We start from the raw sequence: 72,089 nt of genomic DNA on the forward strand, positions 1-72,089 counted from the left end.
TTTTCACAGTCCGAACTCGGTCGTGTGCTATTAACTGGGGCTGGTCATATTTAATATACTCTCCAAGGGTATGTTCACAGAAGGTGGATACGCTGCGTAAAAGCACATAGCATATACGCTTTGGTAGCCCCAGGAAATTCTGGCCGAAAAACCGCAGCAAATTGTGGTGCAGTTTTTCGGCTGGAATGTATGCTGTGGAAAACTGGGCATAAAAAAAAAAGTCATACTCAGATAGCCATGGCGACATGTTCCTCTGTAGGCCGGCCTCCTGGGATGACGTTTCATCCCGTGTGACCGCTGTTGCCTGTGATTGGTTGCAGCGATCACATGGGATGAAACGTCATCGCTGGAGGCCGGCCTGGACGAAGAAGCACAGAATTCTGGTTAAGTATAAGACTTTGGGTTTTTTAGTAGCTTTTCCTCCGCAAAAAAATGCAAGGTTTGCTATTTGTTGTGGGTTTTACCTCCCTATTTAATTCAAAGGCAAAAACCCGCAACAAAAAAGCAATGAAATCCATAGTATTTACACTAAGTGAGAACTTTCCTTTAAAGTGTATTCACATTTTGCAACCATATTATGGTTTTTTCAATTTTTGGAAAAGTGCAATTTGACTGCAATGTGTGAAAAAAGTGTGATAAGAGTCCATTCAGACCTTGCGGTTGGGGTGCGGTTCTATCTATAGGTTTACACAATAAAACAGATTGCCCCAGGAATTACCAAGACCGGGGTCTCAGAGAAGGTCTTCTAATTTAGTTTTGGATGTAACTTCTGTGCTTCTGACATTTGACCCAGGTCAACTCTTTGCATCATCGTGTGACCCTGGCCCAGCTGTTCCTGCCGGCTGTCCCCTGCTACATTTTGATCAGCCAGCTACAAAACCACTAAGGGTATGTTCACACGCACTAATTACGGACGTAATTCGGGCGTTTTTGCCCCGAATTACATCCGAAAATAGCACCTCAATAGCATTGACAAACATCTGCCCATTGAATGCAATGGGCAGACGTTTGTCTGTTCACACGAGGCGTTTATTTACGTGCCGCTGTCAAATGACGTAAATAGACGCCCGCGTCAAAAAAGTGACTTCTTTGGCCGTAATTGGAGCCGTTATTCATTGACTCCAATGAATAGCAGCGCCAATTACGTCCGTAATGGACGCGGCGTTCAAGCGCCTGCACATGCCGTTACGGCTGAAATTACGGGGATGTTTTCAGGCGTTTTCAGGCCGCTTTTCATTGGGTCAATAGAAAAACAGCTCCCAAAACGGCCTAAAAAAACGCTTGATGTTTAAAAAAACGGCTGAAAATCAGAGGCTGTTTTCCCTTAAAAACAGCTCCGTATTTTACAGTCGTTTTTTGTGTAGCGTGTGAACATACCCTGGGGCTTCTTTTGAGGTGTTTTTTTGAGGTGTTTTTCATAGTGTTCAATGGAAAATCAGCTCCAAAAAAACGCCTCAAGAAGTGACATGCTACTTATTTCTACGGAGCGTCTTTTTATGCTCTGTTTTTTTAAAACAGCGGTGTTAAAAGACGCCCTTTATGAACTAAATGCTTTTTTTCCCATTGATTTGAATGGGTAGATGTTTGTTGGCGTTCAACTTCCGTTTTTCAGGCGTTTTTCGAGGTGTAAACGCTGCATGTGAACATACTCTTAGGGTATGTTCACACGAGGGCGTCCGTTACGGCTGAAATTACGGGGATGTTTCAGCCTGAAAACATCCCCGTAATTTCAGCCGTACCGGCATGTGCAGGCGCTTGAACGCCGCGTCAATTACGGGCGTAATTAGCGCTGCTATTCATTGGAGTCAATGAATAACGGCTCTAATTACGGCCAAAGAAGTGACAGGTCACTTCTTTGACGCGGGCGTCTATTTACGCGCCGTCTTTTGACAGCGGCGCGTAAATAAACGCCTCGTGTGAACAGACAAACGTCTGCCCATTGCTTTCAATGGGCAGATGTTTGTCAGCGCTATTGAGGCGCTATTTTCGGGCGTAATTCGGGGCAAAAACGCCCGATTTACGTCCGTAAATAGGCCGTGTGAACATACCCTTAGGGTCAATTCACACGTTGCTGTTGAGATGCAATTAGAACCGCATTGAAAAAAAAAACGGATCCAAAAATGGCATGAGTTTTTAGATGCTGTTGCCTTTTTTTTACCACAACCGCATCGAAAGACGCACCAAATCGCATTTGGAATTTTTTAATGCAGTTTTAACCACAGTCCAACCTCGAATGGACCTTTTAATTGAATGTAAGGATCTCAGCTGCTCGGGCTGTGTGCCATTCAAGCTCTTACTACTACCTTAGATTTGGATTTGCATCAATGAAGTGTGTACTGAAAGGGCACGTATCGAATTAGTTGCAGATTCTGCAGCGTATCCGCAGTGTTTCCGCAACATTTTCACAGTGTTTCTGCAGCAAAATCCACACGTTATGTGCAAACTTTGCTGCAAATTTCACCTCTTCTACATTGAAAAGGGTAAAATCCACAATGAACATCTAGAACAGAATGAACATGCTTTGCGTTTCTCTGATTTCCGTGCGGAAAATGTTCAGCATCATGTGGATGAGGTTTTTTAAAATATCATTCACATGCCTGCAACAGTTTTCCGCTGTGGATTTGCTACCCCCAAATCCGAATGGAAAATCCGCAACAAATCTGGTACATGTGCAGGGGGGCCTAAAGGTGGATACTATGGAATCAGTAGAAAGGGGTCCCCAAGCTTTACCTGGCATTATCAGCTTTGCTCATGAGCAGTGTAAACATGTAACATCTCACCACAGAATCAGGATGGAGGAACCAGTCAAGTTATTCCCATCCTCGGGCTAGGAGGGGGCAAGCAAGGATCGGATCCATCTAGGATAGTAGTGTGGATGTGGCCCTCATTCTGAAATGTCAGCTGATTAGGACAGAGAAACACAGTCGTTTTTGAGAACTTTTGTTACGGGCAGTAAGCTATGCTTAATTTTGTAGCTATTGTAATAGGAAACATCCGGGTACAACCCTGCTGGGACCTTCCTCTTAAATCATTTCATAATAGAACTAGTTATTTTTAAGAACGGCTTATAATATTTTTACAGACCCGAATAATAGAGAAGCCAATATATAGTCCCCTTTTGGATTGTGAAATTAAAACGTCTTGAAAGAAAAAAAGGATTGGTTCCAGATTGGCAAGAAAAATTCAGTCTTTTATAGATCCTAATGCAGGGATCCCAGAAAGTAGGGAGCCAAATGCAATTTTAATACATAGGCAAAAAAGGGATCTGTAATGACGGGGTAGGGAGACAGACAGGTAAGCCCTAATCTACCCGTCACTCAGTCCCTGCCTACTTGCACAACCCATCCTAGGCGACGGCGTACAACTGGGCGACGGTCCCTACGCTCAATAAGTGCACGACAGACAAACAAGACAAGGGTACACAGAAGCTAAGGGAAATGGGGCAGTTGCCCACGGCAACACCGTGAGCAACAAGAGTAGTGAACGAGCCGAGTCAAACCAGGAGTGTACGAGGTACCAAACGCAGAGCAGGAGCGTAGTCAGTAAAGCCAGAGTCAATATGAAGCAGAGGTCAATAGTAATAGCTGGAACAGCAGAGCCAGGAAACAAGAGAGAATCACAGGCAAAGACAAGAAGCAAATGAAGGTATACATAGACCGAGGGCGGGAGCTAGAACCGTCTGGCCAGGCTGTGATAGGTTCTCCCACTCCTGAGCCTACCAGCCTGAGTGGTAGCAGATCGAGTCACTCTATCAGACCTAGGAGCAGATGCAGATTGATTAACCACGGGTGTCGACACAGAAGCTGTGTCTGGCAGATCCTTTACAGGATCATTGATCAAGCAATATTGTTTCAACGTTAATACTTTTATTTAGGCTTCGTTCACATCTGCGTTGGGCTTCCGTTCATGGGTTCTGTCCGACCTTTCCGTCAGAGGAACTCTTGAACGGACAGGCAAACGGAAACCAAGGCTTCTGTTTGCATTACCATTGATTTCAATGGTAATGCTTCTGTTATAAATGGTTTACGTTTGTCTCCGTTCCATAAGATTTCCATTTTTTTGGCGCAATCAATAGCACAGTGAACTACGCTATTGATTCCGGCAAAAAAACGGAAAGGTCTGATGGAACACATGAACGGAAGCCCAACGAAGATGTGAACAAAGCCTTACACCTCCATATTGTTCACATATACAAAAATGGTTTGCTACAATGTATCCAGTGCAGGTAGTTCTCTGTGAGCGAAATACATACAAAGTAGAACGCTCAATATTAAAGGTGTTGGACAACCCCCACTCAAATGGAAGACGCACCAGCAGTGGCGGATTAAGTAGACCATAGGCCCTGGGCTGATCCCCAAACTTGGGCCCCCTTCTCCACCGCCGCTCTGCTGTGCCTATAGTGAACACCACCTTTCTGTGCGAGCATTGACAAATGGGTGTTACGATTCCCCTTGTCAAAGGGCCACTGTGTAGGGACACATTCTCCTGACAATGGAAATGGTAACACGCATTTATCTATTAGTCTTGGGTACTGCTCCGGCTCCGTGCATTGAGCAGCAGAAGGATTATGTAGTGCGACTGACGCCCACAAACCGCAACAGATCAGAGAAAGAAGATAGGCAAGTGACATGACAATAAAACACCATGAAATAATTGGTTTTGGCATGCATTTTAGGGATCAGTCACTATAGAATTCGTTTTTTTTACGTGGCTAGAATATGTTTTATAACTGGGTTGGTGGGATAACCCCTGGAAATGGGTTGTCCAGTAATATTAATAATAGTCTTTATTTATATAGCGCCAACATATTTCGCAGCACAGATAATATCAGACATTACATGGAGGAGTGAGGACCCTACTCACAAGAGTTTACAATCTATGATGAACCACCCTTTTAATCCCAGTTTCAGATGGCTCTAATGCGGCTCCATTTTATATTTCATATTACAGCTGCAATACCCGGATCTCCCGTGGTGCTACTGAACAGGACTTAAGGCTCTTTTACACGTGCCAATTATCGGGCAAACGCTCGTCCATAGAACGCTCGTTGACGATAATTTCCATGTGTAAACAGGGCAGCGATCAGCAGATGAACGAGCAAACGCTCGATCATCTGCTGGTCGTATCGTTTTAGCTGCCTAAAATATTATCGTTGTCGGCAGCACATCTCCCTGTCTATAATAATAATGTATGGGGATGAGCGATCCGAGTAACAAGCGTCTCCATACTAGCTTCTTGTGACAGGAACAAACGAGCGACGATCAACGAGCTGTCTCTTTGATCGGTTCTCGTTTACATGCCACCGGACCGGCTGTGTAAGAGGACCTTTAGATAACCGTAGAACCCGATTGTTGCTGAAGTTTTTTTCAGCAGAACCCCATGAAGTACTGCTATTCCATACGCATTGGACATCTGATACCATCCTTAAGATGACCATAAACATTATGTCTGCTGGACCCGACGATTTTGGCGCAACCAGCCGACCAACTGATGTGTATGGTGGTGTGTTGACGCTCCCCCGATGGCAGATGTTGAGCCGACCAACTGATGTGTATGGCGGTGTGTTGACGCTCCCCCGATGGCAGATGTTGAGCCGACCAACTGATGTGTATGGCGGTGTGTTGACGCTCCCCCGATGGCAGATGTTGAGCCGACCAACTGATGTGTATGGCGGTGTGTTCACTTTCCCCCTGATGGCAGATGTCAAGCCGACCAACTGATGTGTATGGCGGTGTGTTGACGCTCCCCCGATGGCAGATGTCGGGGAAGGGAAGGGTCAGGCATGTTGAATTTCATCATGCTCGATCCTTTTGTTCGTTTGGAGATAAGCCACAGTCATAGGAGTCTGCCTGTGGCTTTCTCACTTCTTCCTATTGGAAACACATGCTGAGCCGAGCGTGCATGTGTATGGCCGACAGCTATATAAAGTGTATGGCCAGCCTGAGGGTATGTTCACACGCAAAAGTAAAAACGACTGTAAAATACGGAGCTGTTTTCAAGGGAAAACTTCTGTTTTCAGCCTCTGATTTTCAGCCGTTTTTAAAGCATCAAACGTTTTGAGATGCATTTTTTGGAGCTGTTTTTGGAGCTGTTTTTGGAGCTGTTTTTGGAGCTGTTTTTCTATTGACACAATGAAAAAAAGCTCCAACAAAGGGCTGAAGAAGTAACATGCTACTTATGTTTACGCAAAGTTTTTTCAAACGGCCGTGTAAAAAAGCGCCCCGTCTGAACGAAACGCCATTTTTCCCATTGAAATCAATGGGCAGATGTTTGTAGTTGTTCAGCTTCCTTTTTTTCCAGGCGTTTCTCGAGGCATTTACGCTTGAAAAAACCGCCTGAAAACACTGCGTGTGAACATATCCTGAGTCTATACAGGTTTTCAGCCTCTGGATGACAGCACGCAGGAGTTTAACATGTCATGGAACGGAAACAAAAAGCTTAATCAAAACTAGGGAAGAAGGGAAAAATGGAGCAGTTACCCATAGCAACCAATCAAATTTCAGATCTCATTTGGAAAATGAAAGCAATGGCCTGATTGGTTGCTTTAGACAACTGCTCCACTTAGCTTTGATAAAGATTTCTAGAAGTGTAGAAAGTCTTTGAACTTTTGAATGATTCATCTTTATTTACATAAAACTTGAGAACCGCTTCCATACATTTTTTGTGTGATTGGCCGAGAAATTCCCTTTAGATGATAATGACTGTAAATATTTAGGTGCAGTAATATATGCACGCGTGCTGTCTTAGTCATCGCTCTAAAAGATATTAGATAACATTCGTCTGATCCGGATTTCCCTCTCTCATCTATGGCCGAGTTATCAGACACCGCCGCCTGACAATCTCCGGGCTCTACTATTACTACAGCTACCCAGGAGAACAAACGGGATCACAAACTACACTCACACATTGTGTCATACGTCACTCTGGTCTCTGTCATGCCATTGGCCACCAGAATCCTCATATCGTCTTTCCATTGGCTCTAGTAGAAATCTATCAAACTTAGTAGGCGGGGTTGTTACAGCGAATCCCCGCCTCGTGTTCGGATTGGCTGAGTCGAGAGGAATACGTCACTGGTGCTGTGTTGGCCCCTCCTACACTGTGTTGTGTGAGCGGCCAGTGCTGAGGACAGTGATGGAGAGTGGGATTACCGGGGGGAACACAGTGACCAGCTGCACCGTTATCCTTCTTTGACGCGGGAGAGCACAGCCGGGGACGGGGCAGCGGCTTGCACGGTGCGTTTTAATTTAACTTCATGTGAACACTGGTGAAGTGGTCTCTGAGGGTGCCCTCCATCCCCAGCAAGGTCGCCTCTACATTATTAATCCCCCGGGGGACTTGCTGAGGGGGGGGTTGGGGGAGGTTGTTATTGCTGCTCCGTTTAGGCCTTTGGCTAGTAACCTCTATGTACATGGTGTAATCTGCCATAATCTAGGCACTGCTGACCAGTCATTTTATTTTCCATTTGTTTCCCTTGTTAGTATTTTGTATCTATTTTCCTCATTGTTATTGTTGATATGAGTTAAATTGTATCCTGTAATAATAACTTGTGTCCACGGTGACACAATGATCCTTTCTGACCAATAAAAATTGGTCTTGTAACCATATATGGGATGTTCCTTAGACACTAGTTGTTATGACGACTAATGTAGCATTTAAAGGGGGTTTCCATATATATATATATATATATATATATAAAACAAAAGAAAGTAATATGTCATTGATGGGAGTCAATAATCTGTGACCCGACTAATGCCCAGAATGATGGGACATGAATGCCCGGTTTTATGCCTGAAAACACTTTGGATACTCAATCACTGACTTTTGCAATCCAGTTCTGTTTTGGAAATCTCTGATATTATTACCGAGCTCTCCCTTTATTCCAGGCATTTTGGTGGTCCCGGAACAAAATCTATAACCCCCCCCACCTCCCCCTGCTGGGAACAAGACCAGGAGAAATTCCCCTTTATGACAATTTGCTCATAATGTCACATATGGAGCAATGCAAATATTTAATTGTATTGATTTTGCTACTTTTGCTTTTTTTTTTCTCTGTGCATTGTATGGAACGCTTGTGCTGGTTTTGATTTTTTTTTGCATCTTATCCAGTTTTGTGCTGTGTGTAGGTCATTTGCTGGGAGCATGGAAAGCTGGAGCTGAGTGTGAATAGGGGCCAGACAGCACATTGTTCTGCTCATTCATAGTCTGGTGAGGAATGAGGCTCAGTGTGATCTCACGGCTCTTTGCACAATTGTCTCTGGGCGACTAGATCCGGCTGCTCTCCCCGTGCTGTGTCCTCAGGAATTCCTCTGGCTGCTCATCCTGCCAGATCCTGACCATGTGTAGAGCGTGCCGTTCTTGCTAGTCGCCCGGCTGTCCCATCACTATGGCTGATGACAGGCTGAGATTTGGCTAGATGAAGTCTGCCCGAGTCCAAGTGGTTATTTGTAATGTCAATATGGCTAGAACTGCTCAGGAGTTTAAGTGTTAATGTGGGAAAGGCTTGATCTGGCAGCATGCGTGCATGGGATTCTGGGAAGCCTTGGCGTGGAAATGGTTCCGTGTGCGGGCAATTTGCGGAGCCAGCTGAAATCCTTTTAGTGTGGATGAGGTGGAGCAGGTGCGCTCTGTGGCTGAAGCATGGATCCCCCCCCCCCACAGAGTATCATTAACACTCCAACCTCGGAAGTCAGGGGAATTGAAAATTGTACATAAATCTGCCAAAAAGCAACCTGTCACTGTGCAGAAATTGGTGGCACGCCGTAAATATTTTATTTCAAATCCGTTATATCCTTGCATCTAAGTGTTTTCAGCGCGGGGACTTAAGTCAGACTGTTTATGGCTTGGCTGGTAATGTGCAATAAGAAGAGACTTTTATAAGAGTAGTCACCAGGGGATCGGTCTGGCCCAGATTTTCTACTGTACGTTGTGGCTTGGTGCCACATTCATGTGGTTCCTGCCAACCCCATGACAAACTAGCATCCAGGATTCAGTGAGACCGTGCCAGAACCCAACACGTCTAATATTTTCTGCCCAACTTGTCTTCTCCACTGCTGATCTCTGACTGGTCTAGCAGGAATTACTCTGTGGGCACTGCTATGTGGCTGGCACATTATGGACAGTTCTGTGTGGTAGGCACAATGGCATTGGTAGAAGGGGCCACCGCTGTGCGGGCAGGAGGGGCCACCGCTGTGCGGGCAGGAGGGGCCACCGCTGTGCGGGCAGAAGGGGCCACCGCTGTGCGGGCAGAAGGGGCCACCGCTGTGCGGGCAGAAGGGGCCACCGCTGTGCGGGCAGAAGGGGCCACCGCTGTGCAGGTAGAACGGGCCACCACTGTATATGTACTGTATGACCTTATGTGAACAGTCTTCTGTGAGCACTACTACTTGGAAGCAGTGAGGGGTGGCAGCCTTAGGCTATATTCATACGGGCAAATTGCAGGTGCACTTCATGGGGGCGGGGAATCTCCTTGAAATACTCTTGCAATCACCTAAAAACAGCTAGGGAATGCACCGTGTAGACAAGCGCATTTCTGCGGCGCTGAATTAAAATACGCCTGGTAAAAAGAAGTGGCATGTCCCTTCTTGGAGCGTTTTACAAGCTGATTTTCCATTGACACAAAATTGGCCTCAAATATGCCTCAAAATATTCTTCAAACACGCCTGCAAAAATCAAAAACGCTTCGAAAATCCGTTCCAAAAATGCCTGTATTCAGATGCTGTTTTCTCTTGAAATCGGTCTCACATTTTCCTTCCTCAAACATAAGCAGTGTGGACATAGAAGTAAATGGGGGAGGAATCATCCAGCTCACCGACCCTATGTCCGAGCCCGGACAGCGCACATGTCCTCGTGACGGCACGCGATGAAGATCAAAGCAGAAAAAGAGAAACTTGATCCAGCGCTGGGTTTAAAAGGAAGTAATATTCCAACTTTATTCCAAATATATTAAAAAGTCCATATACAAAGGGGTGGATGCACCAGATAGGCCTGCTATTTGATGCATTCACCCCTTTGTATATGGACTTTTTAATATATTTGGAATAAAGTTGGAATATTACTTCCTTTTAAACCCAGCACTGGATCAAGTTTCTCTTTCTCTGCAGTGTGAACATAGCCTTAAAGGGAACCTGTCACCAGCATTTCACATATTAAACCAGCAATACCAGGTTGAAGTGGGGGAAAAATAATTTGTATGTAACCTAGAATTATCTTCTAAGTTGGCTCTGTACCTTTAGTATTCAATTTTTTAGTGTTCCCACAGCGCATGCGAATGAGCATTAGGGTATGTTCACACGGCAGCGTCCGTAACGGCTGAAATTACGGGGCTGTTTTCAGGAGAAAACTGCTCCGTAATTTCAGGCGTAATGGCATGTTGAGGCGCTATTTCGCTGCGTCCATTACGGACGTAAATGGAGCTGTTTTTCCATGGAGTCAATTGAAAACGGCTCCATTTACGTCTGAAGAATTGACAGGCACTTCTTTGACACGGGCGTCTTTTTTACGCCCCGCCTTTTGACAGCGGCGCGTAAAACAAATGACCGTGTGCACAGAACATCGTAAGACCCATTCTAATGAATGGGCAGATGTTTGCCAACGCTATCGAGGCGCATTTTCGGACGTAAATCGAGGCGTAAAACGCCTGAATTACGTCCGTAAATAAGCCGTGTGAACATACCCTAAGAGTCATATCTTCATTCCTTTAGTCCTTCCGAGTTAACCCGCCTCCTTACTTTTGATTGAAGGCTCCTCACCTCTCCCTCAGCACCCATGAAATCCCACGCTTGTGCATTGATGTCCTCTTCTGATGTGTTCGCACAAATGGACACCGGATTATTACCATAAACAGCACGAAATATTTTCAGACCGTTATTTACGGGCGGAGGAGGAGTTTAGGAGAGGGGATATCGGCAATGAACTTTTGACAGCAGCGGCCAGCGAGGGGTGAGTAGAGTTCATTAGGTGAAATGCTGATGACAGGTTCCCTTTAAAAGGGTTTTCCTACAAACACATGTATCCACAAGATAGACCCCCAGCGATCAGGAGAATGGGGGACCAAAAGTCCCTCGAAGTGTTCCATGAGAATGGAGCGCTGGTGCGCATGCTTGGCCAGCACTCTATTCATTTCTCTTGTGCTGCCGGATACAGGGGTCACAGTAATTATTTTTTTTTTTTACAGATCAGTTTTTTTGTGGCCGTAGACCGGGATGTCTGAATGAGGCTTTATGCCACTTTTACACGGCAGTTTTGTCTTTCTTTCAAGGGAGTGTCCGGCAGGGGACGTTTCTTCTGGGAAGAGCTGTTCTTTATTGATACATAGGAGCAGCATTTGGCTGGGTTCACACGACCATGTTACGTCCGTAATGTACGGAACGTATTTCGGCCGGAAGACCCGGACCGAACACAGTGCAGGGAGCCGGGCTCCTAGCATCATAGTTATGTACGACGCTAGGAGTCCCTGCCTCTCCGTGGAACTACTGTCCCGGACTGAAAACATGATTACAGTACGGGACAGTAATTCCACGCAGAGGCAGGGACTTCTAGCATCGTACATCACTATGATGCTAGGAGCCCGGCTCCCTGCACTGTGTTCGGTCCGGGTCTTCCGGCCGAAATACGTTCCGTACATTACGTACGTAACATGGTCGTGTGAACCCAGCCTAACTCAGTAGTTAGACAGCATTGGCCTCCTTTTTTTTTTTTTCTTTTAAAAATGCTAGTTAAATGCTCTTGAGTATAAATAGGTTTCATCCATTCAAGCTTTTTGTGGGAACTTTTTTTTTTTTCCTTTTTAGTGGAGTAGAGGGGCCTCCAATGAAAGCTGCGCTGCCTAGAGAATTCCTAATTGGAAAGCGATTATGTCTCTGATGTGAATTACGGAGCGCTCATCAATTATTTGTGCCACTCTGTACAACGTTTATCCTCGCCAGTCTATATAGGAATATTGCAAATCTTTCTAATCAAAGTAAATGTATTGGTTAACGATGCAAATACTGGTCTACCATTGACCTTTGTTGCTAGATTCTACTGTAGTTCACTTTCCAGCTGGTTATGTGCGGTATCTTCATTCCTGATTCAATACAAAGCCTATGGCTAGCTGTAGGGGTGTTCGCAATAGGTGCATATCTAGTGGTTGTTGCCTACTGTTCCTCTATGTCAAGAGTACATAATAACAATTTGTATATGAAAATTTGCTTGATTCATGATTTTGCAAAAAACACAAATTGGCTGCAACGTGTAAACAGCATTTAATGAAGCAGTCTTGAGTAAAACTTACATTTTATATCAACAATCTAATCTATACAGATCTTCCTCCATGGTAACAGACAACAAACACAATCTGTGTAGTCTGGTCCTACAGTTATAATCTTTTTCATCTGTAACCCTCTCTAAGCTACCAAATGTAAGTTAGCAAAATGAAAAGGGACACATGTAAGAGAGTATGACTGCAGGATCTCAATACACAGGTCTTGTTTGTTGTCTGTTACCATGGCGATGCATAAGTCTGCATGAGGGCTGTAGAAAAAAAAACATAGGAAATGTTTTAATCAAGGCTATTTGCAAAGTTTCCTTACATTAAAAAAAAAAATACTAATAATTGGTTGCAAAGGTGGACATGGCCTTTTAAAGGGGTATTCCCATTTGAGCAAATAATGGTTATTTATTGCATGATGAGTACATTCTGTATCCATTCCACATGGTTTTCAAGATCTCTGCTTGTTGTCATTTATATGGAACCTTCATTGTTTACTTCCAGTGGATAGAAAGCTATACTGGTCATGTGATGGACACGCAGGTACAGGAATTATTACAGTTACTGTATAGTTATCAGGGCTCGTGTAAGCAGGGGGTGTGCTGCCAACAATAATGTAGATTGTATGAGAGGAGGAACAAACGTTTGTATCAACAATCGTTCATATGAACCCACACCTGATGATTGTATGATATTGGACGGAAGATGATTGGATAGCTGTAGGTTGGATATTGGATGGAAGATGATTGGATTGCCATAGGTTGGATATTGGATGGAGATGACTGAATAGCAGTACGTTTGATATTGGACGGAAGATGATGGGATAGCAGTAGGTTGGATTTTGGATGGAAGATAATTAGCAGTAGGTTGGATATTGGATGGAAGATGATTGGATAGCAATAGGTCAGATATTGGACGGAAGATGATGGGATAGCAGTAGATTGGACATTGGATGGAAGTTGATTGGATAGCTGTAGGTTGGATATTGGATGGAAGATGATTGGATAGCAATAGGTCAGATATTGGACGGAAGATGATTGGATAGCAATAGGTTGGACATTGGACGGAAGATGATTGGATAGCTGTAGGTTGGATATTGGATGGAAGATGATTGTATAGCTGTAGTTTGGATGAAAGATGATTGTATCCTTGGTTGCTAAAGTTTTCTATTTCAGATTGCACAGCGTGCTTTGGAACCAGTACTGTGAAATTTCCTGCAGTTATACACGTGTTCCTGAAGATTCTTGAAGATTCTTACAGCAAGAAATTTCAGCTCCTGGTTTCCTTTAGCATTGACACACACAAGAATTGTAATTATAACTTGTTCATTTTGAAGCTTTCTTTCTGTTCGGCCGGCCAATGTGCTGAACAGTTAATGCTGCCAAAAAATCAGATCTGATCAGCATTATAAATCCGTGTTGGCAACGGTCCGCGTGGTGTTACACAAGACTGTTGTAGAATTTGCGGTACCTTTCAGCTGCCTCAGCATCATGTGGCAGAATTACACCACTAATGGCTAGCTTCCATGTACTTTAGATTTTCTGATGGTCGCTTCACAGAACACCAATCTGTAATTTCAGTGTCTGCTTACAAAGTCGTCTTCAATAATCATGGGATTGGGCACAGATTTTCTTTTGGACATTACCCAGCTTTGCTCATTTTGATGCTATAAATGAATGTAATTGATCATTCTGTTTCCAGAGCTCCTGCATGGTGGATGAGCTAATGTAGGATGACATGTCCTCCTGATTATCACTTCTTTCTAAATGTGGAGAGTGGACTGAATTATTTTGGCCAGTGAGGTCACATGTAGCGGCCAAGGTTCGGGTGACGTCCATCCGCAAATTGCAACGGCGTTGAGTCTTACCATGAATATACACCATTGAACAATAACACTAAACCGCCTGCCTAATATGGTGTAGGTCCCCCTAGTGCCACCAAAACAACTCTGACTCGTTGAGGCGTGGACTCCACAAGACCTGTGATGGTGTCCTGTGGTATCTGGCTCCAAGATTTTAGCAGCAGATCCTTTAAGTCCTGTAAGTTGTGGACCTCCATGGATCAGACTTTTCCATCACATCCCAGAGATGCTTGATCGGCTGATGTCTGATTCCTTTCTATCATTGCCACCATTAACTTTTTCTGCAATTTGTGCTACAGTAGTTCTTCTGCTCTGGATCAGACGGGCTAGCCTCCGGTCCTCACATGCAACAATGAGCCTTGGGCGCCCCGACCCTGCCGCCGGTTTACCAGTTGTCTTCTCTAGGACAACTTTTGGTAGCTAATAACCACTGCATACTGGAAACGCCCGTCAAGAAATATCGTTTTGGAGATGTTCTGATACAGTCATCTAATTATCACAATTTAACCATTGTCAAAGTTGTTCAGATCTTTTCTAATTTTTCCTGCTTCCCGACAGGTGCCATTCTAAAGAGATTATCCATATTATTCACATCACCAGTCAATGGTTTTAATGTTATGTCTAAAGGTGTGTATATATAGCTACACTCATTGCAAACAGGTGCATAAAACCAAGCACAGAACTATACAATTTCCATAGAGAAACATTTCTAGCAGCCTCAAACCAACTGAAGAGCTACGTCACTTTAAACGTGCCACTGTCATAGAATGCCACCACTGCCGCAAGTACGTTCATTACATTTCTGATCTGCCCTGGTCCCCTGTAAGTGCTAAGTTTTTGAGGTGGAAGCGTCTAGGACTAACAACAGCGGAGCCAGGAAGCAGTAGACCATGCATATTCACAGAGCGGGGCCGATGAGTGCTGAAGTGCGTGGTGGCTAACAATCAACTATCCCCTGTTTTATCAATCACTACAGAATTTTAAACTTCCTCTGGAGACAAACAAGAATTCATGAATTGGGTTTCTATGGTCGGACAGCTGCACACAAGCCTAAGATCACCATGTGCAGCACAATCAGGTTTGCCAACCGTCCGTAAATTTACGGACAGTCCACAAAAATTGGTGTTTTTTTCTGCCGTCCGGCAGAAAAAAAGGACACTCTCTGGATTTTTCTGCATTTTCCCGGAACTTCGTACTGCGCATGTGCCAAAATGTACATGCGCATTGCAGAGGAATGGTGGGCCGCGAACTTCGTACTGCGCATGTGCCAAAATGTACATGCGCATTGCAGAGGAATGGTGGGCCGCGGCCTGGCATATTTTCAGATTGCGCTTTACAGCGGAATCTGAAAATAAGCTACCAGGAGTGGACCAATCCTGTCACCTGACCTCATGTCAGCGACCTGAGGTCAGGTGACTCAGGTCAGGTGACTGGACTGGTCCACTCCCGGGCCGTCTCCGACCCTAGTCATAAGAGGACCTCCATCACATGACCACCTTGTCGAGTCAGGCAGAGTGGAAAGTGGTAGCGGTAGGCTACCGCTCTCCGCTCTCTTTGCAGTGTGGTGCTACTTACAAGGGGGGCTGTGTGGAGCTATTTACAAGGGGGAACTGTACAGCGCTATTTACAAGGGGGATCTCTGTGGAGCTATTTTGTAAAGGGGGGGTCTGTGTGGAGCTATTCACAAGGGGGTTTTGTGTGGAGCTATTCACAAGGGGGAGGTCTGTGTGGAGCTATTTACAAGGGGGGTGTCTGTGTGGAGCTATTTACAAGGGGGGTGTCTGTGTGGAGCTATTTACAAGGGGGGTGTCTGTGTGGAGCTATTCACAAGGGGGTTTTGTGTGGAGCTATTCACAAGGGGGAGGTCTGTGTGGAGCTATTTACAAGGGGGGTGTCTGTGTGGAGCTATTTACAAGGGGGGGTCTGTGTGGAGCTATTCACAAGGGGGTTTTGTGTGGAGCTATTCACAAGGGGGAGGTCTGTGTGGAGCTATTTACAAGGGGGGTGTCTGTGTGGAGCTATTTACAAGGGGGGTGTCTGTGTGGAGCTATTTACAAGGGGGTGCTGTGTGGAGCTATTTACAAGGGGGGCTGTGGTGCTCGGATGGAGTGGTGTAAAGCAGCCGCCACTGGACTCTGGAGCAGTGGAAATGTGTTCTGTGGAGTGATGTATCACGCTCCTCTATCTCGCAGTCTGATGGATGAGTCTGGGTTTGGCTGATGCCAGGAGAACGATATTAACCAGAATGCATAGTGTCAGCTGTTACATTTGATAAAGTAGGGATAATGGTCTGCGGCTCTTTTTTCATTTTTTTTTTATTTTTTTCAGGGTTTGGGCTAGGCCCCATATTTTTAGTGAAGGATAATGTTAATTCTTCAGCATACAAAGACATGTTATGCTTCCAACTTTGTGGGAACAGTTTGGGTTCGGCCCTTTCCTCTTCCAGCCTGACTGTGCCCCAGTTCACCAAGCAAGGTCCATAAAGACACAGTTTGAGTTTGACATTGAGGAAATAGAGTCCTGTCCTCAACCCCATCCAAGCCTTCCCAGTATATGCATGAGACTGACTCCATAGTAGTCCGATACCTTTCCTGGGCGTTATTGCGACCTCTGCTCCAAACCCTTTCATTGCGTGGAGACTTGACTGAATAAACCGATGCAAAGATTGGGTGGATGCAAGAAACCATAAATCGGAATGTCTATGCCTTATACATTTTATAAAGCAAGTCTATTGGACTGAACAAAGCACATAAATAATGCATATGAGTGTGAATAATATATAGATAAGCATTGATGGCTCCCTGGAGAAATACTCTGCGGCAAATAATGCTGGGTGATGTAGTTGAGTAATGAGATAATGGGGGGAGTAGGTTACTTCTTGCAAAACATTTAGACTCCTCCCCTTTTTTTTCAAATGGAAGAATAGTCATTTTATTGTAGAGCCCTTGACGTTTTGGCAAAATCTTTTCGTCCAACTCATTGGAAAGGCTCATTTATTTGCAGGTTGTTATGGGGTGGGGGGGGGGGGGGTTGATATTATTCCCTCAAAACCGGGGGAGAGGATGACTGTCTAGTATCCTTTGAGAATGATGTAAGCAGTTCTATTATATAAGGTTTGTAGCCTTGGAATCCGAAGACCTTTAGTCTGGACGCACGCATGCGCGCACACACACACACACACACACACACACACACACACACACACACACACACACACACACAGGATTTTTTTTTTTTTTTTTTTTGAGTGTGGCTTGATATTGCATTAAAATCTGCACTGACACATTAATGTCTATGGGGCCATGCACACTTTTGTTGTTCTAACAGTTCGGTGTGTCCGTTCCGTTGAAAGTAGAACATGTCCTACTTCTGTCTGTTGTTCAGTGTCGCCCATTGAAGCCTATGGGTCCATTAAAACAACGGACGGCACACGGAAGGCATCAGTGTGCCGTCCATTTTTCACGGATCCGTTGCCAAGCAACGACAGGGGGGCCAAAGTTCCCTGCATTCAACACACAAGATGGATTTTAACGGACCGTTTAAAACAGAAGACAAACAGAAGCACAACATCCGTTTAAAACGGAACGGAGGTGGAGTGACAACAGAATCCACACGGATGTCACAACAGACACATGGGATCCATTTTAAATGGACGTGAAAACGGTGAAGGATGTGTGCATGAGGCCTAAATGGAAAATGCCACCAAAAGCACCTTAAAAACGCATGTTAATAACTCTAGCGGTTTTTGATGCGGTTTAAATTTCATGATCTCCCCTTTCTCAGTGAGCTATGATTGATTCTTGAATTTTTATATTTCTGGATGGCTCATGAATTATTTTTCACTACGATTCTTACTTTTTTTTTTTTTTTTTAACTTTGGCAAAGTCAGGTTCTGCTTATAAGGTAAGCTTTCTTTAGGAAAAAAATTTATATTCTCCCAGGAGTCCAATCCAGTCCGTGGCACTAAATATACTGCTCATGTATAAAGTGGCAATATGGCTGTTTGAGACATTCGGAAGAAGCTTGAAGGAAAAAAAAGGATAAAAGACAGGTGGTAGATTTAGGTTGTTGTGTTTTTTTGTTTTTTTTAAGTCCCACAGCAGTGATTGGCCGCTGCAGTCATGTGTCATCACTATGGGCGACACGTTATCGCTCCATGCAGTGTGAGGACTGAAAGAACATTTTAAAGGTAAGTATATTATAAAGGTTATCACATTTTCTTATTTGGGGGAACTTTTGGAGGCTTTGACTATTAAAAAACATTTTTAAAGCTCTGATCAAACTTGTAGTTTAGAAAAAACAGAATAAACCCCAGCATTTTATAAGGCTTTAGCATGCTGATAATTTTAGAATAGGTCCGGTATCAGAAGTAGTTGCTGTACTAGCTCGCTTATGCTACGTATTACTTTAAAGGGGTTGTATGAGATTGAAAAAAAAAAAAAGAAGGGGTCTTCTGCGCCTCTTCTCACCCCCCCCCCCCCCCACTCCTTGAGGATCCGTGTCATTCTTGTCCATGGGCTCTTACTGAGATTGCACACTATCTGTATTCAAGGGAATGGGACTAAGTTGCAATGCCAATCACAACCCACGGATAATAGTGGCGCTGTTTCTGGGGGGGGGGGTAGACTTTTTTGGGATGGTGCAGGTTGTAAGAAAAAGATTAATAATTATCTTTCTATAGCGCGAGCATATTCCGCAGCACTTTACAATTCAGGTTATATTGTAATACAGTGTAACTTCTATGGCAATGATGTATGTGATCGGGCAGCCTGGCATGCAGCCGCATTGGTTCGCGTGTATTCTGGAAATGATTATTTTTGCAACTGTGTGAAACGTTATAAGCTTTTTCTTGCTCACATCTGTAGACGTATGGAATAAAGGACATAAACACAAATAGTTTTTTATCCTTTCTTTTCTCGACCTGGCACTTGGTAGCATTGCCGATTGAATGTCTTTGAAGCGGTTTATCTGCATTATGGATATAGCTCCGTCTTCCACGTTTTCTTGGCATGCATAGCCGTTATTTCCGAGTCTCTGAAGTGATGGTAAAGTGTTATCGCTCTGTCTTGTTATAGAACAGGTGTGCGCTATTGAATCGAGGCAATAATTTGGAGTCCTTGCCTCACATTGTCGCCATGGTAACGAGCGGTTATCAGAACATCGTATTTGCACCTGTCTGACCCAACGTTTGCTGTGTGCTCATCAGTGGAGTACTGAGCGGAGTTGTCACTTCTATGATATTGTTACAAGGCTTTCTGTTCTATATCTGCCTGCATTATATTGTAGACTTACATAGAAAATAACATTGTCATGTCGACTCCTAACTATAGGTTTTTCTCAAGACCTAATAGCACTGTTCTTGTGGGATCAATGACTAATACGGACTGCCCCCTAAATTGATTGCAGGTCCAAAAAGAGAACGAGCTCTTCATTTAAAAGGACTCATCCCACTTGTTGATTGGCTGAGAAAAATTACGTGACTGGGTCAAAATCAACTTTATTTGAAAGTCGTTGGCAAACCAGTGTGGAACATTCTGTTATTTACATACAAGTGCGCCATTAGGGGGAGTTGTTCTGTGGTCGGCTTATCACCTACTAGGGCATCTATTGGATGGATAAAAAGACAGATTCTCTTTTCAAACTAATTTGTCAAATTCCATGGTAACCAGTAAGGAGTAAGTTCCAGAAACAGCAGAGCAGTGCATTGAGCAGAGTGGAGATTATTGGCATATCCTGTGGATATGTCATATATATGTCTAAGTTGGTAATACCCCTTTAACTACTATTTACATTTTTTATTTCCCTAGGGGACCTGAACCCCTCTAACAGCTTAGCTGTTGCGGTCGCTATTGACCACATAGTAGAAGGGGTTAAATGGCCAGGATCTGAGTTATCTATTACAGTGGGGCGTCGTCTGTAGCATACAGCGGACACCTGCTGGATAAGTTCTCATATACGAGCGTGCCCGATTTGTAACAGCAAAAAAAGGGCTGTTTTTCATGCATATGAGTCTCCGTGTTGCGTCAGGGTGGTTTCCGTGTGTCATCTGTTTTTCTCATCCATGTTTCTGCTTTGCAAGCACTTCCTGGGTTTATTTTTTTTTTTTTTTTTATCTCTGCATTTCTTTGGCAACTAATTCGTAAAAAAACGCACAGCACACGGATGGCGTCTGTATGCTGTCCGTGTTCTTCATGCACCCATAGACTTCAATGGACAGGTCTGATGCAAAAACTGATGCGAATAAGACATGTGGTGAGTTTCGCGCAATGGGCACGCTTCATAAAAAAACACGGATCCAGTGAATAGCCCTATTGAATTGCACTGGTCAGTGTGCTGTCCGTTATCTAAAAGTGAAGTACGTTCATGTGAATAAGGGCCTGTCGCTCCTCCACCGACTATGACCGTTACATAAAATGTCGGTAAGGGGTTTATAGACTAAAAAGTCTTGGCGTTATTAAATCATAGTAGTTCTTTGTCTCTAACGATTTCCTGTCTTTTGATCCTACCTCTACCACAAAATGTTAAAATCCCCCAAATCTTTCGAAGGATTCTCAGTTGAGATCGAAACATAATAGTCCACAGAATAAAACGATAAGGCCAGGATCACACTTGGAGTTTTTGGCTCAGTTTTTTTTTGCCAAATCTAGAGGTGGAACCAGAAGGAAAAAAAAAAGATATAAAGAAATGACGGGCGCATAGCCTTTCATTTTTTTGTCCACTCCTGTGTTTGGCTGAACCAAAAAATTGCTTCATATCTGCTTTTGTGATCCTGGCCCCAAACCTCCCATGTGTCTATAGATCTTGAATAGTCAAAGTTAAGACCAAGGTCCATGAGGTCACTATTGGGGTGTATGTGTTTCTTCATTGCTTCATTTTTTATCTAAAATTACACGTGTCTGGACAAAGCCCAGGAGGCCGGTGCTGATGCTAAAAATCTTTCAAGTTTTGTATTGACGTCTCAAAAAGCTCTGGCTGGGGCACGAAAAAAATAAATAAACTGGCTCCTGGTGTGGTCTCCTTGGCCTCTAAAGTCAACATTCATTTGTCCATTCTGGAATTAGAATGGTCTATAAATGAAGTCAAGCCCAAATAGGCCTTAGACATGGTAAATCACTCAGCTCCTTCGAGGAAAAGACTTTATAGCTAATGTTCAAGATTCCGCAGATTCGGAGGGGCATTGTCTCGCAATCTTCACTAAGTACAGTAGTTTATTATTAGCAGCTTTCCAGCTCCAGATCTTATTTTGACGATGACTTGATTAGAATTAGAGAAGCTTTTTTTTAAATCCCAATAAAGCCATTTGTGTATTTGACAGGGGAGGACTACTTGATATCAATGACAGCTGGCATAGAAGTATACGCAGTGAATGTTTAGCTCCCGTCTTCTAGACCCCCTTGTGAACCATCTGCATCTGTGGAAGTTCAGTACGAGTGTCTATAAGAAGAGGATTAACACGTCAGCATCTTCTTTCCCTAATACTTTAATCTGGTTGGTGTTGGGCGAAAGAGAGTGAGGAAGTCACCAGACATACCTTGAATTTGTTGTTTGCAAACAATAGGGTGGACTAACCCTAGACTGAAGAACCCTGCTAAAATACAGGATGGTTGGCAGTCAGGGGTGATGGCATAAGCTGTTCATTACTGGGCAAGTGAACTGTACTATAGATGATTTGAATGTATTTTATAAGCTAATCTCCTTACTTTGTGTCCACTATTGAGTTTGGGTAAAAAAAAAAAACTGAGCTAAAAACTTCTACAAAACTGTGTGGGTGTGACCTTGGCCTTAAGAAAAATTCCAGGATTACATTAAAAGGGTATTCCCATCTTAGACATTTATTGCATATCTGCAGGATATTCCTTTAAATTACTGACACTTGCAGTTCCCAGCGGTGGGAACCACACTTTTTGCCAGAACAGGGGTTGTCCGCTACATCTATTTGGAGAATCAATGGAGAGGTGGCAGGTGTTATGGAAAGAGCAAAGTCTGTAACTACCATAGGTATCAATTGAGAGAGTCCTGCGTATGCGCACGGCCACCTTTCCATAGACTCTCCACCTATTCCTGCAGATGGGCATCGGGTGACCCTTTGTTCTGGGCTAGGTTGAGGTCCTAGAGCTGGGATCTGCATCTATCAGACATTCACGGCATATCCTTCAGATATGATGACCCTTTAATATTTAGGCCAAGAATAGACCAAAGTCTGTAGACTGTAGGAGTCAAACAGACCTCTCCTTGACCCAGTTTGACAATTTTAGTGGCCGAGCAATAAGTACTTCCATAGACCTTAATGGACCGCTCCAAACACTGCTATGAGCCAGAAAAACTGAAGAAGGGAAGTTGTGGTATTAGTTAAAGAGAGCCTTTCACCTGCCCATACATGTGCAGCATGTAATAGGCAGGGCTGCACAAATCCTGGAGCACTTTAAATTTTTTTACTATCCTCCTTAGTTATTTAGATATCGGTGCCGTGATATTTGGCACCCGATATGTAAATTACCCCCTGAACTGTCAAAGGGGCATGTAATTAGCAAGGGGGCATGTTACCATTTCTGTGGCACTGTCCAATCCGCTATGGACAGTGTCACAGCAAGAGCTGGAAAGAGGAGAGCCCGTGCGCACACCACCGCTGCCACCACTGAACAGGAGAAGAGAAGGTGAATTCTTCTTTTGTTCCGTGGCGGTGGGAGTATCGTCAACAGCAAAGTCGGAGCTGTGCACGCACGCTCTCGGATCAATTTGGTTCTATTTGCCGTGGACACCTTTCCGCAGCGCTACGGATGGCTGTCCAGCCCGTAGAACCAATCCGGGAATTATGGAGCATATCCTATTTTACGGGCTGTGCTCCCGTATTTTGCATGGTAGCATGGCCCGAAAATGCGGGCAGCTATCAGCGGCTTGCCGTGCCCGCAATCGTGGGCTATGATTACAGGCACTGCCGTGTGCATGGGGCCTTACTCTTCAGCTCTCCGCTTACATCGGCTTCTCCTCTTCTGCTCAGTGGTGGCGATGGAGTTGCGCGCATACGCTCTCCTCTCCTACTCTTGCTGTGACCATGTCCGTAGCTGATTGGACAGTGTCACAGCGATAGTAACATGCCCCTTTGCCAATTACATGCCCCATTGACCGTTCAGGGAGTTATTTAAATATTGGTTGCCAGATATAACGGCACCGATATCTAAATAACGGAGGAGATTAGAAAAGAAATTTAAAGTGCCCCACGATTTGTGCAGCTGCACATGTATGGGCAGGTGAAAGGTTCTCTTTAACTGAACATCGCACCCCAGTCAACTATGAAAAACTGTATTTACAGTGCACTTGTTTTCATCTTGGTAGCCAACTGTATCCGAATATTAACTTTTATTACTTTGCTCTTTACCACACTTTTAGTTGCATTATAATAAACAATTAGGCCTCATTCACATGACAGTAGTGGTGTGCACGGCCGTGATTTTCGGCTCGGACGGCTGCGGAGTGTCACCCGCGGGCCGTGCACATGGCCGCGTGCATTTATTTCTATCAGCCTGGACCGCAAAACACAGCCATAATAAGATATGCCCTATCTTTTTGCGGTCCAGGCTCCTGTGCAATGCGGGTGAATTGCGGCCGCAAAAACCTGTTCGTGTGCATGGGGCCAAATTCTGTAAAGTCTGCTTTGCTTAAGATTTATGAATAAAACTTTTAAAATATGAATACAAAAACATTTGTGAAAACGTACCTTATTGATTCTACAAACTAAAAAAGGAAATAAAAGGAGACACGGTGCCACATAGTGCAAAGTAAAAGCAGGATGGGTCAGAGGAGCAATCTTGTTTAAGAAAATGCTCACCTGGCCCAAAGACACAAAGGTAGTGGTGGTAATGAAGCTGCTGCTGCCAAGTCCAAATCACAACAAATGGGGTTTGTTGTCCCGAGGATATTTGTAAAAAATAAAAATAGGACCATCGGCGCTGCACGAAGAGACAGAAAAATGGACAACTTAGATGACCATCATGGCAATATTTAATGGAAGGGCTACGCGTTTCGACACCAGTTCGGTGTCGAAACGCGTAGCCCTTCCATTAAATATTGCCATGATGGTCATCTAAGTCGTCCATTTTTCTGTCTCTTCGTGCAGCGCCGATGGTCCTATTTTTATTTTTTACAAATATTATTGATTCTACGTCGCTCCCGTTCTGCTGATCCTCGTCAGTCCTTCCTATTCACTAGGTGGACGCCATGATGTTATGTGATGACGGTGGCCAATCCTTACCTCAGGACATGACATTGGTACGGACAAAACGTCCCCACAATAGCTAATTGACACCCGCCATGGTAACATCTTGTCCATGTTGATGTCATCGGTGTATATGGTTTGTAAACAGGAAGGTTTGGAAGTCAGTGGGGATCAGCATTGTGGGGACGCTGCCAAATCAATAAGAGAACTTTTATATAGTTTTTTTTTTTCACATGTTGAACATAAAAATTGTGGAAATAATAGTTTTATCTTCATATGCCCGTTGTAAATTTGAGGAAACTAGGAACTATTCGCAATAGAAATGATTATGGTAGTGGAGAGTAAAGCTGATGTGTCTGTTAGTTGGCATTTATGGGCATCCACTACTCTGTGCCCTCTGGACAGTGGTATCCTAACCGCAGAAGAAGCGACCTGTGTGGTGCATGTACCTGTGGAAGAAAGCCATTGGCAGCAACTCCATTTCCAGCTTATAGGCCAGTGCATTACGTGTGTGTGTGTGTGTGTGTGTGTGTGTGTGTGTGTGTGTGTGTGTGTGTATATATATATAAATATATATCTCACCAGCTCCCCATCCCCCCCACTTGCCATACTCTGAAGAAATTATTTCCATCTATAGCTATAAACTTCTGCTGAGATTCTGAGGAAACCAATTCTGGCTGTGGAAAGACTTTGATAAAAAGACATCCCTTTAAATTTATGACAAATATTCCTTTTCTCTGTTAAGTTTGACAACATTTTTCCTATTGTCTTGTTTTTGTAGTTACTAAGCCATGCCGCTGGTAAAGAGGAATATAGAGCCCAGGCACCTCTGCCGGGGGACTGTGCCAGATGGGATCACCAGTGAACTGGAATGTGTGACCAATAACACACTTGCCGCCATCATCCGACAACTAAGCAGCCTAAGTAAGGACACGTCATTCTAATATGGCATAGTTTCTTATAAATGGATACTGTTGATGAAATGATTTAATTAAAAGGACTGTCCGATTAAGACAACCCTTTGTTATATACACCTTTTAGGGCATTCTGACCTTTTAAAGGGTCTTCCCCTCCCCCCTCCATTAGCTAAAGCAGAGCCATGTCCTGCCATTTAGAAAGTTATGGAGAACAGCAGGCGTGTGTTGGAAACAATTTTATGCCCATTGATATCCGCAGGTGTCCTGCAAGGAAAGCGAGCTCTGTGCTCCCACTATAATGCAATCTCAGACAGACCCACAATTGGAAATAGCGTTGTCTATACTGGTTTCTTAAATGAGATTATACAAAATCTTCTCTGCCTGTCACATCGCTAATCTCTCAATAAAAATCTCTTGTTTGCCTGCCAAACTCTATTTCAGTTGTTTTATTATCTTTGCCCTACTAAACGTGAGGGATAAACTGTGTATTTGCCGTTTCTTCTAATTCATAAGGAGGCACAAATGAGTTGGTCCAGTGCCCAGACACCTATATATCTCTTGGTATAGCAGTGTATTGTATATTATCCACTTATTAATAATTGGGGGATGGGCGTTGTATGCATAAAAAGTGAATTGTCATACATCAGCTGGAGATATGGCGGTAAACAAAAAGAAAAGGTTGATATTCATAGAAACGTCGTTTTTGCCTGAAGAGTTGCTTAACCCTTTCTTGGACATTTTGCACCTCTGGTAGAGAATTTTGTCATGTCCATGGTACAGAAGGAAAGCTTGCCAGGACATATGAAGGGGTTCAATAACTTCTATTATTCTTTAGGGCAGGGGTGGACAACCTTTTTTGTATGGTGTGCCAATAAAAAAATAATAATGAAGTACACTAGCTGGGGAAGGGGGTGCACATAGGAGAGACCACAACTACTGCGCACCATCCAGGGGGAACTGCAGAGACTGTGGCTACTGAAGACCAGCTTGGGGGTGCTGCACACAGAACAGAGAGCAACTACTGAGGGCTAGCTTAGGGTGGTGCTCATAGGAGAGACCACGGCTACTAAACACCTGCTTGGATGGGTGAACATATGAGAGAGAGCTGCCAACCTTTGCTAACTTTTTTTCTTTTACAGAGTGGTTACTGAACTTCGTCCTTGTGGCTCTGATCACCAGGAGAGAGCAGTGCTTCATTATGCAATTGGGGACGCTGAACACCAGGAGATAGAGCAGTGCAGCATTGTGGGTTTACCAAGTGTTCATCAGTGACAAACACAATGAAGCACCGCTCTCTCTCCTGGTGATCCGCACCGCCAAGCCCAAAATGAAGCACCGCTCCATCTGCTGGTAATCAGCGCCGCCAAGCCTAAAATGACACCAGAAGAGAGAAGTGTGCCACCAGACTATTCCCCAGGTGCCGGCTGTGGCACCAGTGCCACAGGTTGCTGACCCCTGCCCTAGGGGGTTAAAAATTGCGTATGACATTGCAGTTATCACAGAAATTCCACACTTGCAATAATCATAAGTTGAATGCAATTTTTCTTTTTTAGTGAATGATAGGAGTTGTAGTTCTTCTAACACCCGCAGTATTCTATACTACAGATCCAACAATGCAGAGTCCTGAGTATCTGCACTGGACAGTTTATGGCTCCTGTATAGAGGGACATGATGAACCAACTAGTTATCTGTAAGGAAATATTCTCTCTGCTGGATCCTGTAATATCTAAAAGGGAATATTTATTTACAGATGACTATGATACTCACAACCCAACTGAAGTAACGAGATAATCACAGCACGCCCTTTGGAGATACTTGCAATAAGTGATATTTATTGATTGCTCTTCAAAGTTGTGAAAAATGCATAACAATACGGACAGTGAACAAGCGACAAATATATTATATGGACGTTTCCGTTCTCCCGGACCTTAATCTCCAAGTTGCAAGTATAAGGATAAAATGATCTCTGTAGTAGGTGCATCCAGCGCCAATGTGATGGGTATCCATATCCTATATTTTTGTTGCTTGTTCACTGTCCGTATTGTTATGCATTTATTTACAACTTTGAATTGAGAAATCAATAAATCTCAGCTAGTCGGGCTGGGGGTGACCCAATAATGTGCTGTTCGGTTGTCTCCGGTATCTGGAGCCATGCTGACTGCAGTGCATCCCACATTTGTTGGAGGGTGCATGGGGAAGGATCCATAAAGCGAACAAGACGATCGTGGCCCCACAGATGCTGAATTGGGTTAAATTCCTGCAAATTAGGGGGCCAGGGAAGTACTTGGAGGTCTTGGTCGTGCTCTTCCAACCACTGTCGGACATTTCTAGGCGTGTGACATGTTGCATTGTCTTGCTGGAAGATTGTATATAGATGTATAGATGGACGTGATCTCCAATGATGGATTCATACCCAAATCGATTCAATGCCATGAAAAAATCCCTCAGACCATAACGCTGCCGCCACCAGCTTGTGTTCTTCCAGCAATGGTTGCAGGGTGTTTGTTCTCTGATGTTTCTCGCCTGACACGCCAACGTCCATCCGTTCAATGAAGCAGAAAATGTTACTCATCGGAGAAGGCAATACTTTGTCAATCATCGGTGGTCCAAATCCGATACTGCCGTGCAAATTGAAGCCTTTTTTTCTGATTCACCTTTGTTAGCATAGGAGCAGTGACCATCCGTCTGCTTCGAAGTTCCATACGCTGTAGGGCTTGCTGAACTGTCATTTTATACACACGTCTTGTAGCCCCCTGGTTGATTTTCACGGTGAGCTGCTCCACTGTAGGGTGTCATTCGGCCCTCGCGGCACCTTCGTAGCTGACGTTAACCTCTCACATCAATGGCACGTAGTGCTCCGCAGTTTCCACGTCGGTTATTCCCAATGGTGCAATTTGTCTACACACGATACACTTTCACCACAGCAGCATGCGATAAGTTCACAAACTGTGCTTTTTGGGAAATACTTCCACCCTTGGCCCGAAAGCCAATAATCACCTTTTTTTGCTACTCGAATAAATCGCCCCTTTTACCCATGGCAACAACGAGTGATATGTGTTCAGACAGCCTATCACACACCCTATATACCCACCAAGCCAGCCCACCACACATCACTTCCTCATGGGCTACGTGCTGCCGATGTCGAAATTAGCAGGTGATCATAATAATGTGACCTGACTGTGTTATGGGGGATACAAGTATTTACTGAAACCATTCAGGAGAGCTGACAGATTCTCTTTAAACCTCCTTTTATTTGCTTTTCTTTAATAATAAGTATTATTTCATGTCCCTTCTAATTTGTAGAAGAATGAGTTATGTGTTTGGGGTAAGCCTTGACTGAAGCTACGAAATAAGCTGCAGCGAGATCAGTAATCCTTGCAAGTGTGTTCTGACATATTTTCTCTATTTGGCAGGCAAACACGCAGAAGACATATTTGGCGAGTTGTTTAATGAGGCGAATACTTTCTACATCAGAGCAAATTCTCTTCAAGACCGAATTGATCGGCTCGCTGTCAAAGTCACCCAGCTGGATTCTACTGTGGAAGAGGGTGGGTGACGGCACAGACGCTGCTCTATTGGAAGTGTGTTACGTACGAATGCCATTAATTACCCGGCAGCAGCTGCCTCCTAGCAGGGGATCGCCGCTGTCTGCCTAGGAAGCCGAGCGTGCCGTTGCTATATCAAATCTTAATTGGCCGACAACATATTGTAACTTACTGTGTTTCCATAATTTGTATGAAAACTTGTTCAGACTAATTCAGAAGCAGCCAAGTTTCCTCCCACACGCGCTATACTGGTTAATTACATTTACCGACATTATGTTTCCAGTCCCAAGAGAATTCAGTTTTTGCTTAGTATCTTTGTAATTATAGAAATGCTAAATATTGTAAATGTGTAACGTGGAAGCCACGCTCCCCTACCAATCCAGGTCACTTGTTATTTCTAATGCTCTGTTTTTTTGTACATGCGCTGCGTAAATTTGCGCCCCTGATGTGTGGTGTTAGAGCATCGTTTTACAGCTTACAGAGATACCATTTAAGTAAAACATGAATTAAGTTGACAATACATTGCATTACTTGACGTGATCTTAGACTGATTCTGTGATACAGTCTGTAAAATAACCTAGATAAGCGGTCACAATTCTACTGGTGGCCGTTGGAATCAGTCGACAAGCTTATCGACAGACACGCCCCTAACAGCTTAGCTGAGATCCCATAATGCACTGGCACAGTGTGGACTATAATACAGGTCTTAACTCGGGATCAGTACAACACAATGTAGATTTCACCCGCTCATCCAGTGCTATTTGTTAGCGTTTATTGCAAATATACAGTGGGTGCCGTCATCTTGAATACATTAACGCTGGCCAAACTCTGTAAAAGTATGTAAGCTCTGTTCACACTGGCGTCATGTTTTTTGTTTTTACAGGATGCACGATGGATCTGTTATGACCTGTTTTATCTTTTTTTGTTTGTATGTTTTGTTGTTTTTTTTTTTACGCCATTGCCTTATAATGGATCTATCAGGATTCCATCAAGTATACAAAAATTGTATACAGATGTGTTCCAACACAAATTTTTTTTTTGTTTGCAGTCATGATGTATTTTTTTAATACACTGAATGAGGGGCAAGTCTATATATGGGATCGTATAAGAACCATATGTTTTTATCTTACGCTGACCTACAGGACTTGTACCACTCGTTGCTTTGTTCTTAGACCGTTGCCATCACTACTGACAAACCCTAGTTTCATTCTCCTTTGTTATATTAAAAACACTCAGATTCCCAAAAGAAAAATCTCTGTTTGCTTATGACTAGCTAATCCGTTGTGTTTCTAGAGCCCTGAAATTTTTTTTTTTGGTGTTAACACTTTCTTTTCGCCTGTATTTCTGAAGGTTCTCTGCTCTTAGGCCCTGTTCACACAGAGTTTTTTTGCAGGCAGAAAAAAAAAATCAATTTTGAATTGCCCGCTTGTTTGACGCTTTTTTTTTTTTTTACTGCGTCTTTTGGCGTTTTTTGGCTGCTGCCATTGAATCTAATGCGAAAAACACTGAAAACATGCTCTGCAGGTTTTTTCTGCCTCCCATTGATTTTAATAGAACGACAGCGGCAGAAACCGCTCGAAAAAGAAGCATGACACTTTTTTTTTCCACGCGCAGCCAAAAGTCGTGCGGGAAGAAAAATACCTCTGCCTCCCATTGAAATCAATTGGGGGCGATTGAAACCATTTTTTTGGCGCGGTTTCCGACACGTTTCCACATAAAAATCAGTGCCAAAAACTCTGTGAACTGAGCCTTAGGGCCCATTCACACGAACGTGAACAACTTCCGTGTGCTGCGCATGGAAATCACGCGCAGCACACGGACCCTTTGATTCCAATGGGGCCGTTCACACATGCGTGAGTTTTCAATTAGCGAGTCTGCTGTGTGAAACTCACTGCATGTCCTATTTTGGTGCGTTTTCACGCACCTACGCGCCCATTGAAGTCAATGGGTGAGTGAAACCACACACTGAACACGTGTGTGGTGCGTGATTCGCGCATCAATTCCATTGAAAAAATCTTTTCGTTAGCCTAGACATGACAATTCTATAATTTTTTATTTTTTTTTACGGTAAAATGTTTAAGCAACATTTAGCGAATTGAACAGGGCTTCGTCTATGCGAAGGAAGAACAATATCTAGAGTCATTGTGTTTTCTGCCTGTGCATTGTAGTACCCTGCAGGTGATCCTAAAAAGTATTGGCTGTGAAAACTGTGTCTATTAGAAGCAATTCATGATGGCGGAGCGTAGATTAGCAGCAGGGTGGACTCCCATCTGTGGGGGGAGAAAGGTAAGGAAGCTTTTCTGGAGAATCTTCAAGCTGTGAAATGAAATTAGAAGGTGAAAGAAGCCCCACTGGCAAGTCTGCCTCATTCAGTATATACAAATGCCAGGCGGATGTTGCCAATAGGAAGCTGGGGGAGAACGGAGAAGAAAATTATAGCGTATACAATGAGTGTAAGGTGGCAAGACAATGTATAATCATTAGCGTCACACTCTGAGGATTTAAAAGGCAAGTTATTAAGAGTATTTTCTGTGTCCCAGAAAAAATTGGAATGAATGTGCGTTAATCGACTGCCGTTTTTGCTTTTATGTTAAATACAACATTTCTGCAAGATATTTCATTGTCAAAATGCACTGTTGCCGGATACAGATGAAGGTGCGTTGAGGCGATTCCCCCACGGTATCTATAATGGTTCTTTCTATAGCTGTAGTTATCAGATGCTCATGCTGTTTTATCGCTGCATACTGGATGACTGCAGCAAAGCCATAAAGCAAATATTCACCCTTTCTGGATAGTTGCAGCAAAGCCATAAAGCGAATATTCACCCTTTCTGGATAGTTGCAGCAAAGCCATAAAGCAAATATTCACCCTTTCTGGAGAGTTGCAGCAAAGCCATAAAGCGAATATTCACCCTTTCTGGATAGTTGCAGCAAAGCCATAAAGCAAATATTCACCCTTTCTGGATAGTTGCAGCAAAGCCATAAAGCAAATATTCACCCTTTCTGGATAGTTGAAGCAAAGCCATAAAGCGAATGTTCACCCTTGAACGACAGTTTGATATTATTGGGTTTTGTGCTTTTATTTTTTGTTAATCTAAATAGGTCCAAAATTCGGTGCTGACTAATATCTTATTAATATATAATGTGGATGTGGTCATGTTTTTCTGATACAGACTTCAAAATCCCCTGCTTAGGCATAGAGTTCACAAATACAATTCTGGCTGCCCGAGCCACCACTATAGGTATCTTACTGGATATGATTTATACATTGAATATAACATAGCCGTATATAGTAAGTCCTCCCCTAGAGGTGGCTGCAACTTCTCTAAGATGGACCGTTTTGAGAGGGTCATGTTAGGGCCCAAAACCCCAGCAGTATAATGACCTGTTGGTGGTTTAGTGCCATCCAAAATATCTTTTGACTGACCGTTATTAAATGTCTGCGGTGTTCTTCTTCAGGGCCGTGTCTTATCTAATTAATTACTTTTTACTCTTGGTCTTTCTATTCTAGTTTCCCTTCAAGATATTAACATGCGAAAAGCTTTCAAGAGTTCAACCATCCAAGACCAGCAAGTGGTTTCAAGGAACAGCATTCCCCACCCAATCACCGACCTGTACAATACCTGCGACAAGCCGCCTCCCCTTTATATACTCTCACCTTACAGGTAAGTGGCTTTAATCCCTTGGTGACATGTGCTGTATATTTACGGCGCTATAGCTATGTAGTTAGCGTAAAGCAGCAGAATGTGTGGAATGGTGTCATCCGCAGCAGGTGTCAGCTATGTATTACAGCTGACCCTTCAAGCAACGGCCGGGTTCAAAGATGACACCATCAATTTCGACCGCAGTATATGTAGTAAATAATAAGACATATGAAGGGGGCGCCCTCTGTCACCCCATCGAAGGCAGGGCCTAATAGGCTGCCTCTCAGTTTTATACTGAAAGGCATAATACACTTCACTACACAAGTTGTGCAGTGTATTATGTAAGTGATTAAATGATCGCATGGTCAAGTCACATACTGGGACTGAAAAAAAAAATGTCAAGAAAATGTAACTGTTAGCAAAAAAAAAAGTACAAATTCAAAGTAAAAAAAAATTCTTCATGGGAAAAAATTTACGCGTTGTTGATCCCGCACAATGAATGGCGCAAAGAAAAAAAAATGGCAGAATTGCAGTTAGTTTTTTTTGTTAACCCCCTTCCAAAAAAAGGAATAAAAGTTGATCAATAAGTCATATTTACCCCACAATGGTAACCATGAAAACTACAACTCGTTCTGCAAAAAATGAACACCCATAAAGCTCCATCGATGGTTTATAAGAAAATAGAATAAAAAAAAGTTATGGTTTAGAAAGGTGGCGACACAAAAACATAGAATTTTTAAAATAAAGTGTTCTAATAGTGCAAAACTATCTATGATTTTGGTATTGCTGTTATTTGTACAGCATAGTGGGATTGCTGTGTTTTTGTTTTTTTTCAGGTTTTCACTTTTGTTTTTTTCCTCCCCACCTTCCAAATGTTATTATTTTAATTATTTTTCCGTTTTATATAGCCATACGAGGGGTTGTTTTTTCTGGGACAAGTTTTCGTTTTTTCATGGCACCACTTATTCTGCCGCATAATGTACTGGGAAGCTGTAAAAAAAATATTTGTGGGGTGAAATGGGCAAAAAAACGCGAATACGCCATTTTTTGGGGGTCTTGTTTTTACGGCATCCATCAGGCGGTAAAAATGACATTCACCTTATTCTACAGGTTGATACGATTACGGCGATACCAAATTTCTATGTTTTGTTTTATGTTTTACCACTTTAAAAAATAAATAAAACCATTTGCTAAATTAAAAAAATATTTTGTGTCAGGAGACTAATTCTAAGATCTTATCCCGGTGGTATAGGGTTCCGGCGCTGCTGCATGCCTTTTATCCGACAGTGCCAGATGAATGTTGGCGTTGCAAGAGCACAGGTGGTACGATATTGCATATATGGTGGAAGTGTCCCTTAATACACGCATTTTGGACTAGGGTGGTGGACCTGATTCGTACAATTACGGGTCAGGTGTTGCCCAACTCTCCAGAGGTGTTGCTTCTTTCCATGCTCCCTGGTTCACTTCAAACATATATGAAAACTCTGCTTAGCTTCCTTTTGATTGCAGTGCGAACTGTTATACCGCGGCTTTGGAAGACAGTTTGTGCTCCCACGATTACGGAATGGTTCCAGGAAATATTACATCTACAGAGAATGGAGGAGGCTGTGCAGCCGCAGGATGGGTCTTCTAGGCGGGTGTGCTTAGTGTGGAAGGAGTGGAAAGAATTTTGTGAATCGGATGAATACTTATCGTACACTTAGGTTTCGATCTGGGGGGGGGGGGAGTAGGGGTAGTGGGGGGGGGGGCTTTTTGATGGTACTAGAGGGGAAGCCTGTCCGGGGAGTGGGGTAGGTTCAGGTGGGTTAGGAGATAGTAGCGGCTGGAGGTATCTGGGTCTTGGTTTAATTTCCATTTTTTATCCTCTCTCTGAAGGTGCGTTTATTACAGAGCTGTGATTATGGGTGGTTCTGGTTGCCGTGGTGCTCACTTTCTCGTTTGCATTTTTATTATTGCAATGTATTGTGCTTTAGTATGTATATATTTGGTACACTTTTATTTTCCAGCTGTAATGTATTTCCTTACTCTGCTGGGTCAGAGGATTGCTGTACACTGTGAATTGGAAATGTGTCTGCATAACCATTTTGTTTTCTTTTGTTAGTACTCTTTTCGCTGGGAGTGTATGTTTGCTATTTTGCTGTGTTGCCTACTCCAACGTAAAATGTCGAAATAAATGAAATTATTTTTTGATCACTTTTCATAAAAAAAATTTTTTCGAGTGCTAAGGTGACCAAAAAAACAGCAATTTGCATGTTTCATATATATTTTTACGCCATTCACAGTGCGGGTTAAACAACGCTATATTGTGATAGTTCAGACTTTTACGGACGCGGCGATACCAGTTACGTTAACTTTTTTTTTTTTTTTAATATAGATTTACGGGGAAAATGTGAATTTTATTTTATAACTTTTAATACAAAATACAAAAAACTTTATTTAACTTTTTTTTATTAGTCCCCCTAGTGGACTTGAAGCAGCGATTTGTTGGTTCCCTTGCATGATATACTGCAATACTAATGTATTGCAGTATATCATGATTCTGACATCCTTCTTTGAAGCCCTGCCGATGGCCCCCAGGCTGCCATAACAACCATTGTTAACGGCCGATCGCGCCGCAGGGGGGGCGCGATGGCGTGTTTGAGGGGGCCCCCTGATTCTAACATTTTAAATGCCATGGTCGCGATTGATCGCAGCATTTAAAGTGTCCACTACACTATTAATTCTGTCAAAACGACGGAAACCCTTTCACAACGGAGACAAACGGAAACCATTGGCACCGGATACGTCACCATTGCAATCAATGGTGATGGAAACCTATGGTTTCCATTTGTGTTTGTCAGGGCTCCGTTCTGACGGAAAGCACTGACAGAACGTCGGAACGGAGCCCTAGCGCAGATGTGCACGAAGCCTGAGATGGGAAAGCACAACATAATGCAAATATATATATTTCTTCTTTGGGTTTGGTAATTTAATTTTCTTTCCTCTGTTGTGTTGTAAGGGATGACAAAAAGGATGGATTGAAGTTTTACACAGACCCTTCCTATTTCTTTGACCTTTGGAAAGAGAAGATGTTACAAGACACAGAAGATAAAAGGAAAGAGAAAAGGCGGCAGAAGGTAATGCTGATACGGATATATTTTTCTTATTTGTGTTCTATTGTTCTGTTATAAGTCCTGAACAAAAAGCTGAAGGGCATAGGGAGGTAAAATGTCCTGCACCTTCCCTATTAGCCTGTCATTACACTGTCGACTGTTCTGCAACACTTAAGGCTTCATTCACACACTGCACGTTCAGCACATGAAAAGTGTATAATTCATAGGGTTAATACACACAGTGATGTCACAGTACAGGGATAATGCACACCATGATCTCATAGCACAAGAACAACGCACATATAAAAGGTCACTATGTACACTGAGACATCGCTGCATAGTGGAGAAAGAGAAAACAATATACAATGATGTCACATGCAGGTATAATGTCAGTATAAGGATAATGCAAAAAGTAATGCAGCGGAGAAGGGAGAACACCCAAAGCAGGGGTAACCATGAGACTTTATACTAAAACTTAGAATGGGGCCGCGTTCTAATCTCCACGCCCCCTCCTGTCGTCCATGCTCCCATCTTAGAGCAGTATATGATAGATGCAGATATGCTGAGCTCCGTGACATGTAGGGTATGTTCACACGCAGTAGCAAAATACATCTGTAAATACGGAGCTGTTTTCAGGTGAAAACAGCTCCTGATGTTCAGACGTCTTTGTAGCAACTCACGTTTTTCAATGGGATCCATGAAAAACGCCTCAAAACGTCCCAAGAAGTGTCCTGCACTTCTCTTGACGAGCCGTCATTTTACGCGCCGTATTTTGACAGCGACGCGTAAAATAAAAGTTTGTGGGAACAGAACATCGTAAATCCCATTGCAAGCAATGGGCAGCTGTTTGTAGGCGTAATGGAGAAGTTTTTTCAGGCGTAATTCGAGGCGTTAAACACTGCGTGTGAACATACCCTTAGGTTTATGTGATTTATTCTTTGTTTCGGAGTAAAATGCAGAGTGACATGGATGCAACACCCGGACCTCATGTGATTCATCCGTACCGGAAATAGGGCACCATAGAAAACCCGTCCACATGTATTGTACATTGCCGAGGCCTTAGACTGTTTTTGAAAGTTATTTACGAAGTTTTATTTGAACCCATTTTATTTACCTTTCTCAGGAACAAAAGCGTGTGGACGGCACAACTCGTGAAGTAAAAAAAGTCAGGAAAGCCAGGAACAGACGTCAGGAGTGGAACATAATGGCCTATGACAAAGAGCTCAGGCCGGACAACAGGCTGTCTCCAAATGTGTACCAAGCAGCTTCTTCTGAGGGCTCCATGTCCCCGGACACTAGGTCAGTCTTTAACTCTGTCAGGACTGCTCAGCTGAATATTAGCGTTACGCTGTGCTGTGTAAAACCTCCACTGTCTAGTGACTGATTCTATCGATCCGGTCCCTTTTCCTGTTTTTGTATTTTTTTAATTTTTGTTAAAAAACTCGCGATTTTTATATATTTTTTTCGGCTCCAAGAGTAAAATATGAGCCAAAAGAAGACATCTTTTTTGTCATTTGCAGATTTTTTTCTGTCTGGGCAATACAAATCACATTGGCATATAAAGAATATGCTTTTATTAATTCGTATGGTCCGGTTTAGGCCCAGTTCACACATGTTAATGCAGTTTTTCATGCATTTGTTTTTTAGACAAAAACCCGAAAGAAAAGTATACTTCTCTCCCTTTTTTAGCTCCAGTCCTGCATGCAAAAACTCATCAATGTGCCTGGGGCTTAAAGGGTTTGACCGGTTTTCGCAAAACAATGTTATTTTTTGTATAATTAAAAGTTGTACAATTTTCCAATATATTTTCTGTATTTATTACTTACGGTTTTTAAGATCTCTGTTTGCTGATATTCAGTAGGGACATTAACTGTTTACTTTCAGTGGATAAAATTCTGTCCATGGTCATGTGATGGTCACACAGGTGCTTGGATCGTTAGAAGACACAGCTCTGATACACATACTGTAACTGTAACGAGCTGTGCACCTCTGTGTATTTTAAGCAGTTCCCTGATTGACTGGTAATCCTACACTTTGTGTTCATGATCCTATTGTGTGAATTAGTATATAATAATCGGAGAATGTTTTATAGTACAGCTACGCAAGCGTCCTGCAAGTTTGATATTCCCTTTCATTATGTAGAATTTGTTGACTCCTGATTCAGCATAAAGTAAGTGTCCATCTTTAACCACTTATTTAGGGGAGCTGTCAGAAACGTTGTTGTACCTATTCTAATATGCTTGATCGAGGCAGCCTTTCCTGAATGTTTGAGGCTAGTAGCGGTGCTTGCCTAGCGGAGAGAAATATCCTAAATACTTGCTGCTCTTTCCCAGGAGAATGGAGCTCCATGGTGGCACCTTTCTGCTTTATGCTGGAAATGATCCCCTTATACAGACCAACAAAGTATAACATACAGAATATGCGCTGAGAGGTACCCCTTAGTCTTAATGCCAATGCCATCAATTTAATGTTGAAGGGGAATGGATATTAGTATGTATATTTTTTTTAAATGGAAACCAGCAATATCAAGCAGCTCGGGACATGGATGGACGGTAGACAAAGTGCAAGCGGCTATATCTGGTATGTAAAATGTGAGCTACAGTAATGCCTGTAATAAAATACCAAAGAATCAAATAGCTAGTAACAACATGGGTGGTTCAGGCTCTTCCAGAGAAACTCAATATGAGAGGGAACATTAACAGGAGACGAAATAAGAGACGGGTTCGTTAAATGTTATTTTATTGCATTGGACATGCTTCTGCCTGTAGTGTCCCGGTGTCTGTGGAACTTGCATGGTTTGCACTTAAAGGGGTTTTCCCATCTCGGACATTTATGGCATATCCACAGGATATGCCATAAATGTCCAATAGATGCGGGTTCCACCTCCACGACCCGCATCTATCTCTAGAACGGGGCCCCCTAAACCCGGTTCTAGCTTACTCGGCTCCCGTTGCCTCTAGGACACTTCCTGGTTTAGGTGGTCGGGAGTTATGGAAACAGCCGAGCTCACTGAGCTACGCTGTTTCCGGAACTCCCATAAAAGGGAATTAGAGATACAGAAACAGCGTAGCACCGCGAGCTACGCTGTTTCCGTAGCTACCGAGTTACGGAAATGGGGAGACTTCTAAAAACAATGAAATAGTCACTTCATCCATGAGTCTATAATGTAACCCTCTGAACCATCATTAGCTATGTTGTTGTAGTGATGCCATGTGTTTTACTAAATTAATTTATTTCACTAAAAGCTTCAAGCGTGGTGACTCATTTTACATCTAATAATAAGTGACTGAATTTGTACCAACATCTCGTGGAATTGTCGTTGGTTCATATATTTTGGGGCGAGCTTTGATTTCGTTTTTTTTTTTTTTTCCTCTCTTCCACAGGTCTCATGTATCTGATTTGACAGAATACTCCTATCCTTCAACCCCAAACCACTCCATTCACCAACATCCCATGACCCCAATTTATGTTGGATCAGGAGAATCACTGCATCATATAGGCACCAACCAAGTCCATGAACATGATTACAGGTCCTCAACTGGCACACTAAGACATGGGACATTGAGTAGACCACAACAACCGCCGCCGCCACCACCACCATCGACTATGGATGGGGCGCATCCACCACCCCTAACTTCTGCTGAGTGCAGGTAATACATATTTGTGTAACCAATCTGGTTTAAAAACAACTAAAACAAAACAAAATTACCTTTTTTAGTTTAACGTATGGTCACTGATGAGTACAACATCTAATAAAATTTGTCATTTTGAAAGAAGGCGGGGGAGTATTGACCACTTGACATGGTAACAAAAAACATTAGCAGCGGATTACAGATTCATATCCGTAACAACCATAATAGGTGCACAGCTCTCCTAAGTCTTCCATACACGTGAAGTGTCAGGTCGAACATCTATCTCCGCTGACCCCCTGTAAAAACGAACACTTGTATCGTGATGGGAACATGCACGTTTATTGGGGAGTTAGGTGGGGGAGATCGACTGATATCTATCTTGTGTGTATGGCCAACATAAACCATGAGATATATGTTGTGTTCAAGTGTATCTCCAATTATAAAATAATTTTCCATAAATCAATAGTATAAGCAAACATAACAAACGTTGTCAAAATATATTATTACAGAAAAATGCCTCTTCCTCCATTTATCGTACACCCCCTCAATATGCACTCCTAGAATTCAATCCGTTATAGCTACTCAAAGAAGTCTATGGAGAGGGGAGGGGGGGGAGCAGAAACAGAAGACTAGATGCTAAGTCTCCTATACAAAGCATATAGAGGCGATCCTGCTCTGCTATATGTGTGTGTATGTGTGTGTGTATATATATGTATATATATATATATATATATATATATATATATATATATATATATAAAATCTATATCTCACACATACTCAGCAGCATGGAAGACATCACACAGCAGTAAGGAGCAGTGTAGCTGGAAATCAAGCAGGAAGGTGAGACCGTAAAAGACTTAGTATAGCAAGAAGCAGCGTTTCTGTGTGTTTTTTTGAGTCTCTGCAGCTGCTACCTCCGCCTCTCCTCTCTATAGACGTCTAGGGGCATCTGTAGCCTGATCTCTCGGTGAAGCCGTGTTTTCTCACTGCTTCACCAGTTCTATGAGTGAATTCTACATTTATGGGGGAGGAGGAAGAGGAAAGCAGTATGATAAGGGGAGAGAGGCGTTTTTCTATAATAAGATATATTAAAAATGTTCTTATCTTCGCTTGTATTATTGATTTATGGAAATTTGTTTTATAATTGGAGGTACTTAAGCTTTTCACAATATATTAATGTAATAAAAAAACTTTATTGTACTGTGTCATTATTTGCCAGAAATATGTGTAGCGGTGTCGAGCAGAATTACAACTGAATGACCAGTCATACATTGGACAGCAGATATTTATCGAATGTTTATGGCCAGTATTTATATATGTATTTATATATTTGGGAATTTATTGGCAATACCAATAATATCACCTCTCAGGCTAAAGCCTTATTATTGAAATGGAAGACAATTGGCTAATGATTTGAAATCTTTCCTTAGGCGGGTTCTGCCATCACAGATAATGGAATATTACCCCATTGGATCACCACCCGCACCTCCACCAGTCATTCCTTCAGCACAAACGGCTTTTGTTAGTCCACTTCAGCACCCAGGTTCCCCTGGAGGGCAGTTTCTTGGGTCTCCATATGCACCGTCTCCGCCTCCTGGTGGAGTTGGCACTTCTGCTGCTACGGGGCCTCCTCCTCCACCACCAGGACCACCTTTATCAGTTTTGTCTCTCTCTTCATCTCCAATGCACTTCGCCAAAGTGTTAGAAGCAAAACGTCTTGACGGTGCACATCTCCTTGGCCTGACAAGTGACGCTCGTAGTGATCTCCTCTCTGCCATCAGGATGGGTGAGTGGAAGTTGTGCAAATGACAGAACTTGCTTGACCATTCTTAGGCTGTTTTCACATGGCTATAATCGAATGCATTATATTTTGGCTGCAATCCCCGGTCCTCCCGAAGTTCGATTGTAGCTTTAAGGTGCAGTCACATGTAGCGTATTTCACTTGTATTTCCGCAGCGTAATAATACGCTGCAAAAAAACGTGTAATGTCCTCTGGGGAAATATATTCTGCAACTCGGACAGATTTCTCAATTTCTTGCGCTTTGGAATATTATTCCCATAGGCTCACATTGTAAAAATATGCTGCTGAAATACAAGGCAAATACGCCACAAGTGACTGCACCCTAACGGTAAAAGGAAGACAGAATGAACACCGCTCTCTGGGTCTCATTTATCAAAACTGTCTTAAAACTGATCTACCTGCCCATAGCAACCAATGAGAGCTCAGCATTCATTGCTTAAACTGTTACAGGGAAATAACTGCACTGTGGTTGGTTGTTATAGGCACCAAGGACAGTTTCTGTTTTAGACCATTTTGGGTGAAAAAGGATCAGTATCTTGTTATACAAAAGATTCGGAACGGCTTCGTGGCTTCCATTATAAATAAAGGCCACGACACAGATGTGAACTTAAGAAAATCTAGGAGTAACAGCGTTTTGTGAGTATTAGAGGTGTGCAGGCTGTCAGAATCACCCCCACCTTACAGAGAAAAACCACTTGATACAGGAGCCGTTTTTGGCCGGGCGGTAAAAACCGCTTTAATTCGCCACGGTTTTTACCCGTTCCATTTTTACAGGTGAAACTGTAAAAACCGTGCTTTTGCCACAAAATTTCTTATGCAGTTTTTAGTGCGTGGCTAAAAACTTTAAATGCACCAAAAGGGGTTTTGCTCTAAGTCTTATGACCTGCGATCATCTTACGAATTACAGTAAAATTGCGTCACACCAATTATAAATGTTTCCCTATGAGTGTCGCGCGACTTTCTCCCTACACGGAAACAAAGAAGTGACTGCGACTCTCGAGCAACCTAAAGTCACCATGCAGCCAAAGCATTAGAATTTGTGTTTTACAGAATAGCTCTCCTAATAAAATTTGTCTTTCTAGTGGAACCTAGGGGTGGGCAATTTAATTAAATGAATATGATTCACTCGCCCTTTCAATGTGCCATGATTTTGATTTGTTTTTAAATCTTAAAATCGAATTACGCCCCGCCCCCACGGCAGCGGCTTCTCATCCACCGCAAATCTTTTACTTATGGCTGTGACGTCGGCGCCCAAGGGTAAGCAGAGGCCGCGGGTGTGCAGTATTACTGACTGTTCCTATGTTTACACAGTATACAGAGCGCAGGAATTACGTACCGCTCGTCAGTAGTATTCTACGTTATAGCTAATGAGCGGCTGTGTGTGGCGTATAATACTACTGCTCACCGGTCCCAGCTCTCCATATACTGTGTAAACCTATGTCTGCATTTACTGCACAGCCGCTGTGTCGCTTACCCTTGGGCGACGAGCGTCACAGCCATAAGTAATTGATTAGTGGAGAGGACAGTGGCGGCAGCAGCTGGTAGTAAAGAAGAATAAAAAAAGAACAATAATATTAGTTGTCGTGGCCCTATATGATGATGATAGATTTAAAATAAATAAATACATTTTCCAGTGCCGGCCCGGCAGCAGTAGCTGTTTGTAAAAGATCCCCAATTCTCCCTCCGGTGCTCTCTATCCCCGTTAGGAAAGAGGTACGGGCTCATTATATGTCGGTGTGAAAATGTGTGAAATTCTTTAACTATATACTGTACACAGGTTATGATATTTGACTGTATTTAAAAGTGTTCGCATCTAAGTAGTGAGTGTTCATGTGTGCGTGTTTGTAGGTAGTGAATGTGTGTTCCTTGTCTGAATGCCTGTATATAGTGTGTGTGTGGGGTAAATGAGAAAACATGTTGGATTGTATGTGTGCATTTAGTAGTGAGAAGGTGTATGTGTTGGTACAGTGAAAGAAATAAGTATTTGATCCCTTGCTGATTTTGTAAGTTTGCCCACTGTCAAAGACATGAACAGTCTAGAATTTTTAGGCTAGGTTAATTTTACCAGTGAGAGATAGATTATATATAAAAAAAAAAAAAAAGAAAATCACATTGTCAAAATTATATATATTTATTTGCATTGTGCACAGAGAAATAAGTATTTGATCCCTTTGGCAAACAAGACTTAATACTTGGTGGCAAAACCCTTGTTGGCAAGCACAGCAGTCATACGGTTTTTGTAGTTGATGATGAGGTTTGTACACATGTTAGATGGAATTTTGACCCACTCCTCTTTGCAGATCATCTGTAAATCATTAAGATTTCGAGGCTGTCGCCTGGCAACTCGGATCTTCAGCTCCCTCCATAAGTTTTTGATGGGATTAAGGTCTGGAGACTGGCTAGGCCACTTCATGACCTTTTAATGTTCTTCTTTTTGAGCCACTCCTTTGTTGCCTTGGCTGTATGTTTCGGGTCATTGTCGTGCTGGAAGACCCAGCCACGAGCCATTTTTAATGTCCTGGTGGAGGGAAGGAGGTTGTCACTCAGGATTTGACGGTACATGGCTCCATCCATTCTCCCATTGATGCGGTGAAGTAGTCCTGTGCCCTTAGCAGAGAAACACCCCCAAAACATAATGTTTCCACCTCCATGCTTGACAGTGGGGACGGTGTTCTTTGGGTCATAGGCAGCATTTCTCTTCCTCCAAACACGGCGAGTTGAGTTAATGCCAAAGAGCTCAATTCTAGTCTCATCTGACCACAGCACCTTCTCCCAATCACTCTCAGAATCATCCAGATGTTCATTTGCAAGCTTCAGATGGGCCTGTACATGTTCCTTCTTGAGCAGGGGGACCTTGCGGGCACTGCAGGATTTTAATCCATTACGGCGTAATGTGTTACCATTGGTTTTCTTGGTGACTGTGGTCCCAGCTGCCTTGAGATCATTAACAAGTTCCCCTCGTGTAGTTTTCGGCTGAGCTCTCACCTTCCTCAGGATCAAGGATACCCCACAAGGTGAGATTTTGCATAGAGCCCCAGATCGATGTCGATTGACAGTCATTTTGTATGTCTTCCATTTTCTTACTATTGCACCAACAGTTGTCTCCTTCTCACCCAGCGTCTTACTTATGGTTTTGTAGCCCATTCCAGCCTTGTGCAGGTCTATGATCTTGTCCCTGACATCCTTAGTAAGCTCTTTGGTCTTGCCCATGTTGTAGAGGTTAGAGTCAGACTGATTAATTGAGTCTGTGGACAGGAGTCTTTTATACAGGTGACCATTTAAGACAGCTGTCTTTAATGCAGGCACCAAGTTGATTTGGAGCGTGTAACTGGTCTGGAGGAGGCTGAACTCTTAATGGTTGGTAGGGGATCAAATACTTATTTCTCTGTGCATAATGCAAATAAATATATATAATTTTGACTATGTGATTTTCTGTTTTTTTTTGTTTTTTTTTTTATATAATCTATCTCTCACTGGTAAAATTATCCTAGCCTAAAAATTCTAGACTGTTCATGACTTTGACAGTGGGCAAACTTACAAAATCAGCAAGGGATCAAATACTTCTTTCCTTCACTGTATATCTGGACATATGTTTCGCTAATGATTGTGCCTATGTGTAATGTATGTGTTCAAGTGCGTACATACTATGTGCACATGTATAATTGCATGTATGTAGTAAGTGTTCATGCCTGTATCTAGTGGGTGTGCATATGTGTGGGTGTATTTATTTAGGGCAACATGAAATGTTGGGGTCACTTCACACGTTGCATAAATACTGCGGAATTTCCGCAACAGAGTTTGTTGAAAATCTGCAGCAAATACAGTAGCAGCAAAGTGGATTCGATAATACAAATCTCATCCACGCGCTGTATAAATGCGCAGCTGAAAAACTGCTCCGAAATTGACCAGCGGTGCTGAATTTTATTCCGCAGCATTTCAATTGTATTTGCCTAAACGCTGCTTATTTGTTTCGGATTTTCCCCATTGAATTCAATGGGGAAGTAAAACCCGCAACAAATAGCAGTTGTTGCGTTTTTTTTTGCAACGGGTTCACCGTGATTCCTCCGCAAGAAACGCAATTCTGTGTTCCTTCCTCCAAGCCGGCCTGCTAGAATGATGTTTCATCCCATGTGACCGCTGCAGCCACTCACAGGCTGCAGCATCACATGGCCTACAACGCCATCTTGGGAGGCCGGATGGACTACGCGCAGAACAGAGGAAGGGGGTAAGTATGAACTTTTTTTTTTTTTTTTTTTTTTCCAGCGTTGCTTTCTGCAGCATAAATTCCATTCGAAAAAACGCACCAAAACGCGTTTTTTTGGACTGAAGGTGCTGCGGTTTGCGGGTCGGATACGCTTTGCAGTTTTTATGCAGCATATCCGACACGTGGGAACCCAGCCTAACCGTTCACGCCGCCCTATGTAAATGCACGCACAATTATGCACACTAACTAGATACAGGTGTGAACAATTACTACATGCACACTCACTATGTACACACTTTAATACATACACTACACATAGGCAAATAAATAAATACGGCCTTGTGGTGGGGTTTTATTTTCATGCCATATCGCCCAGCCCCATATCTTGGTATGTTTTATAGTTAATACAACGATAAAAAAATAAATAATAGAGATTATAATTGAAAATCGTCCATAAAGTTGAAAAAAAATAAGTTGTTTTTTTTGTCAAAATCGCCCAGCTCTACCACCTATAGGTTACTACCCTGTAAGTCAATTGCTGACCCTTTATAGAGCCTTGGCATATCACTCGGGTTAACAGCCAAATCAGAGACCCATCTGTAGACAGCACTATTTTGGAGTTGTTGCTCCTGGAAGGTACTGAGAGGGAGTCTTAAGGGCAGTACTTCCTGGGAAAAGTATGCAAAATGACTCCTCTAGAGCGGTGTCTAAGGCATCTGATTTAGGCTTCGTTCCCATCTGCGTCAGGGCTCCGTTCAGGGGTTCAGAAAGCTCAGCCGGAACCCCTGAACGGGGCTCAGATGTGAACGAAGCCTTAGCCAGACAAAAGTACTGATGAGGATCAACAACTCAGAAAAGGTTCAGTGGCTACTAATCTGGCTATTGCCTTTTTTGTAATAAGAATACTTCCGGATCTCATTGTTAAGTTTTATATAATTTTTTTGCAGGAATCCAGTTGAAAAAAGTACAAGAACAACGTGAACAGGAAGCCAAACGAGAACCAGTGGGAAATGATGTAGCGACAATACTGTCAAGACGCATAGCTGTGGAGTACAGTGACTCTGAAGATGATTCAGAGCTTGATGAAAATGACTGGTCTGACTGAACTCGTCAAACTGGTGTAATTCTCCTGCTTCCAGGACAAGGGTAGCTATCAGAGTTGGCCACCCACTTGCCCGACGAGTAACCAGTTATTCATATAGTATTTCTCCAGCTGATTTGTCTTATGGAAAAAAAATGAGATTTGCGTCCATGGCAAGCATGAATATTGTTACGATTCTAGTTTGTATGTGACATAGGTAACAAGGACATGGTATGCAGAAAGATATGTAAATGTACTGGGCATTACGGACTTTTTAGCTAATTTTTATTTTTTTTGTAAGCGTAATCTCCTACGGTGTAAACTCAGGGACACATTAAGATAGTACTTGATTGGAGAAGTACATAGAATTAAAGGGGTTCTCCAGGAAAAACATTCATGGCCTACCTTTTAAGATACGTCCTCAATGATTGATCCTTGGGAGTCCAACAACCAGGCCTCTGGTCGATCAGCACAATTAAGTCCCGGAGAACCCCTTTAAGTACAGTACTGGCAGTTTATTCTGTATATTAATCTCTAGTTGTATTTTACAGGTATGTTTTGAAATTAACTTATCGCAGCTGTGGAAATCTGATCCATAGTGTGAAATAAAAAAACAAAAAAAGAATTCGATGGCGCAATCTAAGGCTCAAAGCCTCACAATATGGAGAACGCTACGGCACAAAGGTGGACATTGACATGATGATAATTTGGCTCTGCTTTTCACATCTGTAGTGACAATTCAATCGATTTGCGCGAATAGAAATGTTTTTCATCAGACAAAAGAATTACGCTAGGACTTGAAGATGACAGCGTTGATCGTGATTTCCGTTAAACTTGGAGCCCTAGCCATAGGCTGTATTCAGACGAGCTTTGTAAAACTTGTCTGTGGTTTACAAGGGCAAAACTCACGATTTTACTTCAGAGTTGAATCAGTATTCTGTAAAAGTGCGTTCCGTGTGATGGCTGTTTTTTATTTGTTTGTTTTTTTTAGCATTTTCTAGCAACCCATCAGTGAAAAACGGACTGCACTCGGATAGCGGCAGTGTGCTGTTCATTTTTATTTTTTTATATTTTTCAAATTTTTTTTTTTTACGGACCTATTAACTTGAATGGGGGAAATCTAATGCGAGAATCGGACCAAAGTAGTGCATGCCGCAATTTTTGCGGAAAATCGGGCATGTGAATGAGCCCATTGACTTTAATGGGTCAATGTTCAGTCCATGTGCTGTCAGTTCCACACTCGGACAGTGCACAGACATGAAAATTCTCGTCTGAATAAGCCCTTCATCAGACTTATAGGAAAACTACCAGAAGAATTCTATTAAAGTCCTTTTGGGGTGTTTTTAAGCCTTTTACTGCCAAGGACCTATGTAACTTTAAACGATTGCTACATTTAATGTTGGGGTGCAGGTTGATAAGTTTTACTTCCTGTGTCTGTGTAGGGGAGGTAGGGGAAGCTTCAAGTGAGAGCAGGAACAAAGAACACAGCCCGCCACTGACCTCATCCACTGTACAGCCCAGAGGTGTGAGAGGATACATGCTCTCTGATTGGCCCATATAGGTTGTTGTTTTTTCTCCTTCCGCCTATAGGGGTGAGAAGATGAGCAGTTACACAATAAATCACTTCCTGCGCCTAATCCGGACATTTGTCGACTTCTATTTTTACCAGCATCTGCATCGCGGAGAATTATGGTCTCATTTAGTTTTGATTTTGTGGAGATATGTGCATGTAGACTGAAGCATAAGTGGCTTGTAAGAACGCTAAATATCTTGAACTTTTATTTTTAGGAGGTGTTGTGCGTCTAAGGTTCTGCTTGGATCAGGCTCTTAGCCACAACCATGAATTTATACGCATATTTTAAAAAAGTTACGATTTGATGCAAAATTGCATGAAGGTGCCTGTAAAGTGCTGAGTGACATTTTACAATGTGCCGGGTGTCTAGTTATGATTTTTTATTTTATAATTCAGGTTTTATTTGTGTGGAAATTGTCCTGAAACCCCTGCCAGCGAAAGGGTTAAAATATGAACAAAACGATGTATTGTATTTATGCCTATGCCGATGTTACTTCTAATGAATAAATGGCTTGTTTTCACTAAATGGCCGATTCCACAGTTTATATACATTCATTAATAAATCTGCTATATGTTACTTGTAATTAAAGTGGTTGTATGAGATTTGAAAAACATGGCTTCTGTTTTCCAGAAATAGCGCCACACTTGTCCATGGGCTATGACTGGTATTGCGCTCATCTCCATTTACTTGATGGGGCTGAGCTGCAATATCAGACAAAACCCATCCACAAAACTTGCGCTGTTCCTAGAACTTAGAAACCCTCTATTCTTTCATATTATTTAACCATGATACTTTAAAAACATTTGTCACAATACATTTTTTCAGTGCTATACGGTTTGATTAATAAATATATATATAAAAACTAAAACTGTGAAAACTGTAAAACTGTTGGATAATTATGTAAACTCTGGAGTGCAGAATACTGTGATCATATTCAGAGATTTTTTTTTGTGTAATACTAATTTTAGCACAGATTTTAATTTAATCCATATTTTTGTTATAAATGTAATCGGTTTACAGTTCTGTCAATGCAATGTCTCTTTAAAGTGCGTTTCCTACCCAGAATGCCTGTTTGTTGTCACTATTTTTCAGCAAAGAAATGTGTTGAATGATTTTTTTCACAAAAACGACTTCTCCTTAAAGTAAAATTATGGATTGGATGAACTTTAAACATTATATTAGCGAACTACATCATAAGAAATCTACTAAGGGTCCGTCCACATGTTCTGGATTTCCTTGCCCTAATTCGCCTTTCAATGACTTTAATGGGAGATCCACGTCCTCTGTGCAGGCCTGGCGAAAATGTATTGCGCATATTTAAAATCTGTGTCAATAAGTGATATGTCATTTATTAACACGGAAAGGCTGGCGGGTTTCCACACAATAAGCCCCATTGAATGGGGTCAATCAGTAGGCAGATCCACCGCACATTCTATTTCCTATATCAGTGCTGTCAGCACAATACAGTGTGCACGGGCTGTTGCAGTTTGACCTGGACAATTTTTTTCCCATAGGGGGCCCTGAAGATGGGACCCCAGCAGCAACCTGACAGCGGAGCTTTAAAATATTCCTGTCTGTTGTCGTCTCCAGTAGTCAGACAGAGCTTTGTGCTGTTATTTGACTGCCTCCGGATCTGCATCATCCGCTCAGGTTGTATGCGGAACCTGAGACAGGCCGACCTTGGTCAGCTTGATATTACAGCAGGACTTTGCTGGAGCCTGTAGAGGTTAGTGATCCCCTGGACACTAGCTATTTATCAGGGACTTTACAATTAACACCTTCATTGCCCTAGACCATGGGGATTTAACCATGGTAGACTTCAGACCATTAGGGATTTAACCTCTTTACCCCTGTAGAATACCCATTTACGCTTTAACTACTCTAGATCTCCAGGGGTGGGGTATTACCATTAAATGTTTAACCAAGATTAAAATGAACCTATAACCACCGAGTATTTATATTGTGGTGTATAGTGGTATTATTTGAATACTGCACATTTGTGCACTGTATGGGGAGTATTTGGATAATGACTATTATTTGGCCACTATATGGCGGTATTATATTGGCACTTCATGATTTGTATTATTTTGATACTGCATGATGGTAAAAAATGCTGGCCTACTTTGTGTTTTGGTTAGGGCCCCGTTTTCCCTAAACCCAACCCTAATCACAGCAGCCGCGATGCTCGCTATATTCCAAAACAGGCATGTAAGTGACACCCAAATTTCTCCCACTCATAAAAGACGTGATTCTGGTAATTCATATGTTTATGTTGGAATTCCTAGTAATGAAATGTTTAAAGTGGTTCCAGTGTTAAACTTTTTTTTTTTTTTTTCAGAAAAGCACTACTTAAATGGGGCTGAGCTGCAATACCAGACTCAGCCCATGGACAAGAGTGGCGCTGTTTCTGTATTAAAGCAGCCTTGGTTTTTCTCATCTTATGCAACCTTTCTAAGATACTTACTAATGAACCAATAGGCTTCATTCTGGTGAATATGGCTGCCACGGCTCAGTTGGCATTATTTTTAATTGAAATATCAAGAAAAAAAAATGTTCACTTGGTATCACTCAGATGATAGTCCAATGTGCTGAAGTCCCTACTGATCCTGCCGTAGTTTTACTATGTTGTATAAAAGGGCTAATTTTTACTGCATTTAGTAACTGTACTAAGCGATTAGTATAAAACTGTAAGTCGTTGTTCTGATAGGTTAGCCTTGAAAATAAATGTGTTTCTTAGTCAAAATCTACCTCTGTGTATGTATTTCATGTTTTCTAACACAATCCACCTGCTTATAACCTGAAAGTTCATGTTCTAAGGTGATTTTCATTTCTGGAAGATTCAGAATTCGATGTTATATTTTGGCTATGGAAATAAATCAATTACACAATAATGTAGCAAATGTTACAAAACCTTTTTGACAGCTAGTTCTCTAAGGCATCATGTACACGACCGTTTCTGCTTTGCAGACCGTAAGACACTGATCCTAATGGCCTCCATGTAATGTCTGTTTTTCTTGCGGACCCATACACTAGAATGGGTGAGATGGGCCGTAAATACGGACAAAAATGGGACCTGTTCTATAACTGTGAAACGGACACACGGATCAAAGAAAAATAAAAAACGAATGTGTTGATGGCCCCATAGAAATGAATGGTTCAGTGTGCTATCTGCAAAAAAATAAAAACGGACACTTAAGAAAACAACGGTCGTGTGCATGAGCCCTAATGATTATAGTGGATTTATGTCCTTTTGGTGATGTATTATCTTCTGCAGGTCTTTCACATATATATTTCTATAGGTGTGCCACACTTGTCCAGATATGTTACTTAAAGGGGTTGTCCAGTCCCAAAAAAAATAATGGCCTATCCTTCTCATATTGAAGTGAATAGGAGAAAGCTGTAATAATGTGAACCGCCACTACAAGTGTGTCAGAGTAAAGGAAATGAAGGGCAAGCAGCATGAGCGCTGCGGCCCCTTTAAAACAGCTGATTGTCGGGGTGCCAGGAGTCGGACCCCGACCGATCACATATTGATGGCCTATCCTGACGATAGGCCATCAGTTATAAGGGACTGGGCGACAACATTTATTGCAGTTTATATATGTGTCTATATTACAAAGGTGTTTGTTTGTTTTTTACTAACTTTTTCCCGGTCTGCCTCTCTCCCTTTTACTTATATGAAGCTTTGACGTTTGACTCCAGTGAAACAGCTGCTCTCTCCTCGCCGGTCACAGCAGCTCACACCTTTCAGTGAAGCTGTCACTCCATTGGTCACTTCACCATCCTTTACACCCCCCCCCCCCCCCCCCCAGAACTCAACGATGGACGGATTCACAATGAATTTGGTTCTGAGAAGACAGTGCAGCTGCTGCTCTTCTATCATACATGACAACCTGCTGTTTACACGGTTAAGCCGTTCACAGCAGAGTTTGCACTTACATAAAACTAGAAACACAGTGCAGCAGCTGGTGCCGCCTCTCCTGCGTAGTACAGGAAGCCAGGATAACAAACAAAAGGATGATGTGCTGCAGCACATTGATGCTCCTAGCTCCACCAAGGCTCAGTTCACACTGTTTGTTGAACATAAGCGCCAGGAAATACTCCCGAGTTATACGCTAAACTTGTCTACAGGGCTCCATATACGTTGAGACGGTATGCATTGGCATATTTTTTTTTTTCCCTTAAACTACGCAATTTAAAACAGGCCTTCTGCCAAAACAAAAGGTAGTAAACTTTTTTTTAGAGTGGATGTTTTTTACAGTACGTATTACCAATGTATACGTCCTATGTAAACTACAAACTGAGTGGCCTTAGGCTGGATTCACACGAGCATGTTCGGTCCGTAAAGGACGGAACGTATTTCGGCCGCAAGTCTCGGACCGCACACACTGCAGGGAGCCGGGCTCCTAGCATCATAGTTATGTACGACGCTAGGAGTCCCTGCCTTGCTGCAGGACAAATGTCCCGTACTGTAATCATGTTTTCAGTACGGGATAGTAGTTCCACGGAGAGGCAGGGACTCCTAGCGTAATACATAACTATGATGCTAGGAGTCCGGCTCCCTGCAGTGTGTTCGGTCCGGGACTTGCGGCCGAAATATGCTCCGTCCTTTACGGATCGAACATGCTCGTGTGAATCCAGCCTTCGAGACTTGTAACTGAGGCACCATGTATGGAGGTCTGATGAGAACTGGTTTTGGAAGCTCGTAGTGTTCCTCCATGTTGTTTCAGATTTTTTTTTATATATATGGAAATCTCCTGAATCATTTGAGAAGTGTCAAGATCTTGGGCCAGATACCCATAATCAAGCAAGAACGTGTTAAAAGAAACCTGTCATATTTGGCTCTCTAACCCCTGAGCTGGGTTTCTCTAAGTTGGAGGATCTACTTGGTACCCCGGACCTTCCTAAATCTCTTACACAAACTTGTGCCCTACTTCAATCTTCTGGGTCTAGACCCTTGATAAGGCCTTATTGGGTGGTGTTGAGGTATTCCTGATCTGGCGGAGGAGGAGTGGAGGGAAGTGGAACTTACTTTTTTGATTCTGCAGTGAGTGCAAGAGACTTTTTAATACAATCCAGATTTTTACACCAAATGTATTACACACCTATCAGGCTTTGTAGAATTGTCCATGACCATTTTTGCTTCCCTCGACTCCTCATCCCCCAGATTTGTCTCTTGGGATCCTGAATGAGGTTGTACAGGGTTATAATGAAAATATATATTTTCGTTTTACCTTTTCGTTTTTGCCAAGAATGGCATTTAAGGCTTGGCAGGCAAAAGACTGTCCAATTCTTGTGCACTGACTTCAACTTATTAATAAATATATATACCTCTCTACCATAATATGTATCTTAATAGGAAATGCCGATACAAATTTGAGAAGACCTGGACACGTTGGTTGGGGGCTTCTGAGACTGTGGTGTAATTTACCCTATTGGTTGTTGCTGAGGTTGGGAGGTGGTGGAGTCACGTAGTGCACTTGTTTGATTGTGGCGTGAATGTGTTGATGTGGTTGTTGGGTGACGATAGATGACAACTTCTTTACCCTAATTATTAAAACATATGTCTGGTATAATACCTTCACAGAGAAAAAAGAAACCGCAAATCAACCTGGTATATAGAGGGCACTCGACTCTTTGCTTAAAAAAAATAGAAAATTCTTTATTCATACAAAAACGTATTAAAATAAACAAACCGCATCAAGGGTGATCCTTTATCGCAGTATGAACATCACACGCCCAGCCAGGAATTAAGTACACTACCGTTCAAAAGTTTTGGGTCACCCAGACAATTTTGTGTTTTCCATGAAAACTCACACTTATATTCATCAAATGAGTTGCAAAATGACTAGAAAATATAGTCAAGACATTGACAAGGTTAGAAATAATGATTTTTATTTGAAATAATAATTTTCTCCTTCAAACTTTGCTTTAGTCAAAGAATGCTCCATTTTCAGCAATTACAGCATTGCAGACCTTTGGCAATCTAGCTGTTAATTTGCTGAGGTAATCGGGAGAAATTTCACCCCATGCTTCCAGAAGCCCCTCCCACAAGTTGGATTGGCTTGATGGGCACTTCTTGCGTACCATACGGTCAAGCTGCTCCCACCACAGCTCTATGGGGTTGAGATCTGGTGACTGCGCTGGCCACTCCATTACAGATAGAATACCAGCTGCCTGCTTCTTCCCTAAATAGTTCTTGGATAATGTGGAGGTGTGCTTTGGGTCATTGTCCTGTTGTAGGATGAAATTGGCTCCAATCAAGCGCTGTCCACAGGGTATGGCATGGCGTTGCAAAATGGAGTGATGGCCTTCCTTATTAAAAATCCCTTTTACCTTGTACAAATCTCCCACTTTACCAGCACCAAAGCAACCCCAGACCATCACATGACCTCCACCATGCTTGACAGATGGCGTCAGGCACTCTTCCAGCATCTTTTTAGTTGTGCAGCTGGGCCTCCCACTTCTCTTTCTACTCTGGTTAGAGCCTGTTTGTGCTGTCCTCTGAAGCGAGTATTTCTCGCATGGAATAGCCTTTATTTCTAAGAACAAGAATAGACTGTCGAGTTTCACATGAAAGCTCTCTTTTTCTAGCCATTTTGAGAGTTTAATCGAACCCACAAATGTAATGCTCCAGATTCTCAACTAGCTCAAAGGAAGGTCAGTTTTATAGCGCCTCTAAACAGCAAAACTGTTTACAGCGGTGCTAACATAATTGCACAAGGGTTTTCAAGTGTTTTCTAATCATCCATTAGCCTTCTAACACAGTTAGCAAACAAAATGTACCATTAGAACACTGGAGTGATGGTTGCTGGCAATGAGCCTCTATACACCTATGTAGATATTGCATTAAAAACCAGACGTTTGCAGCTAGAATAGTCATTTAGCACATTAACAATGTATAGAGTGTATTTCTGATTAATTTAATGCTATCTTCATTGAAAAAAACTGCTTTTCTTTCAAAAATAAGGAAATTTCTAAGTGACCCTAAACTTTTGAACGGTAGTGTATATCTAATAGATAATATACACATATTTATAATAGCGTTTAAAAGACAAGTGCAACCTTATAGATAATTGCAAATAATTGTATACATATGTAAATACAGCATAACAAGTCAGTATGAAGGCAAGGTTATAATGAACGACCACCATAGGTTGTGAATAGGTCAAATGACCACAAAATAATTCTATGAAGCATCAAAACTGCGTGCTGCAGCAATCTCAATACGTATTGTATAACAGGAGACCATCCACCCTGGTTAAAGCCCAGATCAGTGTGACAGATTATGCATTACAAAGATGCCCCATTTAATTAGTGATAGGTGATTCAGAAAGTCCCAGACTAAGGCCCCATGCACACGCCCGTAAAAACTCCCGTAATTACGGCCCGTAATTACGGCCCGTAATTACGGGCCCATAGACTTCTATTGGCCACGGGTACCTCCCCGTATGTTTACGGGAAGGTGCCCGTGTTGTTGAAAAATATAGAACATGTCCTATTTCAGGCCGTAATTACGGCACGGGCAGGCCCATTGAAGTCTATGGGGCTCCTGTAATTACGGGTGACTAATTATGATGTCAGTAAATAGTCACTGTCCATGGTGCTGAAAGAGTTAAGCGATCGGCAGTAACTGTTTCAGCACCCTGGACAGTGACTTCCGATCACAATATACATCAACCTGTAAAAAAAAAAAAGACGCTCATACTTACCCAGAACTCCCTGCTTCTTCCTCCAGTCCGGCCTCCCGGGATGATGTTTCAGCCCATGTGACCGCTGCAGCCAATCACAGGCTGCAGCGGTCACATGGACTGCCGCGTCATCCAGGGAGGTCGGACTGGATGTCAAGAGAGGGATGCGTCACCAAGACAACGGCCGGGTAAGTAGTAATTTCTTTTACTTTTTCTGCGGAAAGGGCTGCCCCTTCTCTCTATCCTGCACTGATAGAGAGAAGGGCTGCCGATTACTGCAGTGTAATTTTGCAGCGAAAACGTGCCCGTAAATACTGGTGCAATACGGGTCGAATACGTGTGACCAAGGACCCGTACTTACGGGAGGGAAAAAATACGGTCGTGTGCATGGGGCCTTAGATAGTAACATAGGCACATAATATAAGAGTTATATACTCATCCATCAGACGTACGGTCCAGTCGGATATATGTGCAGCCATTTGTGCCACCTTGAACAGTTAGTTAAACAGTTGGTGTATAAATGATTAAACATTGTTCTAATTTTTGGAATTTTTTCACGAGTCAGGAAATATTATAAATTAGATTCTAATTTATAACATTTCCCAGTGCTGGTCACTAGATGGAGTAATTCCCAAAATTGCAGCATTGGCATGTGGTAAAGCAACCACATTGCTTTATGCTGCAAAATTTGAGAAAACTCACTCGCTCTAGTGAGCTCACAGAATCCCCCCTCCCTTATCCTGGCTAGTGCCAGGAGAAAGGAGGGGATTGAACGTTCAAACCTCCTACACTGTGTGCCGCCATGTTTTGAGCGAATACACAGTGTAGTAGGCTTACATACAGTAGTAATCACACACTAAAACACATACATACACAGAAATAAAGTACCTGCTCCTGCCGCCGCCGCTCCCTCCGGTCTGTCCGCTCCAAGTGCTTGCATTAGAACACAAGTCCAGAAGCCGCGACCGGAAGTAGTAATCTTACTGTCCGGCCGCGGCTTCCGGTCCACAAGAAAATGGCTCCGGACATCGCTCGGCCGAAGACCTTCCATTTGGACTGTGTGGGAGCAGCGCGTGCGCTGTTCCCACACAGACGGCGTACAGCATAGTGAATGGAACGGGTCCCGTTCACATTCACTATGGGGCTGTATGTGCCGTATTCCATGTCTGTATGTGTCGTTAATCGACACATACAGAGATGAAAAAAAAAATGGCAGCCCCCATAGACAAGAAAAAGTTAAAAAATAAAAAAAAGTAAAACACAAACACACAAATAAATAAAACATTTTTTAATAAAACACTAAAAGCAAATTGATATAATTTTTTTTTTGCCCGCGACACCCTTCCTTTAATTGCTCACAGTTCATCCAAGTAAGGGATGTTAAATAGGAACTGTATACTCATCCATCAGGTGTGTGCTCCAGTGTGGTATATGTGCAACCATACATGCTGCCTTATATGTCATCGCTCACTGTTCGTCCAAGTATACGAGTTTAGGAGTCTATCACATCCACGCTGACCCCTATGGCAAGCGACCAGGATATATCCAAATTGTGGATTTAGCAAAGTCAAATTGACATCCGTCCACGTAATGTTGGTCCAAATGCAGGGTAAATCGGAATGGTATCAGGTCTCGAATCCGCAAATAGTAGGCGAAAACAGCAGGCAGAAGAGTGAGATAAAAAAATATATCATAACCTGCTAGAGCCGTGTGTGAAATGGCATGGGTTCAAGCATAGCCAAACACAGATCCCGGGTCACACGTTTTTCGTTTTGATACCTTCACAATTGTGAATTATTTGCTCTTGCAATGTTGTTCCATCCATTGGCATACTGTACAATGTTATTGTTGTTTTTGTATGAAGAGCATAAATAAAACCTTTTTTTTAAAAACAAAGACAAACGAAACCTGTCACATGGAATATTCTGTCTAATCTGCAGCCACATATTATAGAGCGGGAGTTGCGGAGCAGATTATTATATAGTTCTGTGGGGGAAAAAAATAAGTATTACTTGTACTTTTATGAATTTAAATCCCTACTCAATCTGGGTTTAAAAAAGAATCCAGTGGGCAGTCTTACTCAGTGATTGACCGTTATCTCTATACATGCTCATGCAGGGAAGGCTGTCAATCACGAAGTAGGACCGCCCACTGGACTCTTAAAAATGAGAAGGGATTTAAATCAATCAAGTACTTTTTATACTGAATCTTTTCACACAAAGCTATATACAAATTTGTTCCACTATTCTTGCTCTTTAGCATGCTACCTGCATATTGGAAAGCATGTTTAATGTGACAGGTTTCCCTTGGTATCACTCAGATGATAGTCCAATGTGCTGAAGTCCCTACTGATCCTGCCGTAGTTTTACTATGTTGTATAAAAGGGCTAATTTTTACTGCATTTAGTAACTGTACTAAGCGATTAGTATAAAACTGTAAGTCGTTGTTCTGATAGGTTAGCCTTGAAAATAAATGTGTTTCTTAGTCAAAATCTACCTCTGTGTATGTATTTCATGTTTTCTAACACAATCCACCTGCTTATAACCTGAAAGTTCATGTTCTAAGGTGATTTTCATTTCTGGAAGATTCAGAATTCGATGTTATATTTTGGCTATGGAAATAAATCAATTACACAATAATGTAGCAAATGTTACAAAACCTTTTTGACAGCTAGTTCTCTAAGGCATCATGTACACGACCGTTTCCGCTTTGCAGACCGTAAGACACTGATCCTAATGGCCTCCATGTAATGTCTGTTTTTCTTGCGGACCCATACACTAGAATGGGTGAGATGGGCCGTAAATACGGACAAAAATGGGACCTGTTCTATAACTGTGAAACGGACACACGGATCAAAGAAAAATAAAAAACGAATGTGTTGATGGCCCCATAGAAATGAATGGTTCAGTGTGCTATCTGCAAAAAAATAAAAACGGACACTTAAGAAAACAACGGTCGTGTGCATGAGCCCTAATGATTATAGTGGATTTATGTCCTTTTGGTGATGTATTATCTTCTGCAGGTCTTTCACATATATATTTCTATAGGTGTGCCACACTTGTCCAGATATGTTACTTAAAGGGGTTGTCCAGTCCCAAAAAAAATAATGGCCTATCCTTCTCATATTGAAGTGAATAGGAGAAAGCTGTAATAATGTGAACCGCCACTACAAGTGTGTCAGAGTAAAGGAAATGAAGGGCAAGCAGCATGAGCGCTGCGGCCCCTTTAAAACAGCTGATTGTCGGGGTGCCAGGAGTCGGACCCCGACCGATCACATATTGATGGCCTATCCTGACGATAGGCCATCAGTTATAAGGGACTGGGCGACAACATTTTTTTCAGTTTATATATGTGTCTATATTACAAAGGTGTTTGTTTGTTTTTTACTAACTTTTTCCCGGTCTGCCTCTCTCCCTTTTACTTATATGAAGCTTTGACGTTTGACTCCTGTGAAACAGCTGCTCTCTCCTCGCCGGTCACAGCAGCTCACACCTTTCAGTGAAGCTGTCACTCCATTGGTCACTTCACCATCCTTTACACCCCCCTCCCCCCCCCCCCAGAACTCAACGATGGACAGGTTTCCCTTTAAATACCGACCCTCCAGGGGTTGGTACAACCTGGCAAGAAAGTCCAAACGGCATATAACCATTTTTGTTTTTATTTGTAGACCGGAAGCAAATTACAAACTGCATTAAAAAAAATATGTATTGGGTATATGTAACAGATGATGGAAGGATAGGATCAGCATAAGATACCTGGAAACCAGGTAGGAGTGCAGGATTCAGGAAAATTGGAAGGCCTAGGCTGGGTTCACACGACCTATTTTCAGACGTAAACGAGGCGTATTATGCCTCGTTTTACGTCTGAAAATAGGGCTACAATACGTCGGCAAACATCTGCCCATTCATTTGAATGGTTTTGCCGACGTACTGTGCAGACAACCTGTCATTTACGCGTTGTCGTTTGACAGCTGTCAAACGACGACGAGTAAAAATACAGCCTCGTCAAAAGAAGTGCAGGACACTTCTTTCAGACCTAATTTTAGCCGTTCTTCATTGAACTCAATGAAGCACAGCTCAAAATTTACGGCTGTCAGAGAAGCCTCGCAAAATGCGAGGAGGAGCATTTACGTCTGAAACGAGGCAGCTGTTTTCTCCTGAAAACAGTCTGTCTTTTCAGACGTAAAAGCCTGCACATACCCTTAGGATACCAGGAAAAACATTTGAGAACTCAGGATTGTGACCTGGGAGCTGGGGGGAAGACTGACATTAGGAGGGATTGCGGCAGCTCGTAGACTTTAAATATTCGGGACCGGAGAAACATTATTACTGGGACTTTGGACCGACACGTGAGCAGGATCAGGACTTGGATGGACTCAAATTGCATCAAAGGAAATAAAACAAGACAGCAGTAAATATACATCACTGAGCTCTCTACCGACGGGCATGTCTTGGGATCTATTCACACGAACAGGATTTGCAAAACCGCAGTAAAATCAGTGCAGCTTTGGTAAAATCACAGCAAAAAAAAAAAAATGTACATTCGAATACCCCCTAAGGGTCTATTCACACATTGTAATTATATCCCGTTTTTTGTAGCAAATTTTTGAAAATGGTGACGCTATGACCGCAATGTGGGAATAGACCCTTATTGGGTTTTTAAAATGTGTTTTTTGTTTTAGGAGATCAACTACAATGTCTCTCAATGGGAGTTCATCAACCAAAACAAAAAATGCACAGTGTGAACCTAGGCTTAATTAAGCAGAGAGATTGATGGGGACAAGAACTTGATGGACTAATTACAGAAACCAACGTCGAGACAAGGAAGGGGAATTTAAAAATCTACTGATATAACAGTGGACAAAATTCCCAAAGAACATTTACAAAAAGCTTGAAGTATAATCCCTTTATGGGTAGAAACACTGCGTAAATTGGAGTATGGGACACAAGTTTTGGGTTATTGTACTTACTACAGAGAACCTACCATCCATAAAGCAAATATGTAATACGATGTTTGCAGTTGTTTTGGTTTTCAGCAAAATTTTACATGGCGAAATTGATGGTGGATTTCATGAACGTCTCGTGAAATGTAAAACTGTTCCAGAGGTAAGCTAGTAGAGCGAGGCAGCACGGAGAACATGTCACATTTTAAATAAATCAAAATAGGAAATTTCAGACACTTTGCCCAGTTAATGGGGCAGATTTACTAATACCGTCTTAAATTTACATAGCTTAGAATTAAACGAGATGCGCCAAATTTATCACAGTGGCTCATGCTGGATGATAAATTTGGTTCAACTGTAGACACTTCTACGTTTATACCGCTTCTTTGGCTTACCTTTGTCCTCCTGTTTTGTGCCCAAATTTTGGCTCAATTGGTGATTTGCAAACATTGTTTCTTTTTGGCGCATTTCATTGATAAATTTGTTTAAAATAATTTGCGCTAATAGGAAGGTGCAACTTAGGCAAGAATTCTGGCGTAACCCCAATAGTAAATCTGCTCTGTTTATAAAGGAGGAGTTATAGTCCCAGTACTCTCTTAGACCTTCTCCACTCGTCTTAATGTAAAGTTGAAAGACCTAGAAAAGAACTATATGTCCATAAGTATAACAAGGAAAATGAACTAAATGATGGTATTATCGGTGGCTTTTCATATGTGAAAACTGGTCAATGAAGACAAGACGGAGGAAGAATTTACACCTGTTGAGGTTTGATGAGAACACCATGAATGTTTAGGAAAACTTATTAGTAGATCTTTTCTTTACACTGAAAGCACAAATGATAAAATTCATAAGAGATAAATGGAAAAGAGAAATACCAGCAACAAGATGTAAGACACAAACCCGATCATGACTTCTGAGCAACTTAAAGACACTAACAGCAGGACATTCTGGAGGAACCCTCTTTACAGGACTGCTAGAACTTAAAATCTATTCAATGATAGTGCTTTTGGTTGGAAAACAATCCCTGTGGAGATTCGTGTCAACATACAGTCCTTTAGATAAAAAGAATAAAAAAGGCCTCGTAATGAAAAAAAAAAACAATCTGTGTTTGGTGGATTATAGCGACCTCAGACCCTTTTGTGTATGTTATCCATGATTATTGTTCATTTTTTCTCTACTTCACGGTTGCCATAAAAACGGTTTAAAAAAGGGTCAGCGTGGGGGGGGGCAGAGCTAACCGAGCATAGTGATGGCAGCATAACTCTGGAGCTTCTCTCTTTGCTTCTGGAAACATGCTTTTAGGGCTCGCTTCCCTGTTAAAACGACCAAAGAGAAGTTGAAAGACTCACCTAGGACTTCCAAACGGAAAAAGTCAGTCTGAAATGGACAAATTCCTCAAGACGAAACTAGCGTCTCCGCCCAGCTTGGACAAGGTAGCGCTGGAAAGACAAACAGACGGAGCACACGAGGCAGACTCTGATGATCACTCCACTGCCTATTCTGATGTAGCTGAGAGTAGGGTTACGCTATCCCTCTCCTACTTCAAATAAGCCCTGACACAGACTATCTCCCCAGTATTAAAGGAGTAGCCGACATCAAAGGGGCTATCAAACATATAGGCCACAGAGTGGACTCTGGAAAGCGCGCAATCCTCCATCTTGAGATACAGTGAGTCTGTTTTAAATACACTTACAGGCCACCAGCAACATCTTAATATTCACCTAATGATCAAAAAGCAAGAAAATCGTAGCCGACGTCGGAATATCAGATTTCAGGGACTTCCAGAGTCTGTGGCCATGGAGGCCTTGCCGCATGTGGTGTCCCAAATATTTGATACTCTGGTTAGATAAGAAAGCCGGAAAACTAGTAGAGAGGGTCACAGAGCGCTCAGGCCAAATCCTGCCCATAATGATCCCCCGAGAAATGTTATATGCGGCCTGTTAAGCTTTGTAGATATTTCAACTCTGCTTAAAGGAGCGAGAGAGCGCCAAGACCTACAATATGAAGGCTCTAAAATGTTACTTTTCCAAGACCTAGCCCCGAGTACCCTGGCTAAGATCTTAAAACCAGTGACTGATGCTCTGAGAGCCAAGAAGTTACCTGTGCGGTGGCTATTCCCATTTGGCCTTTCGAATATAAATGATGGACGTCAAACCATAATCCGTACTCCAGAGAACCTCCCCAAGCTTTTGGAAAAACTGGACATACCACCTATAGATGTTTCATCCTGGCTACCAGCACAAATGGATCCTGATTTCCCACATTTGCCTTTACCACAGGTCTGGCAAGTTGCATCCAAACTGAAGACTCCGAGGTACTAGAACTCCAATGCGAACAGTGCTGACACTTGAACCGGTGGACGTCAATGTTGGACTTGCATCCATTTTTCTATTCAAGTTTAGACACCCTAAAGTTATGTGAGTGACTGTCCACTATAAAGTTGGCCTTAAGCAACTTCACATGGGATGTTTGGCACCCTTTGCTATATGTTACCTATAAGTTTCACTCTAATGCTGTGTATATTATATGTTTTGCCCAGCATTTGGGATTTCACATGCACAGTTCTGGAGTTAAGGCGCCGTGACACATAACCTTCATACCTCCACAACAGTAATTACATCCCTTATAATGCTTTTCCACAGCCCTTAGCGACAATTACAAGGAAACTGTATCCAGAGAAGGAACATTTTATCTCTCGCGCTGTACCCCCCCAGCAGCACCACACACACACCCCCTCTATACTATACGTTTGCAACACCTTCTATGGAGTTGTGGCTAAGGGGGGATTCACACGAGCGTGATTTGGCAGCGTGTAGGCCGCGTGGTTTTCGCGCGGCACGCAATGCCCTATAGAAGTCTATGGGGCAGTACACACAGTCCGTGTATTTTGCGCAGCGTTTGTTCGCTGCGCAAAATACGCGACAGGTTCAAGAACTCTGCGTATTTCACGCATCACGCACCACGCACCCATTGAAGTCAATGGGTGCGTGAAAACCAGGCAGGTCGCACGGAAGCACTTCCGTGCGAACCGACTGAAACAGCGCACGAGCTGTCAAAAGGATGAATGGAAACAGAAAAGCACCACGTGCTTTTCTGTTTCCAAGCATCCAAACGGAGTGTCTTTGCGAGGAGCGAACCCCGACAACCGAAGCTAACTTCACCGGGTTCGGCCAAACTCGTTTTGGCCGAACCCGGCAAAAAAAATTCCGGTCCGCGACGTCGGGAGACTTTCACTGTGCATGGTGCTGAAAGAGTTAAACTGTTTCAGCACCATGGACAGTGACTTGCGATCCCAAAATACATGAACCTGTAAAAAAACCCGAAGTTCTAACTTACCAATTACTCCTGTCTCCTTCCTGCAGTCCGACCTCCCGGGATGACACTTCAGTTCAAGTGACAGCTCCAGCCAATCACAGGCCAAGCACAGGCTGCAGCCAATCACAGGCTGCAGCGGTCACTTGGACTGCCGCGTCATCCAGGGAGGTGGGGCCCGATGTCAAGAGAGGCGCGTCACCAAGGACGCGTCACCAAGGCAACGGCCGGGAAGTTCTCGGTAAGTAGGAACTTTATCTTTTTTTTTTACAGGTTTTTCGCTGTTGTGTTCGGCATTCACTGTCGAGGGTGCTGAAAGATTTAGCTCTTTCAGCACCTTGGACAGTGACGGGCGTCGACAAGCCTCATCTCTATGATGCCGGCTGCGCGAAAATCACGCAGCCGCGCATCAGACACGCATGACACACGCAGCTGTCAAATGTTTTTTGCGCTCGCAAAACGCCGCGTTGTTTGCGCGCGCAAAAACGCAACGTTCGTGTGAATCTGCCCTAAGAATTATATCTCTGAAGTATGAGTCTCCAGTTGATCTTAATACCCGGACATCTACCTACACACAGCTCCACAACACCCTTTACTGTAAAGATGTATACCGCAAATTTTTGTATATACTTCTAGTTTCTAAGTTATTACTGTGGTTGTGCTTGGGTGACATTGCGCCTGTCTTACTGAGCCATTTATTTGATGACATTACTTAGGATCACATAATTTAATGTTAGAGGTATGAATGTACCTCAGAAAAGAAGTCCGGTGTTTAATATGTAAAGAAGAGGAGGATCAGATTTGGTATTTTTGCAAGAAACGCATTTTAGAACTAAACACATTCCCTCGTTCCCTAACAAACCCTATAACCAATGGTTTCATTGCCCCTATAATACGGCATTGAGAGGTGTCTCTATAGCAATACGTAATACTATACCTGTTGTTCTAGAAACCTCACAAATAGATCCACTAGGTAGATATCACTTTCTTAAAGAATATAAATACAAAAATGACCATAGCAAACCTTTACTCTCTTAATGTAAGACAGGCGCAATGGCTAATTGATATATTGAAAGGTTTTAACACATTTTCTAAAGGAATGACAGTGATAGGAAGGGACTTAAATCTTGTATTAGATGTATACGTGGATTCTTCGTCTTCTCTATCAAATATTGCACACAAAGCCCTTAAACGTATTAAACTCACGCCGAAATGAGATTAGTTGATGTGTGGAGAATACATAACCCATCCACGAAAGATTTTACTTTCTACTCCGCACCACATAATTCATATCAACGCCTAGACTGCTATTTACCTGCAGCTCTCTCCTCGCATATAGGCAATATAAAGATATCTGATCATGCCCCAATTTCATCGAAATTTCATTAAAAGGCCTCCCTATCTGTAGTTGGAATTGGGGACAAAACGACACTTTAATAGAAAATACCTCTGAAGTGAGTCAGCTGGAGAGTAAATTAGAAGAATTTTTTACACTTAGGCCTTATTCACACGAACCTGTTAATTATATTTCTCCCCCTGAGGAGGTGAACACGCTACCTGAGTTTGTTCAGGACTTCTCTGATGTTTTCTCTAAGGAGACCTCCGAAGTGTTACCTCCTCATAGAGAATACGATTGCGCTATAGATTTGGTACCAGGAGCTAAGCTCCCTAAGGGTAGGATATTTAATCTCTCTTGTCCCGAACGTGAAGCCATGAGAGAGTATATCCAGGAATGCCTGGTCAAGGGTTACATTCGCCCCTCTACTTCTCCGGTAGGTGCTGGCTTCTTCTTCGTAGGGAAGAAGGATGGTGGTCTTAGGCCATGCATTAACTTGAATAAGGTCACTGTAAGGAACCAGTATCCCCTTCCTTTGATTCCTGATCTCTTTAATCAGGTTCAGGGGGCCCAATGGTTCTCTAAGTTTGATCTACGGGGGGCGTATAACCTTATCCGCATCAAAGAGGGGGATGAGTGGAAGACTGCGTTTAACACGCCCGAAGGTCATTTCAAATACCTCGTCATGCCCTTTGGGTTGTGTAATGCTCCCGCGGTCTTCCAGAATTTCATAAATGAGATTTTAAGAGATTACCTGGGGGTATTTCTTGTAGTGTACCTTGATGACATACTTGTGTTTTCCAAGGACTGGTCCTCCCACATTGAGCATGTCAGGAAGGTGCTCCAGGTCCTTCGGGAAAACAAACTGTTTGCGAAGAACCGAAAAATGTGTGTTTGGGGTGCAGGAGATACAATTTTTGGGTCAAATCTTCACTCCTCATGAATTCCGCATGGACCCCGCCAAGGTCCAAGCTGTGGCGGAATGGGTCCAACCTGCCTCCCTGAAGGCGTTACAGTGCTTCTTGGGTTCCAAGAAGTTTGCTTCCCGGTTTTCTAGGGCCGCATAAGGTCATTGAAGTCCTCAATCCTGTCTCCTTCCGACTGGAGTTGTCCCCATCTTTTCGTATACACGACATGTTTCATGCCTCCCTCCTTAAACGCTGCTCCCCGTCCTGGGCTCCCTCGAGGAAACCTCCTGTTCCAGTTCTCACCCCTGAGGGGGTGGAATTCGAGGTGGCCAAGATTGTGGACAGCAAGATGGTCCAAGGCTCCCTCCAGTACCTGGTCCATTGGAGAGGATACGGGCCTGAGGAGAGGACTTGGGTACCCGCCCGGGATGTTCACGCTGGGGTATTGGTCAGGAAGTTCCACCTTCGTTTCCCCAATAAACCAGGTCCACTTAGAAAGGGTCCGGTGGCCCCTCATAAAAGGGGGGGTACTGTAAAGGATCTGCCAGGCACAACTTCTGTGTATACGCCCATGGGTAATCAGTCTGCACCTGGTTCTATGTCTCTGAGACTGACTCCATCTTCCACCACTCAGGATGGCAGGCTTAGGAGTGGGAGAGCCTATCACAGCCTGACCAGACGGAGCTAGCTCCCGCCTTCTGTCTATTTATACCTGCCTTTCCTGTTCCTCCTTGCTTGTGATTATTCTCGTTTTGTTTCCTGGCCCTGCTGCAGCTTCTTGAACTATTTGACGCTGCTTCATATTGACCCTGGCTTACTGACTACTCTCCTGCTCTGCGTTTGGTACCTCGTACACTCCTGGTTTGACTCGGCTCGTTCACCACTCTTGTTGCTCACGGTGTTGCCGTGGGCAACTGCCCCTTTTCCCTTGCTTCTGTGTACCCTTGTCTGTTTGTCTGTTGTGCACTTATTGAGCGTAGGGACCGTCGCCCAGTTGTGCCCCGTCGCCTAGGGCGGGTCGTTGCAAGTAGGCAGGGACTGAGTGGCGGGTAGATTAGGGCTCACTTGTCTGTTTCCCTACCCCCATCATTACAACAACCTTATTCAGGGGCGTAGCTAAAGGCTCATGGGCCCTGGTGCAAGAATACAGCTTGGGCCCCCTCGGCCACGCCTATGGCCAGCCGCCCTGCCCAACAGCCCCCCCAGTATACTTCCCCCATAGCCGCCCCCACACAGTATAATGCCCCCCGTAGCTGCCCCATACAGTATAATGCTCCCTGCAACTGTCCCCATACAGTATAATGCTCCCCATAACTGCTCCTATACAGTATAATGCTCCACGTAACTGCTCCTATACAGTATAATGCTCCCATAGCTACCCCCCCCCGACACAGTATAATGCCTCCATACAGTATAATGCCCCCCATAGCAGACCCCATACAGTATAATGCCCCTCATAAATTCCCCCATACAGTATAATGCCCCCATAGCAGCCCCATACAGTATAATGCCCCTCATAAATTCCCCCATAGCAGCCCCATACAATATAATGCCCCCATAGCTGCCCCATACAGTATAATGCCCCTCATAGCTGCCCCCACACAGTATAATGCCACCATAAAGTATGATGCCATCATAGCGGCCCCATACAGTATAATGCCCCTCATAAATTCCCCCATACAGTATAATGCCCCCATAGCAGCCCCATACAGTATAATGCCCCCATAGCTGCCCCATACAGTATAATGCCCCTCATAGCTGCCCCCACACAGTATAATGCCCCCATAAAGTATGATGCCATCAAAGCGGCCCCATACAGTATAATGCCCCCCATAAATGCTCTCATGCAGTATAATGCCCCCATAGCAGCCCCCACACAGTATAATGCCCTCCTTAGCTGCCCCACACAGTATAATGCCCCATACAGTATAATGCCCCCTTTAGCTGCCCCCACACAGTATAAAGCTGTCTCCCTACAGTGTAAAGCCCCCATAGCTGCCACCATATCAGCCCCCCTGACAGTATAATGCCCCCATACGGTATAATGTCCCTCATAGCTGCCACCATATCAGCCCCCCATACAGTATAATGCCCCTCATAGCTGCCACCATATCAGCCCCCATACAGTAATGCCCCTCATAGCTGCCACCATATCAGCGCCCCTCCGTATACAGTATAATTCCTCTACAGTATATACTTACCTATCCCCGTTCCCACGACGGGTGGAGGAGGAGATCCTTCTCCTTTGCCCTGTGTTATGAGTGACTCGGCGCAGACAGGCGCGATGACGTCACTAAATCGCGCCTGTCTGCGCCGAGCGGCTAATAGCTCACGGCAGTGAAGGCTGGAGGAAGGAGCCGTCAGCTCCTTGCTCCAGGAAAAAAATTCAACTGGATCTGCGTCCTGAGGACGCGAATACAGTTGGAAGCAGGACCTCGGTGAGTGGTTCGCGGCCCCCCGGAGGTCTTCACATGACCCCCCAGGGGGAGTGCGACCCACAGTTTGTAAAGAAGCGGCCGTACTGCTGACTGCAAGGAGTGAGGGGAGGCCGACATGACAGGATAGGAGGGAACAGGTGAGGAAAGGGTTAAGGTTATGTGCAGGGAATGAAGGGGAGGGGATTGGAAGGGAGGAGGGAGGGGGAGTAGGTCTCGGGCTTCCCGCTGTTTTCCTCAGTGCGATGGAGACAGTGAGAAGTGAGACATCACAGGAGTCAGCAGCAGCAGCAGCAGCAGCAGCGTGTGTGTGTGTGTGTGTGTGTGTTCTTACCTGATCGTGGGAGATGGCGTCCTTCAGTGAACTTGTGGAGCGGCTCCGGGCGGCAGCTGATAATCAGGACGTCGGCTGGTTTGAGGAGCAGGTGACGAGACTTGTGGGGATGACTGTGCCCCAGGCTGCTGGGCCCCGGCGCTCTCATCGCGCGGTGTCCAGGGAGGGGGGAGGGGCGGCTTCCTATCTATCATCCCCTGCTGTTTTGTCCTTGGATCTAGGCAGCCCTCTGATGCTCAGCCCTCCGGATAGTGGAGTGAGCAGGCCCGTGCCCCAGGCTGCTGGGCCCCGGCGCTCTCATCGCGCGGTGGCCAGGGAGGGGGGAGGGGCGGCTTCCTCTCTATCATCCCCTGCTGTTTTGTCCTTGGATCTAGGCAGCCCTCTGCTGCTCAGCCCTCCGGATAGTGGAGTGAACAGGCCCGAGGTAGTTACGCCGGGGGTGGTGCCTGCTCGCAGGTCACGGCGTACACGACCCCCAGCGAGACTTAGCCCAGAGGAAATCCTGCGGGTTCGGCGCCGCCGGGGAAGCCCCTCCAGGGTCGCTGCAGGCCGGTCCCCAGGGAGAGCGGCATCCCCTAGGGGGTCCCGGCCTGGCAGAAATCCCCAGCCGCGGCGGTGCTTGGCGGTCAAGGGGGGGTTGGCTCCTGGCTTCCCCAATACCCCCCCCCCATCTAGTGTGGTTCATGATGCGGTGATGTCGGCAGCCCCGCCTGGTGAAGTGCCAATCAGGGGGCTGGCTGCTGCGAGATCTGAGTCCGGAAGACTGGCGAGTCCGGTGGGATGTGGAGTGCGGTCGGAACTGTGGATACCGCATAACGGGCAGCAAGTGGCTGGCCCTATCAGCGTCGGGGCCAATATGGAGGCCGGCCCTTCGGGACAGTCTGGTCGGGGATCTCCGTGTTCGCATTGTAGGTGCGGGCAGCGGTCGCAGATAACGGGTGACACGGATGAAGGAGACGTGGTTGAGGATCGGCGTGGGCAAGTTCGTCCGGCTGGCGGGATCACAGCGCCTGAGCAGCCAGGTGGGTGCTCTTCTTCTTTTCCTACTCTTACTCCGCGCATGGGGGGTGGCGCGGGGGATGCGGCGGGTTCTGGGGCAGTCGTCGGGTCTGCCGGGGGAGGTGGTAGCGGTCTCGATGACATAGTGGGATGTTTGCGTGAGCTGGTTAGCAGATTGGATAGGTCGCAGGCCCCGGTATCGGCGGGGGTGTCCCCGGTTGCGGTTTGGTCGGCGCCGCCGTTGGTAGTGCAGCCGCATGATAGGGTGCAAGTGGGGGGCTCGGCGGGGGCGGTGGCTGTGTCAGTGCAGACAGACGGGGCTCAAGAGGCTGACAGGGTGCGCTTGGATGATAGAGCAAGGGGGGAGGTGTATGTCTGTTTTGAGGGGCCGTTGGGGGCGCATTTAAAACAGGAAGTTCGGGAGCGTATTTGGAAAGACGAATATGTGGAGATATTTTCCCTTCTTCCGTTGGTAAAATTTAATTTGGACAAAGGGAAGAGGGATGAGAGCAAAAAGGAAGAGGAGGAACGTCGGCGTTATCGGCTTATCCCACAAACATTTGTGAATTGGCTGCAGGCCTTTGCGATCTTGGCTAGTGTGGTGGGGGAAAAGGCGCCGGAAAATTGTTCCGCGCTTTTTTGCTATATGGATGCTATCGGTGAGGCGCATCGGGCTTATGGCGGTATGGCGTGGCTGCGTTATGATGAACAATTTCGGCAGCGGAAGGCGGTTCGGCCCGGCATTAGATGGGATCAGAAGGATATCGCATTATGGTTGAGGGTGACGGCTCCGGTTAAGCCGGGACAGTCCTTTCCAGGGAGCGGAGGGTCTGCAGGGCAGGTCGGTCAGTCTGGTCAAAGTTCCGGTTCAAAACTCGGTTTTTGCTGGCAGTTTAACGACGGCCAGTGTAAATTTGGGGCAACGTGTAAGTTCAAGCACGTGTGTTCCCATTGCAGCGGGTCATCTCATGGCGCATCAAGGTGTTTGCGAAAAGGCAAGAAGGGATGGGGTTAAGCTGGTCAAGGGGGTGACGCCGGTGAAGCTGGAAAGGATGGCCCCCTGTCTAGGTAGATACCCGGATAGGGATGGGGCGCAATTGATTGCGGATGGTTTTAGCGTGGGTTTTGTAATTCCTTCTCCTCCTTATGATATTCCAGTGACTCGCCGGAATCTCCGGTCCGCTTACCAGCATGCGGGGGTGGTGACTGAAAAACTTCTTAAGGAAGTGGGTTTGGGTCGCATGGCTGGGCCTTTTGTTGAACCACCGGTGTCGGATCTTGTTGTTTCCCCGTTGGGTGTGGTGCCGAAGCGGGAGCAAAACAAGTTTCGGTTGATTCATCATCTTTCTTTTCCCCGGGGTGCATCGGTTAACGATGGTATTGATCCGGTATTGTGTTCGGTGGTGTACGCGTCATTTGATAAAGCGGTGGCGCTGGTGCAGGAAGCGGGCGCAGGTGCTTTGTTGGCAAAAACCGACATTGAGGCGGCTTTCCGGTTGCTGCCGGTTCATCCCAAGAGTCAACCGTTGTTGGGTTGTTTTTGGGAGGGGAAGTTTTTTGTGGATCGTTGTTTGCCAATGGGCTGTTCCCTGTCTTGCGCCTACTTTGAGGCTTTTAGTTCTTTTTTGGAATGGGTAATTAGGGATGTCGCAGGTGTGAATTCAGTTATTCACTACCTGGATGATTTTTTGTGTGTTGGCCCAGGCAGATCAGCGGTGTGCGCCAATATTTTGTTTGCCTTGCAGAGAGTCATGAAGGAGTTTGGAGTCCCGCTGGCTCCTGACAAAACGGAGGGGCCTGTTACGGTTATTCGTTTTTTGGGCATCGAAATTGACTCGGTTTTAATGGAATGCAGGCTTCCGGAGGATAAGTTGGTGGCTCTTCGTTTGGAGGTTCAGGCGTCGTGTCGGCTTAAAAAGGTCACCTTACGTAGTCTGCAGTCATTGTTAGGGAAGTTAAACTTTGCATGTCGGATCATGCCTATGGGCAGGGTGTTCAGTAGGCGGTTGGCGGCGGCGACTGCTGGTGTGAGGGCTCCGCATCACTTTGTCAGATTGAGAGGGGAGCATCGGGACGATTTGGAAGTGTGGCATCGGTTTTTGGGACAGTACAACGGCAGGTCCTTGTGGATGGCTGGGGCTTTCGATTCCGTGGATCTGGATTTATTTACGGATGCGGCTGGAGGGGGCGGTTTTGGTGCTTATTGTGGTGGCCAGTGGTGTTCTGGGGGATGGCCGGTTAGTTGGGTGGAAAGCGGTTTGACAAAGAACCTGGCCCTGCTCGAGCTGTTTCCCATCGTGGTCGCTGTGACCATTTGGG

At 43.7% G+C, this 72,089-nt stretch overlaps 1 protein-coding gene across 1 annotated transcript; it reads left to right on the forward strand.

Moving 5' to 3' along the window:
* The first annotated feature begins 7,089 nt into the window (after window positions 1–7,089).
* On the forward strand, window positions 7,090–48,338 carry WASF3 (WASP family member 3). Its single transcript, XM_075851663.1, has 9 exons — window positions 7,090–7,232; window positions 25,103–25,245; window positions 28,652–28,786; window positions 32,294–32,447; window positions 35,425–35,542; window positions 36,642–36,817; window positions 38,902–39,168; window positions 40,584–40,939; window positions 46,106–48,338. Exons 2-9 carry the CDS (start codon window positions 25,113–25,115, stop codon window positions 46,261–46,263), a joined length of 1,497 nt encoding a protein of 498 aa, XP_075707778.1. The 5' UTR covers window positions 7,090–7,232; window positions 25,103–25,112; the 3' UTR covers window positions 46,264–48,338.
* The last annotated feature ends 23,751 nt before the right edge of the window (window positions 48,339–72,089 follow it).

Source organism: Rhinoderma darwinii, chromosome 2 (genome assembly GCF_050947455.1).
Source record: "Rhinoderma darwinii isolate aRhiDar2 chromosome 2, aRhiDar2.hap1, whole genome shotgun sequence".
Classification (NCBI taxonomy): Eukaryota; Metazoa; Chordata; class Amphibia; order Anura; family Rhinodermatidae; genus Rhinoderma; species Rhinoderma darwinii.

What these genes read in the sequence shown, in the direction of transcription:
- WASF3 (XM_075851663.1), top strand. Translation starts at nt 25,113, where the DNA reads ATGCCGCTGGTAAAGAGGAATATAGAGCCCAGGCACCTCTGCCGGGGG. An exon ending in TATATACTCTCACCTTACAG is followed by an intron (nt 32,448 to 35,424) that starts GTAAGTGGCTTT and finishes TTGTGTTGTAAG; the next exon opens with GGATGACAAAAAGGATGGAT. An exon ending in CCTCTCTGCCATCAGGATGG is followed by an intron (nt 40,940 to 46,105) that starts GTGAGTGGAAGT and finishes ATTTTTTTGCAG; the next exon opens with GAATCCAGTTGAAAAAAGTA.